General features: G+C 36.7%; 8 protein-coding genes, 1 non-coding gene and 3 pseudogenes across 11 annotated transcripts; 8 read left to right on the plus strand and 4 right to left on the minus strand.

Moving 5' to 3' along the window:
* Positions 1-358: 358 nt before the first annotated feature.
* LOC120169690 (protein DOG1-like 4) lies at positions 359-1,178 on the plus strand. The gene has a single exon (XM_039177808.1). It carries the CDS (start codon positions 397-399, stop codon positions 1,153-1,155), a length of 759 nt encoding a protein of 252 aa, XP_039033739.1. The 5' UTR covers positions 359-396; the 3' UTR covers positions 1,156-1,178.
* Positions 1,179-3,300: 2,122 nt separating this feature from the next.
* LOC120169691 lies at positions 3,301-3,945 on the minus strand. Its single transcript, XM_039177809.1, has 2 exons — positions 3,433-3,945; positions 3,301-3,344 (listed from the first exon to the last, which is right to left on the minus strand). The coding sequence occupies exon 1, from the start codon at positions 3,925-3,927 to the stop codon at positions 3,517-3,519; it is 411 nt and encodes a 136-aa protein (XP_039033740.1). The 5' UTR covers positions 3,928-3,945; the 3' UTR covers positions 3,301-3,344; positions 3,433-3,516.
* Positions 3,946-9,442: 5,497 nt separating this feature from the next.
* LOC120169719 lies at positions 9,443-9,973 on the plus strand. Its single transcript, XM_039177840.1, has one exon. It carries the CDS (start codon positions 9,443-9,445, stop codon positions 9,857-9,859), a length of 417 nt encoding a protein of 138 aa, XP_039033771.1. The 3' UTR covers positions 9,860-9,973.
* Positions 9,974-12,913: 2,940 nt separating this feature from the next.
* Positions 12,914-16,482, plus strand: LOC120169423 (trihelix transcription factor ASIL2-like). Of its 2 annotated transcripts, none has more exons than XM_039177564.1 (2): positions 12,914-14,036; positions 15,354-15,723. In XM_039177564.1, the coding sequence occupies exons 1-2, from the start codon at positions 13,166-13,168 to the stop codon at positions 15,434-15,436; spliced, it is 954 nt and encodes a 317-aa protein (XP_039033495.1). In that variant the 5' UTR covers positions 12,914-13,165; the 3' UTR covers positions 15,437-15,723. The 2 variants fall into 2 exon arrangements, with proteins under 2 accessions (XP_039033495.1, XP_039033496.1); XM_039177565.1 differs by lacking the exon at positions 15,354-15,723 and adding an exon at positions 16,100-16,482 and having other exon boundaries at positions 12,917-14,036.
* A 3,033-nt stretch (positions 16,483-19,515) lies between these two features.
* Positions 19,516-21,783, plus strand: LOC120169475 (annotated as a pseudogene).
* A 292-nt stretch (positions 21,784-22,075) lies between these two features.
* On the plus strand, positions 22,076-22,146 carry TRNAG-GCC. Its single transcript has one exon. It is a non-coding gene; the product is annotated as a tRNA-Gly (tRNA).
* A 1,975-nt stretch (positions 22,147-24,121) lies between these two features.
* On the plus strand, positions 24,122-25,924 carry LOC120169530 (protein trichome birefringence-like 37). Its single transcript, XM_039177652.1, has 5 exons — positions 24,122-24,442; positions 24,528-24,699; positions 24,879-25,054; positions 25,147-25,305; positions 25,377-25,924. Exons 1-5 carry the CDS (start codon positions 24,150-24,152, stop codon positions 25,666-25,668), a joined length of 1,092 nt encoding a protein of 363 aa, XP_039033583.1. The 5' UTR covers positions 24,122-24,149; the 3' UTR covers positions 25,669-25,924.
* On the minus strand, positions 25,816-28,609 carry LOC120169528 (protein CHUP1, chloroplastic-like). The gene is made up of 6 exons (XM_039177650.1): positions 27,225-28,609; positions 26,816-26,947; positions 26,548-26,729; positions 26,348-26,459; positions 26,118-26,252; positions 25,816-26,026 (listed from the first exon to the last, which is right to left on the minus strand). The coding sequence occupies exons 1-6, from the start codon at positions 28,395-28,397 to the stop codon at positions 25,922-25,924; spliced, it is 1,839 nt and encodes a 612-aa protein (XP_039033581.1). The 5' UTR covers positions 28,398-28,609; the 3' UTR covers positions 25,816-25,921.
* A 4,357-nt stretch (positions 28,610-32,966) lies between these two features.
* LOC120169529 lies at positions 32,967-34,837 on the plus strand (annotated as a pseudogene).
* An 87-nt stretch (positions 34,838-34,924) lies between these two features.
* On the minus strand, positions 34,925-36,246 carry LOC120169532 (annotated as a pseudogene).
* Positions 36,247-36,417: 171 nt separating this feature from the next.
* Positions 36,418-39,969, minus strand: LOC120169531 (protein IQ-DOMAIN 1-like). 2 transcript variants are annotated; one of them, XM_039177654.1, is made up of 6 exons: positions 39,788-39,969; positions 39,193-39,308; positions 38,523-38,672; positions 37,543-37,770; positions 36,952-37,065; positions 36,418-36,865 (listed from the first exon to the last, which is right to left on the minus strand). In XM_039177654.1, exons 2-6 carry the CDS (start codon positions 39,259-39,261, stop codon positions 36,500-36,502), a joined length of 927 nt encoding a protein of 308 aa, XP_039033585.1. In that variant the 5' UTR covers positions 39,262-39,308; positions 39,788-39,969; the 3' UTR covers positions 36,418-36,499. The 2 variants fall into 2 exon arrangements, with proteins under 2 accessions (XP_039033585.1, XP_039033584.1); XM_039177653.1 differs by lacking the exon at positions 39,788-39,969 and adding an exon at positions 39,521-39,539.
* An 8,272-nt stretch (positions 39,970-48,241) lies between these two features.
* LOC120169474 (E3 ubiquitin-protein ligase ATL41-like) lies at positions 48,242-48,984 on the plus strand. Its single transcript, XM_039177606.1, has one exon. It carries the CDS (start codon positions 48,282-48,284, stop codon positions 48,966-48,968), a length of 687 nt encoding a protein of 228 aa, XP_039033537.1. The 5' UTR covers positions 48,242-48,281; the 3' UTR covers positions 48,969-48,984.
* Positions 48,985-56,965: the final 7,981 nt, after the last annotated feature.

Consider the following 56,965-nt stretch of genomic DNA (forward strand, 5'->3'; position numbering starts at 1 on the left):
GAAGATTAAAAATAAAAAAAGAATGTGATAAAAATTTAAAAAATAAAATGATTAAATTAATAAAATTAAAATGAAACACATACAAGCAAAGAGGCAAAGACAAGATTTTTGAGCAGCAAAGCACAAAAAGAAAAGAGGTCGTTACGAAAACGTGAATGGAATGGAGTTCCACGTTGAAGCAAGATTGTTTCCCACATCGACACGTTAATCCACACAACAACATCAGCACCAGCTGGTGAGACACATGCATGACTCCTCGACCCAGTCAAAGGTTGAACCCCCTCAAATTTAAAATCACTCACAGACTTCACATTGGTTCATGTCATCATCACCATTAAACCCTTCTCTTTCTCCTTAAAAAAAAATCTGCATATCCATTTGCATGCTGCTGTTCCGATGAAGAGTAAAGTCGGAGAACGATTCTCTGAGTTCTACGATAAGTGGATGTGCCAACTCGATGTGTACCTGCAACAGTTGCTGAACGTGTCCAAGGAGAGTACAGTGAGTACTCTAGTTTCAACGGAAGGTGATAAACAAGCTCTGGTGTCGAAACTCACCACTCATTACAAAGAATACTACACTGTCAAATGGGCGGCTGCGCATGAAGACGTGCTCGCCTTTTATTGCCCAGTTTGGTTAAGCAAGCTAGAGGATGCTTATTCGTGGCTGACGGGTTGGAAGCCGTCTACGATATTCGGGCTCGTCGAGTCAATGAGGAGGACTCGGGAGCCGGGACCGGGTTTGGCCGAGTTGACGGAGGAGCAAGTGAGGAAGATAGAGCAGTTGAGGGTGAAGATAAAGTTGGAGGAAGAGAAAGTGGAGGGGAAAATGGAGAGGCAGCAAGTGGCAATGGCTGACCGGAAAAAAGTCGAGCTGGTTCGGATGGCGAGGCGGATGAGGAACGAGGAGCTGGTGGCGGTGGCGGTGGCGATGAAGGGAGTACTGGCGGGGATGGAGAGGGTGATGAAAGCGGCGGATTGTGTGAGGCTCAAGACCTTGAAAGGTGTTCTTGATGTGTTGAGTCCATCTCAGTCTCTGGATTTTCTTGCTGGGACTTGCATGCTGCAGATTCAGCTGAGGAAATGGGGACAGACAAGGGATAGCCAAAAGGGTCTGATGGTTAACCCAGAGTTGCACAATAATCTTATTTTTTAAGACTAAAAGAGATGTTTAAGAATCGATCCTTAATGTGTTTTGTCCATGTAATTTGCCCTCTTCTCTACTTTCTGTTACAAATTTGCTTGAAACTTGAACAAATATATAAAAATGAAAATTCGTAGTCCAGAAAACATTCAAAGGCAAAAGCACAGCAACAACAGAACAGATGAGGGCTCTATGTATGTCACCTTCAACGTTATCAAAAGGGTTATTCACTTGTTCTTTTTCAGACAATCATAACACTGCTTCAGAGTAATTGAAATGATTATGAAACGATAACTTTTGCTTCAGCTTGAACATGTTATTATTGTGTTCATGATGCATCTTGTGGATATTATTAAGATGAAAAACCACAATTCTCGAAAATATTTAAAAATGAAAATTCGTAGTCCAGAAAACATTCAAAGGAAAAAGCACAGCAACAACAGAACAGATGAGGGCTCTATGTATGTCACCTTCAACGTTATCAAAAGGGTTATTCACTTGTTCTTTTTCAGACAATCATAACACTGCTTCAGAGTAATTGAAATGATTATGAAACGATAACTTTTGCTTCAGCTTGAACATGTTATTATTGTGTTCATGATGCATCTTGTGGATATTATTAAGATGAAAAACCACAATTCTCGAAAATATTTTGCATGCAAACATTTATACATACTTGCATTTCTTGTTATCTTAAGCCAAGAATATTATAATGCATGCTTACAGATGCATATAAGAGTATACACATGCATGCCGTTTCACAATTGTTCCTTGCAATCTTATCAGGTCTGAGTCTGTTTACAGAGCAGCAGCTTTGTGTGGGGCAGTTTTAAGATATGAATCCATGGGCATGAAGGGATGAATCGAGAGAGGCAGTAGTTTAAACTTGATTATAAGTTTGATTGATATCATCATTATTGCAACTCACTGATGAGTTCGACTATTCTTTAACATTTATTACCCTCTTATTTATGAGTAGGAAATAGTCTGCGTAATTTAGACATACTATAGAAAATAGTACAATAAGTTTGTGCCGTTAAATCTGACACCTAAACAATATTTAAAACCTACAAATGATGGGGGTTTGACAATCATTAACAATAGGATTATTGTCTTGATTAATTCATTGCATATATATATATATATATATATATATAATTCAAGGGTCCAAGGTTTTTTACACTAATGTTGGGAATTGGTAGGTTGCACATACTGGCATATCTTTTTATTATTCATAGAGGGAGGTTAAATAAACAGATTTGACAGTTGAAATCAATAAAGAGCCATTACAATAATGTATCATTTTGTATTAGCAAAAAGCAATGGTAGAGATGCATGATGAAGAAAACAAGCTGAGAACTTGTCTGCAATATCATCATTGAACCAAATCCATGGAAGAATTGGACCCACGAGAGCATGTGCAGGTAGATTTCTTGAATAAAAGGGTCAAGAAAAGGGAATGGTTACCGGATTTTCAGTTAAGTCCAAGCCAAAGAATCGGATTATTTGATCACGGCAAGGGTAGCCATTGTCAAGACAAGAAGGGATCAGGCACTCGCTTTTGCTATCTTAATATGTTGCAGACAAGGCTTAACGAGGTTGAGTACTTAAGATCGAGCAGCAAGTGAGATCTTTCCAGGTACTTGTCCTAGAGCCATAGGAAACAGGAAGGTTTGGTGTGACCATGGTGGAAGCTATACGCACAAGAGCTGGGGATGTTCTGTCCCGGACCTAAGATCGCACTACGCACCCTACCCGAACTATCATATAGGAATACAGTTTCATTCCAAGTTTCCTTCTATCCCAAACAAGCATTTTATATCCAATATATTTCCACAACAATCTGTTTATTCTGGGAGCAAGACAAGCACCACATCCAACTAGAAAAGTTGGAAAAAAAATTGTGGCCATTACAAAATTCGAATCTGACTTCGATGTAACAGTGACCTCAGCTTGCAGTTATAGTTGATGTATAGGGAAAAAGAAACGAAATTACAAGCTTATATAACAACGAGAGCTAACAAATTTAGTTGCCTATAGAAGGAAAGTGGAAGGAGAAAAATGGTAGGCTGCAGCAAAATCTTAATCAGCTCTGACCATGTCGAAACCAAAACTGCTGTTTAGTACGAGGAATCCGATGATGCCCTTGGTGTTTTCTCTTCTTAAGTTTTGGATTTCTGGGAAAAGGGAGTTACTAGTTCCTGTAATGGACACAAATGTTAGGAATGTACAAAGATAAAGTTCTCATCAGAGCAGACGATAGCTTTGTTTAAAGAACGATAAGATTACCTCGGAATAGCGGACGTGATCATGATGCAAGCTTGAAGTTTTGACAATTGTTTCCCACTTGGCATCAGTAGCAGCTGGCTTAGGTTAATGTTTTTCCGGTTTAAAACGAGTGCCATCGTAAGACTGTGAAGATGATTTTGCCGAAGGCAGAGCACGCCAAAGCCAAGACTCCGATGGTGTTTTCGGCAAAGGAGGTGGAAGAGGAGAGTAATCGGAACTGGTACTTGCTTCATCAGCTGCTTTCGAATCATCATCGTCATCAGGGTAGCTCAGATTTCTATCAGCTCTAACTTTTATACGCTCCAAGGACTTAAATACCGGATCCAGTCCTCCCTTTTGTCCGGGATCAGGATTGTTGGAGAAAGAAGATTGACTGGATTTCACCGACCCTGCAATTTCACATTCCGATGTGCCTTTTCCATCCAAAAGATTGAGGCTTTTGGTATCCATGGTAGCAGGTTCTTCCAACACTTTGTTCACTCCAATGGAGTCCATTTGGACTTTGGTATCCAAGGAGTTTCAGCAGAACTTACAGTATCTACATACAACGTTTTCTCAACTGCAGGGCTTGGAGAACCGGAGTCTTGTCTGGTGCTTCGACACGGTACTAATTCCCGCGAGTTGTTATTGCTTCTGGTTTACTTAACCATCATATTGGCTTTGTATTTCTCAGTTTCTTTAGGCAAGCCAAGAAACCCTCCACCACGGAAAGGTGATTGAGGTCTCTCCCTCCGATATGAAGAAACGCACCCACTACTTGGAAGCCTAGGGGGTTGAACTTCAGTATCCGATTTGTCCATTGTGAGCCTCGGTGGTGGAAATGTACTATCTGATTTGCTCACTAGGAGCCTGGGGGGTTGAACTCCCCTGTCTGGTTTGTCCTTCGAGAGCCTCGGCAATTGGAATTCACTTTCTGATCTGTTTGCTCCTAGCCCGGGGGATTGAATTACCCTATCTGATTCGTCCTTCGAGAGCCTCGGTGATTGAACTACACTGTCCGACTTGTCCACTGGAAGCCCAGCGGATTGAACTCTGCTGTCTGTTTTGTTCTTGTGAACATCATCCCAAGCATTCTGCAATGATGCAAAATACCAGTAAATGCTCAAGCCGGTGTATTAGAGTATCTAATGTTAGTGTAAATGAATGAAGTTGTGCATGGGACATGAGCACACATACTACTGCTGTGTATGATGGTTGTGCAGCTAATCAAGTTGAAACAGTTAGTTTGTTGAAGTTTGTTGAAGATTAGTTACATCATTAGTTATGACTGTATTGCTCAATATAAATACATTCCTTAAGATTTGTAAAATTCACCCCCTTGAATATAATACAGATTCAGAATATTTCTTCTCTCCTTTTCTGTTTCTCATTCTCTTTCTCATAGTTCAGATATTATTCTTTAATCTTTCTCATAGTTCAAATTTGAATAATAATAGTAGTGCGGCCATTTTAAATAATAATCACAGTGATGCCAGCTCACATGGAGTCCAAGAAGAGATGGGTACAACAGAAACGTGCGTTGAAGTTCAACCCGGAGTGGGGATTGATGTTCCACAACCAGTCTCCAATGTGCATCCCATGATGACCAGGAGTAAGCATGGAATCTGGAAGCCAAAAGTTTATAATGTTGCAAGTTCAGATCAAGAGCCAGCTAATATCACAGAGGCATTGATGAGTCCTCTTTGGAAAGAAGCTGCACAAGCAGAGTATGATACACTGGTGAGGAATGACACGTGGACTCTAGTTCCTCTTCCTAGGGATAGGAAGGCAGTAAACTGTAAATGGATTTTTCGAATAAAGCGAAATGTTGATGGCTCGGTTTCAAGGTACAAAGCACGTTTGGTGATGAAAGGTTTTCTCCAAAAACCAAGAATTGACTTTGATGAAGTCTTCAGCCCAGTGGTTAAGCCTGCAACGATTAGGGTGATCATTTCCTTAGCATTGTCACGAGGGTGGAAGCTGAGACAGATTGATGTCAACAATGCCTTCTTGAACGGGCTGCTCACTGAAGAGGTGTACATGACTCAACCACCTGGGTATGAGCAAGGAAATGGTGAGCTGGTATGTAAGCTACACAAGGCGATTTATGGGCTGAAACAAGCACCGAGGGCCTGGTTTGAGCGACTGAAGGCATACCTAGAATCTGAAGGTTTTTGCCTAGCTAAGTCGGATGCCTCTCTTTATGTTCGAAAGACCTCGGATAGCTTGGTGTACTTACTGGTGTACGTTGATGATATCATCGTAACAGGGGATAAAGAGATGGTTGTTCAAAGTGTTATAGACAGACTAAATGCTCAGTTTTCGTTGAAGGATCTTGGACCATTGAGTTTTTTCCTAGGAGTGGAAGTTAGTTATAAAGGTTGTGATGTTGTTTTGAGTCAACAAAAGTATATTCAAGACCTTCTACAGAAACATGGCTTTGGTGAAGTGAAAAGTCTTCCCACCCATATGGTCTCTAACATCAAGCTGTCAGCCAAGGAAGGAACACCACTTGAAGATGCTACACGATACAGAAGCATCGTAGGTGCCCTGCAGTACATTGTGATCACTCGACCTGATGTGGCGTTTGCTGTGAATAGAGTGTGTCAATTCATGCAATCCCCACTGGATGTTCATTTTCTGGCAGTGAAGCGGATACTTCGTTACCTACAAGGTACTGTTGATTTTGGGTTACGGTTTACACCCTCCTCGAGAATGGCTCTAACTGGTTTTGCAGATGCAAATTGGGGCTCGGATATTGATGATAGACAGTCAACCTCAGGGTTCTGTATATATTTTTATGGGAACCTGGTCTCGTAGAGCTCTAAGAAGCAACATGTTGTCGTACGTTCAACTGCTAAGGTTGAGTATAGAAGTGTGGCTTGCGCAGCTGCTGAGATGGTGTGGCTTCGATCACTGTTGGGAGAGCTGCACATAGTTACTCATGGCAAGGCCACGTTGTGGTGTGATAATACAAGTGCAGTTGCAGTGTGTGCTAATCTCGTACTGCATTCCAAGTTCAAACATGTTGAGTTAGATCTGTTTTTTGTCCAAGAAATGGTGGCTATGGGACAGCTACAAGTACATGAAGTGCCTGCAGCTGAGCAGGTTGCTGATGTGCTGACCAAGCCTTTATCAACGTCTTTGTTTTTCAAACACAGACAACGGTTGCTGGTGGCACAACTGAAAAACAGATCAGATTGAGCTTTGAAGGAGGTTTGAAGTTGAAGGTTGCAAGGGGAATGTTAGTGTAAATGAACATTATTTCAATTTGAGCTTTGAAGGAGGTTTGAAGTTGAAGGTTGCAAGGGGAATGTTAGTGTAAATGAACATTATTTCAATTTGAGCTTTGAAGGAGGTTTGAAGTTGAAGGTTGCAAGGGGAATGTTAGTGTAAATGAATGAATGAAGTTGTGCATGGGACATGAGCACACGTACTATTGTTGTGCATGATGGTTGTGCATTGCAGCTAATCAAGTTGAAGCAATTAGTTTGTTGAAGTTTGTTGAAAATTAGTTACATCATTAGCTATGACTGTATTGCTCAATATAAATACATTCCTTAAGATTTGTAAAATTCACCCCCTTGAATATAATAAAGATTCAGAATATTTCTTCTCTCCTTTTCTGTTTCTCATTCTCTTTCTCATAGTTCAGATATTATTCTTTAATCTTTACATCTAAGACTTACAGAAAGATCATCGAATGGCTATTCGAAGGAAACATAAAAGATCCAAACTAACCTTCTCAAAAATTTGGCTTCGAGACTTGGAGTAAATAGCTTTTCGTGGCTTCGGAATTTCACGAGAAAGACATTGAAGAGTGGGATCTAACTTTTAATCCAGGCACAGGATATAAGAGGCCGTGAGAGCTCTTGAAGCATAACCGAGGCAATAGGCCGCATGCTTTTCTTGATAAATTGCCCGTATCCTGATAGCCATCGAATTCGTCTTCTGTTTCTTCTTCTTGTTCTGCATCCCAGTTATAATATGGAACGATAGCCGACTCGTAACTATTGACAGGAGGTTTCCTATCGGCAATGACCGCTTTCTTAGCCTCTGTAGGTTGTTCGGGTGCCACTGATTGTTTCCTCAAGGCATACTTTGGTGTCTCCAGGGTCACTGCCATTGCAGCTGGCAAAAAGCGCTGCAACATGAAATCCTGAGTTTATGGATCCGTAGAGAACGTTCCTGATGGTTTAGCAACTGGACCATCTGATCCACTTAGACCACTAATACTACAATTCATGGAGAATGCATCTGTTAACGTATCAAGTGCATCGGAATAAACATCGTCGTCATTGTCTGATCCCGAGACACATTTCTCGTTCAAACAGTCTAATTTACTCACATTATCATTCAAAGCATACGTTTCAGTTTGAGACCCGGACACATCCTGATTTACACACTCTTCCTCCACAGCACAGCCACAGGACACTTGACAACCTTCGAAATCCGACCGGGCGGAAGCCTGGGAATACCCAAAGCTTCCTTAAACGGCTCGAACTCAAGCTCCACACTACCTTTCGCTTTCCCAGGGATCTGTTCCCACACAAAAGGAACCGCAACAGGTTCCTTTACCTGATCCGAACTTGCATCCGGGCAATGCCAGGGGAGAGCAAATCGTGCCGTGGGAGGAGGATTCTCAAATTTATTCTGCTTATTTCGATCTTGAAAGGAAGACGTCCCGGAAAATCGCCTCACAGATAAAAGCGGAGCATTAAAATTCAATTTCCTCTCCTCCATTAACGTTTCACAATCAAGAAATTCAACAGCTTTGTTCCAATAAAACCATGGCAAATACCTTCATCTCAAAGTTTTGCCAGAAAAGACCTGAAAATATGCTAAAACTGATCACTTGAAGAACCTAGACCCACTGCAATATATCCACATATATACATATAAATCAATATAGCGAATCAAAGCAAGAAGTAAAGACAGAATTCAATGTCTTGATCTCCCAACAACCAGGCAAAGATTTGTGTTTTGGTCCATTGTAACAAAGAACTGTAAATATACAAGATAGGGGTGGACACCGACACTAAATCAAATGAAAACAGCATTGATTATATGATCTGAATCTTCTATACTTCACCAAGAAGTAAATCCTAGTAAAAGAAAATACAACAAACCCGATAAGGACCTGGTAACAAAGAAATTATTTAGGAGAAAAGATCAGTCATTTTCATCGAGAGATCGATCATTTCGAGCCAAAACCTACTTAATATAAGGGATCGATCTTTTTTGAAGTGGATTGATCCTTTGGTCGAAAAGATAGAACCTTTTATGAATAGATCGATCCTTTAAGCAAACAATTCTCGGAAACTTGATTTTAAAAATGTGAAATCGATAGAGTATGTTTTTGAAAAGTTTCCATTAGAAAACATTTAAAACATATTTTTCAAGTTAATTCCGTTTTTTGAATTATTTTTGATAAATTCAATTAAATACAAAATTAATTTTATAAATTATTGTTATATCAAAATCTTAATTCAACGATACGATACATATGATATGATACATGAAAAGAACAAAATATGTTTGTAAAATATTTTTTCACTATCAATATTTGAGATAATGATTTCATAATTAATTATTATAATGCACAATCAAACTAAAATAAAAATATATTCATATTTAAACTCAAATATATTTAGATAATAACCACACTTTAAAATTTCAATTAGAGTAAATTAGAACTTAAACTCACATATTATGATATTTTAATTTGATAAATTTTGATTTTTTTACTTTTATAATATCATTAATAGATCTAAATTAGTAATATCTTTAATTATTACTATTAATTTAAACATGGAATTAATGTGTAGATTATAATTTAAACATGGAATTGATGGGTCAATAGACTATAACTTTATGTGATTAATTATTTTATTGAATAACATGATATGGTCTTCTCCACTTTATTCTAGCTTACTTGACAGTTCCCAATAACGGATCAACATCTGTCACCCATAAGCGTGTAATTATTTATATATCCTATCCATAGATTTCAATCCAAGTAAGCGACCATATGAAGAACACCATCTGGTGCTGCATCTCTTGCATTCTTCCCTGCGGGGCAGTCGATGTGATCCGTATAGTGCACACCGATGGCCGCGTCGAAGATATCAATGGCTCCCATGTCAAAGCTAGCGAGATCATGAAGGCTCACCCTAAACAAGTCCTCAAGAAATCATCCTCTCCTGATGATGATGAAATGGTCCCGAAAATCGTCCTTGTCCCACCAGAAGCCGAGCTTCAACGCGGGAAGATTTATTTCCTCCTCCCGCACCCTTCGACACCTGAAAAAATTCGGTCCAAAACAACAACCAAGAAGAAAAGATACAGCCGAAGCATGAGCAGCAACAACACGACTTCAATGTCGAACGTTTTGGTATCGGATTGGTATTTAAGTGAGATACTCTCGGAGAAGTTGTCGACGTTGTGAGATCGAAGAAGTGGCCGAGTCGGGGTGTGGAGGCCACACTTGGAGAGCATCTCAGAGACCCCAAACCAGATTGATGGTTGTTGTTGATCATCATCGAGTAAGCTTTGGTATCATGGGCGGAACCAAGGGGAGGGCAAGGGACCCTTGGCCCCGCCAATCATATTTTAATTATTAATTAATATAAAAAATATATTTTTAAAAAATAAATAAATAAAAATTTACCAGATTCCCTCAATTAAAAAAATGTAGTTATAGAAAATAAAAAAATATTTTAACCCTGACTATAATAAATTCATATTTCCGCACCTGTTTGATACGTTACAATTAATTTGAACAACAAACCTTGGATTTGCAATTTATTTTCGTATTTTGATATGATTCATGTAGAAAAACAATTACATTCATCCATTAGGGTTCCAATAAGAGCTTCCTGGTTGGCTTTCTTTTGTCAGTTTTGTTAATTTTCATTTGTGTTTGTTTTATGTCACACCCTAAAATTAGAGTTAATTTTAGTATTGATAAGTTATAATTTTTATTTTTATTAATTTTAAATTGAGGATTAAATTGAATAAATATCAGTTTTGAAAATACTTTCTAAAAGTCCTCAAGAAATCTGAGGGCTTACCTTGTAATTAATCCAACTGAATTGTCACCATTTTTAAGGGTCTTTTGAAGGGTGTATGGTTAACTGGAGGACTTTCTTCACATGAAAGTCTCTCCAAAAATGGTCTAGATAAATACGTGGAGGGATCGTTTCCTTAAAGAAGTTGAATTTTCATTTTTTAGAAGAATCATATCTACGAAGCCATAACAATTGCAAATCAAACATCCAAGCTGGATGATGCTCCAATGTTCTTTATTGCTGACACGACCGAGATCTTAAAGTGGATGTCAAGCAAAGCGACGAGGGCCAATGGGCAGAGGCTGGCGAACCGAGTTTGAAAAATATATCAACCATTTGCTTTTCTTTTCATTTTCAGCCAATGAAATTCTTTAGAAAACTCTTCCAATTCCTCTCATATTTTTGACAAATACAACCTACCAACTTCCACGACATCAACGTGATGTAACTCATACAGGTAAGAGTGGCTTACCCCGATCGTGACAACTACTATGTGCGGTATGAAATGGAAGTGCTTGGAATTCTGCTCTTCCTAAGCGTCAACATAAAATTTTCGCCACTTTGACATTGCCTACACGCGACCGCAATTATCGTAGGTTTGTGTGTACGGCTTATCTTCTTATCACATATGAATGAATAGTATGGTGCATGCACTGGCCTTTTCCACACTGGCCAGAGTTTAATTGTTTATTTTTTAAAGTTTATTAAATTATAAAACTGAACTAAGGGTGTAAGGGCTTCCCGTCAAAGAGGCCCAACCGGTTTATGATAACGCGCGAGAGGGAAAACCCAAAGCGCTGCTTCCTGAAGCTCAACGCCAAGTTGTTGAATAATTAGCCGCGCCATTCTACCGCCGGTTCCTTTCCCGGTCAAATTAGATATATTGGAAACAAAAATTAAAGGAAAATAAAATATAAAAAGAATACTGGTGATAGAAACGATGGTTGGAAGCTAACGGCGCCCAGAAAGCTAAGTCGAGTCGGTCGATACCGAAGCTAAATAGTCCGTGCTGCTCACGTAACGCATCAATCGGCAGCCGCCGGCATCATCACTGCCGTTTATCAGTATCATTCACAAGCATCGACGCAACCGCTTCTTAGGTCTCGCTTGTAAATTCAAAAATTATACTAGTTAATTTGTTAGTATATATCAATTTCAGATTTGATCCTTTTCTCAAAACTTCTAAAATAATATGATTATAAATAATTTATAAAATTTTACTCCATAAATTTACAATCAATATTTCCGGAAAAACGATCACAGTTCTCAGTTTCTCGTGGTTAATGTATAATTTGTTACTTAAATTATACCATTTATTCCATTTTGATGCCTACTTTTCTTATAAATTTGGATAATATATGAATTTTGTTATACATTCTCCGAATCTGTTTTAAAGATTAAATTTAACTTTTAAGATTTTTAGAAAAAAAGTTTTATAATTAAAATTTTGGAATAATATTTTTAAATATAAAATCTTCATATCTTCACACCAATCGAGAAATTACAATCTTTTATTATAATTTATTTATTGATCTCACGTAATTTGTCAGTATCGATTGATAACTTATCACATTAATTATATTTATCTATCTATCTATCTGCTATCTATAAATAGTCATCATACATGTATACCTAAGATTAACACTAACAAAGAATTTTAATATTAATCATCTATAGTTTAATCAACATCTATAACTATTTACTCAAATTAAAAAAGGTGAACCATTCACAATCATCTTGTGAATGAAGACGCAGCTAAAGTAAATGAAGATAAACATTCTCATATATATGGGGATGTCTAAGGTACGACAGTCTTAATATATGGCTAAGAAAATGAGCAATCGAAAATATTAATATTTTTTAACATTTCTGGTAAAGAGCTATCTAAAGCATTATTTATCTATCGAAAATGTTAAAATTGGTTAGCGAAATTAGTAAGTGAAATTAACATTTTTCGGTAAAAAAATAATGTTTTAGGTAGCGCTTTAACCAAAATGTTAAAAAAATATTAAGATTTCCGGTAGAACATTTCTTTAACTGTATATTAAGACTACAGTACAGCAGAACTATCCCATATATCCATTATTCAAATCTTTATAATATGGACGTGGATTTAAAAATTTAAATTTACAATGATATTACAAAATAAAAATATTACTTCTAAGAGAATTTGAACTTTTATACATCTAATTTTTTTAGATTGAATTTTATATGAATTTAAATATCTAAATATGATTTTAATTTTTTTATGAATTCAAATATGTAATGAATAATAATATTTAATTTAGATAGTGGAACGAATCAAGTATAGCTTCCAACAAAAAAAATGAATATCAACATAGAAAATAAAATAAAATTTGGGCAAGAAAGTTGTTAATTAAGCCGTTTTCCGATACGTTAAGCAGGCCAGGCCAGCAGCAACGAAAAGCAAACGTCAAACAAAATGCCAACTGGACTAGTTGTAGCCGAGACTAACCCGATGAACGACCCGAGCCAGCCAGTGAGCCTGACCTCACGCGCTCTCTCTCACACATCCCGGCGACCCCCTTTTCCCCTATTATTCCCTTTCCCTACTCTCACGCTCCTCTCATGTGTCGGCCGAGTCATCGCCGAACCCCTTTTTAAATCTATAACCCTAAATTCTCCCCTTCTCGTAGAATAACCATCCTTCTCTCGTAGTTTCAATGGCCGACATCACCGATTCCGTTACGCCGTTGGCAATAATCACCCCTCCTTCTACCACTCCCGGCTCACGGGCGTTACCCGTTCGTGAGGATTGTTGGTCGGAGGAAGCTACGTCTACCCTCATTGACGCTTGGGGTCGACGTTATGTCGAGCTTAACCGTGGGAACCTACGTCAGATGGATTGGCAGGATGTCGCCGACGCCGTTAATGCCCTTCACGGTCATACTAAGAAGACTCATCGTACCGATGTTCAGTGTAAGAACAGGATTGATACCATTAAGAAGAAGTATAAGATCGAGAAGACTACGGTCGCCGCTTCTAACGGAACCCTAATGTCGTCGTGGCCGTTCTTTGAACGATTGGATGCTCTTATCGGATCTAATTTTACAGCTAAAAAGGTTTCGCCGTTGCCTAAGATATCACCGAAGCCGTCGCCGAGGATCCCCGGGTCTCCTCCCGTGGCTCTTCCTCTTCTGTTGCCGTACAGGAGGACTCCGGCGCCGACCACGGTTGTCGCACTTCCGAAGAAGAGGCCGGCATTCGATGATGGGTATTTCAAGAGAAATTATTCGGCTGCAGCGGTTGCTGATATAGAGGGTGACGAGGAAGAGGGAGAAGAAAGCGAGGGAGATGAAAGTGAAGGAGAAGGAGAGGAGAGGGAAGGGATGAAGAGATTTGCCAGAGCGATAGAAAGGCTTGGTCAAGTTTATGAAAGAGTGGAAAGGGAAAAGCTGAGGCAGATGGTGGAATTGGAGAAGCAAAGAATGCAATTTGCTAAAGATTTGGAAGTGCAGAGGATGAAGATGTTTATGGATACACAGGTGCAGCTCGAAAAGATAAAGCGCAGCAAACGACCCGCGGGTTCCAGTGGTGAGGCCTATTCTTCCTCATGAAAGAAGCTATGTTTAGCTTTTCATATTGTTGTATTTGCTATTTGATTGATTAATGTATATTTTTGAGTAATGGGTTCATTAATCTTATGCTTTGTAGCTGTTTTTGGATTTTAAAATATTTTTTCTTGCTTAGTTTTTTCAGTGTGTTTTTGACCATTAGATAGAATGAAATGATGAGGGTTCTAACTTATCGGGTTTTATTTAGTGATTGAGGAAATTAGTGGGTCTATCCACTTTATGTTTGATCTATCTTATTGTTAAGATTCTAGCATGAAAACTTAAATATGTTCAAAGCTGTAATTGTTCATATTGGGAACGAATCATTTCCCTCAGTTTGTTGTGTGTTATGTTTGCTTTGTCCAATAGATGACCTTAAACTGAACTGGCCAGTGGGTGTTGAAGTCAGTATCGATAATACAAAGGGGTAGTATTCATTCATGCAGTGATATTCATCTGTTTGTGGTATATTTTTGGAATAAAAAATGACAGAATTCCTCAATGATGCTGTTCTTCTCCAAAGGGTGTGATCTTGATGTCCATTTTTATTTGCTTTGTGGAATCTCTTCAGTATTTTCTGTTCAAAGGTTTCTTCAAAACATATATGTCTAGATTTCTGCTGATTCATAGTTATACTACTGTCCATTTTGTGTTTGACGATGAACTTTGCATGAATACCTGGTCTTCCTTCATTTATTCTGTAGAAGATGCATTACTCAAATGTTGCATACTAGCAATGATTGATGTTTGATTTCAGTTTGAAGATCAATATATGCAATGCCATTAAATTTTAAGTTTTTACTGTTTCTTTTTATGTGGGAAGTGGGAACTGACTGACATGACAGAAGTGAGACAGCTTGCTTATCTTGTTACACACATAGCTGGGAAAAAGAATGAGGGCTGGTTTTGTTCAGAAAGGAAACTTGGCTCTTTATATCTTCCTAACTTTGCTATCCTTTACTGATTTGTAGGAGGTTGAATCTGTTTGATAATTTGCCGCTCTGTGCCATTCTAAACCTGTAGTCATTTCGGAATGTTATTTGTTCTTTTGGTTTATTGGGTGTTCTATTTTTCTAAATGCATGATTATGGTGGCTTTAGTCTCTGAAATTACATCTATTTGGAATGTCCTGTAGTGTGTGCAGGCTTACTACTTAGTTGATTGGTCTGATATGTGTGTAAAGTAAGGGTGGCGTGTGGCCTAACTTAGCTTTTGCTTGCCGATTGGTCAAGTTCTGGCTTATGTTCAGATAAACTTTTATCTGTACATCTAAATTATTTTCTCGGCATGTCAACAGAAAATAGATGTTTCTCCATTGTTGGTCAGCTAACAGAGGTTGACTGTTTTATCAACAGTACCGTGTGCCTAGAAGCATATTGATGCCCGCAGAAGATTCAAGTGCTAAATATGCTTCAGCATTTAAATTGCTCTTGATATCTGCAATGCACATGGCATGGCATAAATGATTTGTCTACAAGTTTTCTGTATGGTTAAAAGTGTTGGCGTTTCCTGGTTTGGAAAAATGTTAAATAACTACCAGTTTTGATCTTTGCCATTTGCAATATGAGTTTGTCTTTTGAATGTGGTTCATGATGAATGGTTCTGAGACTTAATTTGTTAGGATCCTTTTAAGCTTGTCTTGTAATGATGGTCTGTTTGGTGTGTCTCCCATCCTGAACATACTTGTCTACATAACTTCCTCCAAAGTTGGACATTCAGAACTCTCTGTTTAGCCTAATGGTTGTTGTGAGGATCTATCTAATATACAGGGATGGTGGGTTGAATGATTAATTGTTCAAACTCTTATCGTCTTCCTCAAGTTTTGTTGTGTGATATGTCTGGCAAAACATGCAGAATGTTCAACTGAAACAGAAGGGTTGAATCTTGATTTGATGTATTCATCCTGAGAATGGTTAAGGAGATGAGGTGCATTTGTATACACAAACAACATTTGACTATTGTTGTATGCATTACCCTCCCGACAGCTTTGCATTGTTAAACACGATAAATAAGCTAAACAGGGCCCATTTCTCTTTGTTGCAGATATTTATAGCTAGCCAGCTGGGGAAGAATTTCGACAGCTATTTCCATGGGAGAATACATGAAGCATATAATATTTGACATTTATACTTATCCCTTGAAAGTATATATAGCTATTTGTAGCAGATACTGGACTGAGAACTCAGAGAAGATAACCAGCAGTTGGCAGGTAGGATTTAGTTTCTGTAGTTTGAAAGTTTCTCTTTTGCCGTTTGCCTTTTCCCTTTCATTTGGAGGCCACCAAAAAAAAAACTGAAGTTGTAATTTGGTTTGGACCTACACAGTTGGTCCAATGTCTTTTGTTTTAGTTATGGAATCTCATGCAGATAGCTGCAATGTACGAGGTTGATTAGGTTGTATCCAAAAACACTTTTCACTGCCCCCTGCTAATGCCTATTGGATTGGGCTAACATCTTCAACTTTTGTGTCGCATCATTAAATTTGTTTGATTTCACGCCTTGTTTTTTTTTATATTTAACAATAAATAACAATATTAAGTTTCAATTGACAATTCGTGTACTGAATAAATCTCTCTTATTATTATTATTATAAAATGATATCCCCCGGACGTTAATTGGGTCAACAACAACGAGAAAAACGTCAAAAGAAATGTGTTGCAGATGAATGATCCAACCAAGCCACCTGAGTCGGCCGAGTCATCGCCGAACCACTTTTCAAACATTTAATCATAATTTCTCCCCTTGTAATCAAAACTTGTTTATCTTTTCGATGGCTGGTATCACCGATTTCATTACGCCGTTATAGCTATAATCACTCCCGGCTCACGGATGTTAAATACATATTTTGGTACTTGAACTTGACATTAAGGTACAATTTGATACTCAAACCTTTTTAGTCTAATTAGGGATCTAAACTTGGTTTTAAGGTCCAATTAGATAACTAAACTTATTTTTTTAGTGTAACTTGTACTTGACTTGTTGATTCAAATTAGTAAACACACTTCACTTTTTGGTTCGAATTGGTATTTAGCGTAAATGATTATTTGAATGAAGCCAAGTCTAAGTACTAATTTGAGCCTAAAAGTTAAATTCGTGTATTTAAGTGGACCAAGAAACTTTACGAATGGTTAAAAATTTGTAAGCGAAAAATAACAATGTAAAATCAACATAGAAATAAGATACGCGTAAAAGACGAAATTTAATGTGGCGATCTTTTCTATCTCCAAGGACAAAAATAAAAAATCTACTATAAATATAAAAATCATGAAGAACACAAATGCATGATATCACATAAATCTCATAATCCGATATATGATATCACATATATCCCATAATCCGATCTATATCCTAAAACCCAATGTATCTCTAAAGACTCCCCAACATTTCTACAAAATCATCTCTACAATTGAAACCCTAAAAGTTGCATATATAAAAGTAAGATTGTATCTCTCCAAAATAATTTTCCCATGATTCAAAAGGTTAAGATCTATTCTATATTTATAGAGTCAACTATATGATCATCAAGAAACTTAATTTCATAAGTCTTCTTGCTTAAAATAAGTTTTTACTTATTAAATAAACTCAATTATCAAGTAGTCTTCAACCACTAGAATTATAACAATGTCTAACTTAATTATCAATTAGAATTTTAGTCAAAATCTAACATATACCAAATTGAACCTTAAATCCAATGATATAGGGGGCTGAGGGCAATCGCCTCCTTGAAATTTTAAATTACCATATATTTTAAGTTTCTTGTTTGTATTTTCTATTGATAATTTGTTTTCACACCCTAAAATTTTATAAGTTCGTCTCCTTTTAAATTTTTAGAAGTTCGCTCTCTTTAACATAAAAGCATATGTTTGTCCCTACTTAAATCCAAGTTCAAGTATCTAATTGGACAAAAAAATTAGGTACCAAACTGCACGTTGAAGCTAAGATTAAGTACCAAACTATATATTTACCCTAAAAAAATTTAAAAATATTTAAAATAGTGGTGAATATTTTGGCTTGTAAGTTAGGTTGAAACTTCCGGGCCTCTTGAAAGATGAAGATAAGTTATGGGGTGTCCAAAACTATATACTATGAACCAGTACAACGGTTTTTTTTTTGCCCAATAGGGCCTTGGAATAATAATTTAGGGTTTTATCCATTATCCAATATTATTTAGGAATGTACGACATTCGTTATAATGTCCGACATTCGTTACAATGTCCGGCGAACTCGTCACCTCGAGTTGATGAGTTCCACAAAAAAAAATTAATGGACCCGGATAAGTGGATCCCACGTGAGCCAATAATTTATTATTTTTATTGAAACTCATCACATCGAGACAATGAGTCCTTTAAAAATTTATTTTTTGATTATTGAAAAAAAAATTAAAAAAATTTAAAAGAAAGAGGGTAATTTGTCACAGTGAGGTGACGAATTCCTTCGAATTTAAAAAACTAGTCATTGGTCAACGGACTGTTGTGCAACGGTCACTTGGAAAGAATCACTTGGAACTCGTCACCTCGAGGTGAGGAGTTCCATTGAATATTTTTATTATAGTCGTTGGAATTGGGGTTATAAATAGGGTTTTTTGTTTTGTGTTTTCATTAAACCCTAGATCCAAAAAAATTGTAAAAAAAATTGACTTTCTATGAAAATCCAGAAAAATGGCTTCCCAAAAAAAAATGTTGCGCCACGACAACGTCCATATTTCGACGATCAAACTCTGACCGGAAGAGAAATGGAGTATTCGTTAACACGAGAAGATTGTGAGAGATCCGCATCCGTGGATGTTGATGTATCTTCAGTAATCCAATCTTTTTCAATCTATATTTGTATGTAGCTTCAAGGTGTACCCAATGTTGATTCAGACTCTGATTGAACATGTTTATATATATATTGGTTCGTAATATTTGACAATTGAATCATTCACTTGAAAATAAGTATATTACCTATTTAAAAATGGGTCTGGTATTGTTTTATCAAGTTTTTCGATAATTAAAAGTTATAAAATGATCTTCCGACTATGAAATGATATTTTATTGAGTCCCTCAATTATTAAAAGTTATAAAATAATCACTTGATAAACTTTGAGATCAAATTTTTATCAAGGTTCATAAATAGGATCTAAAACATAATAAATAATCAAGTGATATTAGTGCATTGAAATTGAGATACTATTTATGACACCTGATTAAAAGTATTCTACAGTTATTATGTTAATATCTAATTTAAACAACGGCTATAGAATACTTTTTGACAAAATACTTCAATTAATAATAATAATAATAATAATAATAATAATAACTGGTTTAACATTAGTGCATTGAAATTGAGATCCTATTTATGAACCTTGAGTTAGATACTGAAATCTCAGTGTCTTCTTCTTCCCTCTGCTACTCGGATTTGATTCGAAACCACAGTTCCCTTTGCCTTGTTTTGTCCATTTCTATTGAGTATTCATCGAAAACCCATTAAAGAAACTTGTTTTTTTCGTTTTGTTTTCGACGTTCAAAGTCTCAAAACTCTCACAAGATTCACACATATCTCGAAGAAATGGTTGAATTCAAGACCGTCAAGAAGAAAATGTGGATGTTTTCTTTGTAATCTTTCATATGTTTTAAAGCTATTTCCCCCAGGATTGTACTCTTGCGTTATGGAAGCCATAGCACCGATCATCATCAACAACAAGAAAGTCGTCAACCATCAGAACTTCCCTCTCCAAAAGCTCTCCTTCTGGCTCGCCCCCACCACACGTCCGCCTGGTCTACTCTCCTTCACCTCCGGCCGTAAAACAAAATAACAAATCCAGCATAAAGAAGCTCATATACAACTTTTATTTTTTTTACCCTTTTTTGGTGATTTATATGGCTTCTTACAGCTCTTTCAACAGTAGCTTCTCGTTTGAGAATTGTTATTCTGGCTTCCTTGATACGTTTTCGCGTGATTTGGGTCCATGCGATGGGATTTCCCACGGCGGGTCTTTGTCGGTGGCGGCAACATCGCAGTCGTTGGTGTTGGATAGTGAGAAGGGAGGGCTGGTGAAGACGCCGGTGACGGCCGGGAAGAAATGCGTGTCGAAAGATAAAATTATAGCGAGTTTGAAGAGTCATAGTGAGGCTGAGAGGAGAAGAAGAGAGAGGATCAATGCTCATCTCCATACGCCCCGTACTCTCTTGCCCTGCAAACAGAAGGTACACGTGTTAAATGTTAATCTATATACTAATTCATTAATCAATTAACATTATATGACCTTATTATAAAGAATCTTCCAATTTAATTTTTCTCTATTCCTAAGATTAGAATTCGAACTCTTCCCGATTATATCATATGAAGCAAACCTTACATTTCAACTATTAATGTTAATTGCACTAAAGGTCTTCTAATTATGGTCTAGATTTTAAATTATTTCTTAAGCTTTAAAACATTTTAATTTTTTAACAAAGCATAATTGAGTCCTTAATGTATCAGTATTATCATATTGTTCCTTCCATCAACCTAGTCATTAACTTGAGTGTTAAATGTTAGTTTAGATATGTATCGCGGTATATTTAAAACATATGAATTAAATTATAAATATGTATATTTACCACATGGACCATATGTGGTAGAAAAAAAATAGCTCTCATAACTTTTATTGACATTGTCTTTCTTTTTCCATGTCATATCTAATAATTAACATCTCCACGCACTAAGTAAAAATATATTTGTAATTCCATCTGTGTTTTAATTATACTCCAAATTAGATCTGAATTGACATTTACTACCTAAAATGAATGTTAAACTAATGGAATGACTTGACTGATACCATATTGGAACTGAGAACTCAATTAGAATGTTGCTAAGTTGAGGGACTAATTTAGAATTGTGGGATGGTTCATGGACTTTTAGGTGGAATTAGCCCAACCATTTATTGCCATGTTTGATTGCTTAGAAAGCCTTCATCATTGGAATTGTGCATGTCATTTGCTGCATTATTTTTTGCACTTGGAAGGTCAACTCTCGCTTGCCACCTTCAATTTCTCCTCATCTATTCCTGTTAGTTGACATAATCATTTTGACATAATGATATAATAATCAGTTGACATACAACTTCGTTAGATATTTTTTTTCAGTTAAACCCTAATGTAACAGCTGTTGTGCTCTGGGTTCTGTCTTCATGAATAAAATAATTCAGGTTACAAATGTATGTCCTTTTGTAATAATTAACCATTTCTCAATGTTTTTCTTTTATAATAAACCAAGTCAAATGCTCATTGTAGATATAAGGCCACCTTACTTCGTGAAGTCGTTAGACAAGTGAAACAACTGAAGCAGAATGCGTCTGAAGCCAGCAAAGGGTTTCTTGTTCCAATGGATGATGATTAGGTCAGAGTTGATGCATGTGATGATGAAGTCAATGGGACTTATTGTTTCAAGGCATCAATCTGTTGTGATTATAGACCCAAACTCCTGACCGATCTATGACAAGCTCTCAACGCCCTTCCAATTAAGATGGTGAAAGCGGAAATATCGATTTTGGGGAGTCGGCTGAGGATTGATTTCGTTTTTACCGACTGCCGACTTGGGCATGGCAATGATTCTGAGGCACGGCAATCAAGGAGAAGGCTTATATCTCGCCGAAATACTCGCTGCACTCGGCATTTCCGAAGAAGAGGCGAAGGATCTCTTACTTTGATTTCTCAAGCTCGTTTTCATAGAAAAACATCATTGAACTCGTTTTGTTTGTGTCAATCCACTGTGTTGTATGTGCAAATATTGGTTTGAAACACAAACTTTAGAAACTTGTTATATATAAATACATATATAGATAGATCATTATAGATCTAAGAGAACATCTTATCTGATCATGTGAATGTACCCCTTTTCATTATATGTTATCTAATAACTCGGAGCTTACCTCAGTTAAGCTGCTTTAATTTTAGCACAATATTATCTGCCACTGTTGGGAAACAGTAGCTCTTATTCTTGTTATTTTGTATAAAATAATCATGGTATTTAATCAAAAGTTGTACAACAGCGTATCAAAGCACCAGTGGTCTAGTGGTAGAATAGTACCCTGCCACGGTACAGACCCGGGTTCGATTCCCGGCTGGTGCAGTTAATTAATGTTTTCAATATCGTCATCTTCCACGACCCATGAATTCATAGCCAAAATCTTATTTTAATGTTATTATCTCAGCCTGTTTTGGTAGGCATATTCTGTTCTAGGTTTAATCTGTGAATCACAAGCATTATGATGTTGTAGTGTCTATATACGTAGAGCTTCATTAATATATGTATATGGTTCTTGAATCTCGCAGTTCGTGTTGAATTCTATCTGGAAAGTGAATCAAAACATTGTTTTGTTCTGTTCAATGGGAGACAAATCTAAGGGCATGGATTTAGTCGGCAACACTTATTAGAACATGGAGGTTGTTGACATTGTGTACCATGTATCGGTTACATTCATCTTTTTGCCCTCGAAATATTGGCAGTTCTGCACAAAAAACATTAGCTGACCCTTTATTCCCATATGTAATGGGGTAAGGGAGAGGTAGGATAATATGCTACCCGTTGAGAGCAGTTTTTGTAAGAGACCTCCGAATTATGAAATGCCCTCCGTGGAAATCAATCCCACAACCCCAAGATTAAGAGCCTTGTGCTCTACCAACTGAACTGGATGGTATTCTGGTCAGGAAACATTGAGATATGTCCAAAGCCAGTTGCAGACGGTTCTAATGTAAAACAGTTCTGCACTGAATTAATTGAAGAGTTGTCTCCTGCAGGACCGTCTCCTATGATCCAGTAGAAAACCTTAACTCGAATCAGGTGCAAAAGGCCGCTATTGCTGCCTATAAGGACTCGAACGTAAGTGCAGGTGAAGATCACTCTCCACTCTCATCTGTGAAATCTGTTGAGGGTGTAGATTCTGGTTTATCTTCTGAACAAACTACAGAGGATAAACATTCCTTGGTTCATTCTTCTATTTTTAAAGCTAAAAGGACTAAATTATATTTTATTATTTATGAGGGACTAAAACAACAATTTGACCATTTAACCAAGAGGAGTCATGGCCCCTGGCTGTGCCCTATTCCTTAGGATTTTAAATTGGTCACATGAGCAATTTTTATAATAAAAAGGTACTATATGATCCAATTTAAGACATTTTTTTTAGCAGAACACATCTTTTGATCATGTTATCAGTTGGATCATTAAATCAAAAAAGAGTAGAAATGAGTCGATGGCTAAATTCCTGGAATTAAAAAGTAAGTAAATTTAAATTGCACGAAGCATTATTTTCTGCAATTCAAAGCATCAATGGTAAAATTACATTTACAGGAACTAAACACATGATTTGTAGACTCATAGATATAACAAAACAAGCTTAAATGACTTTCATGCATGTGATTGGACGAGGGGTTGTTTTCAAAAAAGCTTAAAATTACAGGGACTTGAAAATCTTTAAAAAATGAATACAGATTACCAAGTTTGAAAGTTTGTATTAGCATTGGGTCACATTGTCACGGATTTTTGTCCCATTGCCGACAAGTATCACGGGAGGGAGACTCCTGTGCCTTGTAAGATTCTTGACAAGAGAGGCGTACTGACTATTCTCAACCAAAAGGTGTCTCTGCGTTGTAATCTGCACATTTGTATTTGAATGAAGCTTAGCTAGCTCGGTGTCAACTGCTCAACTGCCAAGATGGTGGGCCTGTTGGGTGCGGTGATGGCTGGGAAACACTGATCTGAATTTTTTCTTTTATTTTGGAATTGCACAACTTGCATTTCCTGGTTGGTTTTTTGGAATTCCACGTGATTCCCCCAATTATTGGGTGAATATCATCACCGGTTTCATAAATTAGTTATATTCGACTCCATTCTTCAATTATACTATCAATTTCTTATCTCATGAAAATCAAGACAAAGGCCAAACCATGTGCAATTTTATATCATTAACATACATCCCATGACATGCAGGACACTGTAATGCAAAAGAAGATGGCGTCTTCCTCATTCCATGTGAACCCACCTAGCAGCCTTTCCCCCCCTCTCTCATCCCCTTGTATATAAGCTCTGGGTGTGCAGTTTACTTAGCTTGTTTTTAGGACACAAATTCCTTGATGGGTTTCAGTTGCAAGACACTGTTGTGTTCGGTTCCCATAGTTGTGCTCGTGTTGATGCAAGAGGCAAGTGCCGGGAGATATTACCACAATGTGACCGGGTTAAGTAGTCGAAAGCAAGTGGGTGGATGCAATTTGTTTCAAGGCCAATGGGTGTTTGATCCTTCGTATCCTTTCTACGACTCTTCGGGGTGTCCCTTCATAGATGCTGAATTTGATTGCCTTAAACATGGCAGACCCGACAAACAATACCTTATGTACGCCTGGAAACCTGATGGGTGTAACTTGCCCAGGTACCCCTTTTTCCCCTTTTTTTTTTTTTAATTTAGACTCTTTGATTGAGAAAGATTGATGTGTGTATTTTGTTTTTGTTGTTAGATTTGATGGGGCAAGTTTTCTGGCAAAATGGAGGGGAAAGAAGATAATGTTTGTGGGTGACTCACTGAGTTTGAACATGTGGGAATCCATGGCATGTATGATACATGCCTCGGTGCCAAACTCCAAGACCACATTTGTTAGGAAGACCCCTTTGTCTTTCGTTATCTTTGAGGTGAGTTCTTGTCTTTTAAAAAAATAACTCAAATTACCTCCTTTATTCTCTTTGACTATCCTTAAAGTATAATTTCAAGCCAGGATTAGCAATACAATAATTGGTACATGTATTGTTTGTAGGATTACAAGTATCTAGAAAAAAAAACTAGATAAATTAACCATTTTCTCACCATGCAGGATTATGGGGTGACTGTGAATTTGTACCGAACACCGTACTTGGTGGATATTGTTAGGGAAAGTGTTGGCGATGTGCTTGATCTAGGCTCCATCAATGGTGGCAATGCATGGGAAGGAATGGACGTGTTGATTTTCAACAGCTGGCATTGGTGGATCCACCAGGGAGAATCTCAAGGGTACCATTTTCATCTTATTCCATTTATTTATAAACCATCAATGCATCACATTCCAATAATCTATTTAGAAATGTCATGTTTATTTAATGTAGGTGGGATTTCATCAGAGATGGGTCTGCATTATACAAAGATATGGACCGTTTACAGGCTTTCAGCAAGGGGCTTACAACATGGGGCAACTGGGTTGACACCACTGTTGATCCTGCCAAGACCAAGGTCTTCTTCCAGGGCATTTCCCCCACCCACTACGAGTTAGTCCAGAAATAACCTAAATACGATCCGATGCAGTCTAATTTGTACTGATTGTATTGGATGAATCCAGGGGCAGGGAGTGGAACCAACCGAAAAAGAACTGTTACGGAGAGCTAGAGCCACTGTCCGGTCCTACATACCCGGCAGGTGCACCTCCAGCTGCTTCAATTGTTAACGAGGTGTTGGGGTCTATGAAAAAACCAGTTTTCTTGCTCGATATCACGACCCTGTCGCAGTTGAGAAAAGACGCTCATCCGTCGACCTATAGCAGCAACCATACAGGCAACGACTGCAGCCACTGGTGTCTTCCTGGATTGCCTGATACATGGAACCAGCTTCTGTATGCAGCTCTGGTCATGTGAAGGTCCACAATGGGCAAACAAAGAATTTACGTCTCTTTTTCTTCTTCACACAATCAAATTGTACAATCATACAAACAGCTGGGTTTAGGTGAAGCTGTAGTTTTCAGGCAGCAATACAGTTATGTCCTGGAATTAATTAATTGAATATGGGTGGATAACAATAGCAGCTGGTGTTGTATTCACAAACATTTGATGTTTCGATCTTTACAACACAAAATGATACATACTTTCTGAACTCTGAAGCAGAGTTTGTTTACAGAGATTTTGGTTGGTTTTGGCATTGTACGTTCCATGATCTGGCCTTGTCTCGAAGTTCCTGGAATGCCCTCATCGTTTCGACATTGAATCCGCCAGCAAACTGTCGATAAATGGAGAGAAAAAAGGGGTTATCATCTCTATGCCGGATTAGGATCTTGTCCAACTTGTGTAAATTAAATGAGAATGGTTACCTGATGTACACGGAATGCAAATCTAACGCCTTGAACAATCAGCTCCTCTTCTTCAGGCCCACCCCCTACTGCTTCCAGCTCGGAAGATACCCGTTTCATGTACTTCATCGCTAGTTTTACTGATGCCAACTTGATCTGCCATAATTTGTATGCAGGACATTTTGTTTTCACTGATCGGCATAACAATTAATCCGAGTACAGAACATGAAGGATGAAATCTTAAAACTAACCTGGCTTACGATTCCGGTTTCGAGCATCCAATCCATAGGGATGTGAAATCCTTTGTATCTATTTGCAGCAGATTCTCTCATTCGGGAGAGATTGTAAACACCATGCTCCAGCCTGCCATTGTTACATGCAGATTCATAACGGAAAGAGAAAGCATATGAAAGGAATTTATATATCGAATAACTAAGTATTTTATACGTACTTTTCAAGCAGAGCCTGCATCTTCTTGAGGGCCAGACCGCAAGGTTGCCGGGCACCATCACGAAACGATGCAGCCTCGGATTCTAGTTTCTTGAGATCACAATACCCAAACGCAGCCTCACGCAATGCATCAGCCTTCTGCTCCGGCCAATCGAAATGTTTCAGCACAGCTCTTTCATCCACCTAAATGAAGAACAAACAAAACTAATCATTGAAAGGAAAATCCCTCAACAAAACCGAAAGGATAGAAAGAAGAAAGGAAAAGTTACCAAGTAGGAGAGTTCATCGTCTAGCCATTTAACAAAAGGCACAACATCCTCAATATCTGTAAATGCAGCGTCCTCAACTTCCTTAATCAAAAACCTTATGAAGTCCCCTTGTGTTTCCACATCTGTCTTTATCTGTACAGTGGTCACAAAGTATATTCTATTGTTAAGATAATTGAAAAGATAAACCCAATCACATACTCATCAAGTTAAACCTTCTTAATTTTTGTAATTTTCTGTTCTAATTACTACTACATTGAATCCAAATCGTGTCTTATTTGGCAAGACATCAGATCCAACAAAACACAATAAAAGTCACGGACGACCAGTCAGTGGCCACTGACACAAAAACAGCACTGTGACCACAATGGCATTGTCGTAATAAACTACAGAACTGGGAACCGAAACTCACCGCGAGCAAATGAGACGACCGGTTCTCGATCTCTCCAATCATATCCCGGGCATTGGCTGTGGCTGGCAAAAGCTCCGGCGCGCTACAGCCACCTGCTTCTTTCTTCGAGTCTCTCCGCATAAGTGAGTGATAGAACTCCACAACCTCCGGAATTCTCCTCACTTTCGCCGCGATAGCATTCTTACCTTTCGGAGGCGGCGGTGGAGGAGGAGGTACAGTTGCAGGTGCAAGTTGTTTGACTGTTGCCACTGGTGCAGGAGGAGGAGGTACAGCTGCAACAGGTGCAAGTTGTTTGACTGTTGCCACTGGTGCAGGAGGAGGAGGTACAGCTGCAGCAGGTGCAAGTTGTTTGACTGTTGCCACTGGTGCAGGAGGTGGGGGCGGTGGTGGTGGAGTAATTTGCTTCCCTTTTAAATCAAGGGAGCTGTTAGATGAAATTGATGACGATGATGAAGGTCTCGGAGGTGGTTTTGGGATCCTAGGAACACGAGATCTGATATTAACAAGACTCGACTCAACGAGTTCATCTGAGTTACTCTGTCTCTCAGTTTCAAGCTCCTCCCTTTTTTCATTACTCGAAGCACTGAAAACAACGACTGTGTCCCAGCATTTACTATTACTTCTCTTCAAATTCCTCAAACTCTCACCTTTACCGTTACAATCAGAACGCAGAAACGGCACCGTTTTCTTCAACTCCATTATCTCTTCCTCTGTTTCCCTCACTTTCCTCTCTTCTTCAACCTTCCCCTTCATTTCCTCCACCTCCATTTTCAACGCCTCATTTGCATCCCTCAAACTTTCCATCTCCTTCAAAGCTCGATCCAGCTCTGCATTCTTAACCGCAATTTCGTTCTCCAAAACAGGAACAATGGAAACCGATTCTTTCAAAAGCTTGCACTCCAAAAGCTCAGTCTTGAGCCTGGACTCTCGGTCTCTTAGCTCTTCGACTACCCGAAGGAGCTCGGCGACATCAGATGGACGGGGCTGAACTTGAGCCGAAGATCGAGGGAAGTAAACGCCAAAAGAACGTGAAAAAACTGTTTTTTGGGAAGAACTGGATTTGTTACCCGAGCTCGTTGATGACGATAATGGATGCTTAGAGGGAGTTTCGTTCTTTGGGTTTGCTGGTGATTTCTGCAAACCCATTGCTAACCTTACCTTACCAGCTACCATGATAAGGTGTGTTTATGCTTACCCTTGTTCTTTATCTCTCTGGGTTTTGGAATTTTAGTTTGTGATCTGGAAACAAAAAAAAAAAGTGTCCTTTGTCTGTTTGGATTTGTTTGTTTTCTCACACAGTGAGGTCTTACAACTTGGGAGTTTGTGAAAAAGTTTAGTTAATGCAAATCGGAGAAATAAGAAAAGGGAAATGGAACGTTGAAAAGAGGTATAATAGTAGAGGAGAGTAGGTCAATTTAATAAAATAAAAAACTGTGAAACTTTTAAATACATAGCGGTACAATAATCGAGGAACGGTCTTCTATGCTCGCATCCACTTTTTAAAACGAAAAAGAAATTCGTTCTTTTTTAAGAAAAATTGGGCCATCACAACTAGGCAATTTTTTCAATAAATAATCGGTGATCGATATATTTAATGATCTAATATCGATTAGATTATATTTCTTGATCTAACATCGATCAGATTATATTTTTTGATCTAACACTTATAGAAGTAAAGCGCGCTCCTTGAACCGTGTTATACGCTGATTTGACATCACATGGTATAACGCGCCCCCTGTCCCACGACATACGATGATTTGGCGTCACGTGGATATAGCACACCCTCTGATCCACGCTATACATGCGTATCTGACACGTAGGGTATAGCGCGGTGCAGGGGGCGCTCTATACCCCTAAATACTCGACCTCTCACATCTCAATCCTCCCTATAAATACCACATCCTCAATCACTTTTATCACATCAAATTCTCTAAATTTCTCTCAAATTCTCTCCTTTTAAAGTATATTTTATAATATTTTTACTATTATGTATTTACTTTATTTAATATTTTATTAATATAATTCTTTTGCAGATATATAATAGAAGGCAGTCTACTTCGTTCGGATGGAAATCATATATCTCTACACTTTACTGATACGGTAACATTTTAACGTTTTAATTTAATTTAAATTATTAGTAATATTTAGTTGATTTATTTAATGCATGATTATTAGATTAAGAATTAAATATCTCGACATTTTGCTGATACGGTAACATTTTAACGTTTTAATTTAATTAAATTATTAGTAATAATTAGTTGATTTATTTAATGCATGATTATTAGATTAAGAATTAAATATCTCGACACTTTGTTGATACGGTAACATTTTAACGTTTTAATTTAATTTAAATTATTAGTAATAATTAGTTGATTTATTTAATGCATAATTATTAAATTAATAATTAATTTTTGTAATTATTTATTTTTAGGAGAATGACCGTGTATTAGATCCTTTTATTAGGAATCTTAAGTTAGAGATACCAAACCGTGTCTTGCTGTATTTAGTAGAGGCTAGATTTGGTTACATAGGTAGATATCAGGATCACTGTAAGATAGAGCCAGACCTGATTTCAGCCTTAGTAGAGCGGTGGAGGCCGGAGACCCACACATTCCATCTTCTGTACGAAGAGTGCACGATCACGCTTGAGGATGTTTCTATTCACCTGGGGTTTCCAGTGGATGGAGATGTGATATCGAGGATAGCTTCCGGTTCTTGGACTACTTTGTGTCGGGATAGTCTAGGACGTGTTCCGGAAAATTTTATCGGAGGTATGATACCGTTAAATTGGTTATATGTCAATTTTCGGGAGTTGAGCGCAGACGTCTCTGAGGATGAGGTTAAGATGTATGCATACTGCTGCTGATAGGAGGGTTGATGATGTAGGACAAATCGCGCAACCTAGTTCACTGCATGTGGTTGCGACATCTTAGCGACTTTCGTCTCGCCGGATCATTCAGTTGGGGCTCGGCAGTTTTGGCTTTACTGTACAGGGAGATGTGTGGAGCCACTGACTACAGACTTAATGCTATCGGCGGATGTCTCCTGCTGCTGCAGTCTTGGGCATGGTATCAATTGCCCTTTTTATGGCCCGTTGTGAAGAACACATTCGTATTTCCACTACTTCTGAGGTAATTATAAAACTGATTTTGTATATTAATATTTTTATAGAGCATATAACAAATTTTTTTCATTGAATAGGTGGTCTACTGATAAGAAAAATCATCAGGAGCTACCTGATGATTTAGAAAAAAATTAGGGTGCTAATCGATCAGAAGGCTGGCACACATGTATGAATTTTAATGTTTAAAAATCGATTTTAGATTATAGTTATATAATTAGATTATTATTTTGATAAAAATTATATATCATTTGTTTTAGTTTGAATGGTGTCATATTCTACTGATGATGTGAGGGCGGTGATCCCACCTGAGTTGAGGTGTCCATCAGATATTTGGATGGCGTTAAATATAATTTTGGTACGGCGTATAGCGAGGCCCCTGATCCGCGCTATACCCCTATATAGCGTATAGCGCGGAGCAGGTGGCGCGTTATACCCCACGTGTAACCCAGTCAGCGTATAGCGCAGTACAGGGGGCGCACTATACTCCACGTGGCGCCAAATCAGCATATAGCGCGGTTCAGGGGGTGCGCTTTACTGCTACGGGTGTTAGATCGGGAAATATAATCTGACCGGTGTTAGATCGGTAAATATATCGATCACTGGTGATATTTGGAGAAAATCGCCTCACAACTACACCTTATTCTTTCGATTCGTATAAATTATAAATTTAATCGTTGAATTTAATTTTTAGGGTAAAGTATAGTAATGGTCACTGAACTTTTCTAAAGCTTTCATTTAGGTCCCCAACTTTTAAAACTTACAATACAGTCTCCCAACATTTAGTCTGTTTGCAATATGATCCCCCAACAGTTATGTCGGGGACCATATTGCAAATGGACTGAATGTTGAGGGACCATATTGCAAACAGACTAAATGTTAGGGGATTATATTGCAAGTTTTAAAAGTTGGAGGACCTAAATGAAAAATTTAGAAAAATTCAATAACCATTACTATACTTTACCCTAATTTTTATATTATTCCAAACATGCATGCGTTCGACTATCCTAGGATTAGCATATATTTTATGGGGGAATGAAATTTATAGTAATTGCACACATAGTTAATCTTATTCATTTTCAAGCATTTATTTTTATTATTAGAGGTCATAAATTTTTATTATAGTAATTGTGTTGGGGGAATGAATTTTAGAAAAGTTCAGTGATCATTAATATACTTTACCTTAAATTTTGTCATTAGAGGTCATAGGTCATAAATTTATAATTTATTTATTAAAATAATTTGTTGTCCTCCCGATTTTAGGTTTCACCTTGATTAATATAAATTGATCAGTATTGCACACTTAATTTTAGTAGATGAGTATTTCGACGGAAATTTTCTATACATACAAGAACTTAAATAATATTAAATTTTTTACTACTTAAACCTACTACGTTACTTTTTATTTACATAAAATATGTCATTTATATTATTTTTTTTTCTTTTTTTTTTCAATTTTATCTTTTATTTCTCCAAACATAAATTTTTTAATTTTATCTTTGTGTCACGTCGACACTAACTATTCTCTAGTGTCTTTGTCTATTATCCATTTAGATTTTTGCTTAAATCATTTTAAAACCCATTAAAATTAACTATAAATTCAAAATTTGTAAAACTTCAAATCACTCTAATCTACAATATCTATTATTTAATTAGCGTAGAATCAAGATATACAATTTTTATTCTTCTTCTCAATCTCCATATCATTAAAATTTGAAAGAAAATGATTCATCTCAGACAATGCGAAACTATAGACATTTAAAAAAAAAGTATCTAAACAGGTAAGATTGAGTAAGCCCTAATCTGGGACCATGAAATTTTTAAAACCATTCCGTGACCCAATTTATGAACACCTCTACATTTTTTTTTACCAGGACACCTCTACATTCTAAAGTATTAGAGAAAGAGAGGAGACTTGCTTCGTCAATCTTAGTGAGAAATTGTGAGAAAAAGAGGCTGTTTGGATGGAAAGAAAATTGGCGAATGAAATGTTTGAGGTAGAGAAGGAAAACGTGAGCTTTTGGTGATTTGGTTTTCCTTGTGTTCAAATGAGCTCCGTATTTATAGGACTATAGCTTCCATAATAGAAGAGGCGGTAGCGCGTGGAGCCACGAGGACAGTTTCAAGTTACCGTTTGTTAGGTCAAATTCTTCTATTAGTGTCTATACTATGCAAAAGTTATAGATCTAGTCCGTATGCTAGGATTTGGTCATTTATAATCTTCCATCTTTTTAAATCCTTGCAATTTTAATCCTTACTCAAACTATAGTTGTTGGAATTTGTTAAATAAATTTTGGCTGTTAGTTTATCTAATATGTTTAAGTATGATTTAGTTACAATAGTTAGTAATTTATTGTACGATTAGTTGGATAGTTTGCAATTTAATTAGGAGATGTATAAATATCAATCATTATAAGTTAATAATTTAATTTTTTTCGAATCCAATCAAATTTTATTCATAATATAATTTAAGATGAATTTTTATATACGACAAGTAATTAAGATTTCTTGTCTTGTATTTTAAGATGAGATTTCACTTTATTCAATTAAAAGAAATTGATTACGAGATACCCATTTAAAATCAAAATTGAAGTCGTATATAAAAAAAATTTTGATTTTATTTTTATTTGAACAAGATGACAAAAATCTTAGGCAAGGGAAGAATGAAAATCTATCTTCTTATCCGCAACCTAACAAACCAATAAGAAAGCAAGTCAAGCTCCACGACTCAAGCAAATCGCAGAACACTGTAACAGGCAGACGCACAACACTCACTTGGTAAAAGAAGACAAAAACACAGTTGCAGGCGTCAATGGCTTCCGTGCCTGGAGCCTTAAATGCAATCTTAGCTTCTCGGTCTCTCGTTTCTCCTTCCTCAAAGCCTGTTTTTCCCTCCATCTCCATCAACCCAGGTGCAATTCTCTATCCAATTAATCCCACCATGTACTTTTCTTTTATCAATGTATTTTCCATGGACTAAGATTTTACAGTTTTTGTAATGGTGGTACAGGCCAGGGTTATGGGAGGAAACTGTACGGATGAATTGGGATTCAAGGAAGAAAGGGTAGGCCTCGATTTCATTTTGCAGTAACTAATGTTGCCACTGAAGTTAACCCAGTTGAACAGGTAACTAATTGGCTGTTTTATTTGAAGAAAGTGTTTGTTCTTTTACATTTCTAAGGCACCTGGAGAATTGGGTATTTGAAGAACAGGTGGATATAGATAATAATAGCTTTTGAATTTATGTGAATGAAGGCTCGGAAGCTTGCTGCTAAAGAGAGTCAGAGACCAGTATATCCTTCTGCTGCTATAGTAGGACAAGATGAGATGAAACTGTGTCTCTTGTTGAATGTGATTGATCCCAAGATTGGTGGTGTCATGATAATGGGTGATAGGGGAACTGGCAAGTCCACAACTGTTAGGTCCTTGGTCGATTTTACTGCCTGAAATCAGGGTAGTCTTCGGTGACCCTTATAACTCAGACCCTGAAGATCCGGAAGCGATGGGTATAGAAGTCAGAGAGAAGGTCACTAAAGGAGAGGAGCTGGCTATTACAATGACTAAAATCAACATGGTCGATTTGCCATTAGGTACCACCGAAGGTAGGGTCTGTGGAACCATTGATATTGAGAAAGCCCTCACTGAGGGTGTCAAGGCGTTTGAGCCTGGGCTTCTAGCTAAAGCTAATCGGGGGATTCTTTACGTCGATGAAGTTAATCTTTTGGATGACCACTTGGTGGATGTTCTGTTGGATTCTGCTGCGTCGGGATGGAACACGGTTGAGAGGGAAGGCATTTCGATCTCGCACCCTACACGGTTTATTCTGATTGGATCGGGTAATCCAGAGGAGGGTGAGCTTAGACCACAGCTTCTTGATCGATTCGGAATGCATGCTCAAGTCGGGACAGTGAGGGATGCTGAGCTTAGAGTGAAGATTGTGGAGGAGAGAGCCTGGTTCGATAAAAACCCGAAAGATTTCCGTGAATCGTACAAGGCAGAGCAAGAGAAGCTCCAACAGCAGATTGCTTCAGCTAGAAGTAATCTTTCTTCTGTTCAGATCCATCAGGATCTACAGGTTAAAATTTCCAAGCTTTGTGCTGAGCTGAATGTTGATGGACTGAGAGGAGATATTGTCACTAACCGAGCTGCAAAAGCTCTTGCAGCTCTTAAGGGACGAGATAAAGTCACCGCAGAAGATATTGCCACCGTCATCCCCAAGTGCTTAAGACACCGTCTTCGCAAGGATCCTTTGGAGTCTATTGACTCTGGTTTACTTGTTATTAGAGAAATTCTATGAGGTTTTCGGGTGAGAGAAGCATACCAAAAGCCCTTTTTCTAGACATCTTTAGCTGCTTCCAAATTGTTTTGTTATGTTCCTCATTTCATACAATCGAACATTAAGAGAAATTCAGATCAATGTAGAGTCTTGGTCTAATCTAATCATGTGAAAGAATAGCAAAATGAAGGAAATACCGCTTTGAATGAACTCTTGTTTAGATTTTCTGCTGGATTATTACTTTTCAATTTATGTCCCATTTGGACTTGTATTACATAGATTTGCATTACAATGAGATTTTATTCAATGCATAACAGTAATTTTGTTCCCATCTCTAAGAAATTCGTACTTGGGACTCTGTTCCAGCCTCCAGGAAAGCCGGTGGTAGCTGGTATACTACCGAAGCAGCTCGTATCAGAATACGAGCAGTTAAACCCCATATTAAATACTTTTTATCCTCGGTTTCATAGTCAAAGAAGTGAAGAAGATACTTCTCTCCCATCATTTCCCTCTCTTCTGCGTTTCGATTTTCATCCTGAACCAAACAAATCATACACTGTTTTAGATAGGGTGAAAATAAGTACAGTACCAGGACGAGATGAAGAGAAAAACCTTAATGAACATCTCCAGTGGAGCATCGAACACAGCGTCCACTTCAGTGGGATTCGGCTTAGGCTTGAAACAGGAACAACTCTAAGAAGATGCTGCACAGAAAACCATTAATCTGTAAATAGTTGAAATACAATGTGAATTGCAGGTATAAGATTTCAATACCTTGGACAAAAATGATTCAAGAACAGCAACAACTTTAACAAGTGAAGGGTCCAACCCAATTTCTTCTTTAGCTTCTTAGTAAAAAAGCTGTATCGTCATCATCCTTGTCCCCTTCCTCTGCTTTCCCACCTGGCAATTAAACTTCCCCTGAAACAAAGTACGCGATAAAACCAGCTCTTTTGGTTAGTATGACACGTAAATCCCCATCATCTCCTTCAAAGAGACATATCAAAACAGCTGCTTTTTTGGGTCTAAACTTTTCCGGTTTCTGGACAACTTCTCCGGCTGCTTCCTGGATCATTTGTTCGACGTTGTCATCCAAGGAACTCGGTGGTGCCTTGTAGTGACGCAGCTGCTGAGCCAAAGCTAAGAGTCTCTGCGATGGAAACGAAGATGACCCGCCATTCAGAAAAGAAGTTGATGAAGCCATGAATGGAGAAGAGAATGAAGCCAAATTCTGCATTGTACAAATTTGTATGCAGAGGGAAAGGAGATAATTAATAACCCCTTTTTTCTTTTTGAACCAGAAACTTCAAATGATCTGCTTCCTTTATGGTTTAGTAGCTTTTACTCCATTTGTGGAGCTAGAAATGGAGGACTTAGCTAATAATAGCAAGGGGCCTAAAGGAAGCTGGTTGTTGATTATATAATAAAGCTTCAATTAATTATTTGGTTCTAAGCTGTCAATTATAGATTGCATCTTTGAGGTAGTGCTGGAGTTATCCAATATCCATTACGGGGCAGCTCAACTAAAGAAAAAGGCGGGCACGGCAAATCTGGATAGGGTCCAACTCGATTCAACTTCGAAAAAATATACTTGATTTCTGTAAAAGATAACTACGTTACCACAAAAAATATAGCGTCCCTTTCCATTATGCATGTGCTAAACAGAAGTTCAAGGCAATAAAACAAAAATAACAAATAGAAAGAATCACCATTTCTGTTCTCACACAAATCATACTTTCTTGCTATTATTATCTACAAAGGGCTTAGAAGCAGAAGCATAGTATAAATATATGTACCTTTCCACACCCAACTAAAAGAAAACAAATGTGCTCACTTATGAAACTGAATCGACATTCTAGCTATATATTTGGCTTGCAGCTAAGTGGTTATCTCTTCTTTCTCGATGTTTAGCTTTTCAGCTTTAGTGTTCTCTCGACGTGCAGCCGGTTTCTCAGCACCAGGGTAAGACAACCTCCTAGGCTTCACGGTTCCCTTCCCATTGGACAGTGGGGGTTTAGCTGAAAGGGATGCTTTTGGCTTCGGTGAATCTGAGTTTTTACTTGCCTTGCTTGTCTGTTTGTTCTGCGGTTTCTTAGGGGTCGATTTAGTTGTCACCGACGGAGTAGGGAACCGCCTTTCCCATGGTCGAACAGCAATCCATCGTTCCACCCAACTCCAACCCCAATTAGCATTAGCAAGTTTATAACTGCTGATCCCATTATTAATAGAGTTGGGAGCCCTCCACTGCAAACCATGCACATCCCATACGTGACTGTTAGCATAACTTTCACAAATAAATAAATAAAATACAACCTCTACGGATCACATACCTGATGGGAGAAGGCATATGCCATGGTTCGTTCCCGCTTAACAGCGGCTGCTTCTTTCTGCTGTATCTTTGTCAAAACTTCTTCCTTTGTGTCTGGGCCACCAGACCATTCTACCTGTCATCCATTTAAGATTAAGCAACAGAGAAAGAAAAGTGAAAAATGCCAGCCTCAGGAAAATTATGAGCTTGCAAATATTACACGAATCGAGGTCTCCATATGATCCTTCGAGAAAGCTGAAGAAATAAATGGCCCCTAAGAATTAAGATACTGATACATAAAGCTAGCATGCAAGAAATGTGATGCAAATAAAAATCAGAAATAATATAAGCAATCACTAAAGAGAATTACGAAAAAAAAAATAGACAATTAAATCATTGCAGTCAAAATTCTAGGCCATCATAGATTTAAACCTTCATCGATTGTATTCTGGTATACGTTTAAGGTGATTGATTTCTTTTGATTTAGGATTAACAGATTTGAACAAAAGACTCAATCAGAAAATGGTCGGCTGACAGATGATAGCATTAACGAAGCATGCTGTTAAGATCTTAGTCCATGCAAGTTCTCATGAGCCAAGGCTCTAGATCTAACCTCTAGCTCGTGCATTTTTGCCTCAAGCTTTAGTTGATTAGCTATTTTCTTCTGTCTACGATGGCCTTCAGTTACCATACACATTCGACGAGCTCTTATCTGAGTCTGTATGTTGCTCCAGAAATGTACATAATCTAATGTTGTTGTAGCTTGCTTTTTGATGTAATGCGTTTGGGTTTTAGTCTGTAATCTTACAGTACCTTTCAATCGACGTAAAGTTTTTCTAGCCTGCATCATGAGGAAAAAAATTATTAAACCATTCTACAAAGTCTACAGTGAACATAATCTTATAGTTATAAGATATCTGCAAGTGAATTAAAAAAGAGAGAGAGAGAACCAAAGACACTTCCATTATCAACATATAACAGGAATTCAGAAACAGAGGAGATAAGCACGTTGTAATGACATTGATTAATTAGCAAATACCATGAGCCTATATTGCTCCTATTTTCTTGTCTTGTTCATTAACTCGACCATGATCTTAAAAGGCGTCAAACATGAAATTCAATAGACCCCCACTGTTTAAACTCGTATAGAAAACATAGCCAGTACCGAGATGCACTAAAATTTACTAAAAGGCAGATAAATCTCTTCAGCAACACCTCACATATCACCAACATTCTATTCTCTACCGATAGCAGGCAACAGTTACAACTGGAAGAGGTTTTTGATTGTTCTGTGAGGAATTCCGGTATGACAATCATTCAAGCATATGATACATACATATAGAAGAGTAACTGCTACATGTGCAGGCATATTGTGATTTATTTTATAGAACGTGCAAATCTGTTACAGTGTAGGTAGTTTTGAGTTAGTTGTGTAGTTACAATACTGTTGTACAGCTGTATAAGTTGTTAGCAGTAGTTAGTGAGCTAAGTACTCTATATATACTTCTTGTATTAAGCATTATTAATTAATAAGATTTGGAGGTATTCTTTCATATCTTTGTCTATATCATATCTTTAACAAAATCGACATACCCTATAGGCCCGGAATGCAGTTTGAATCCGAATTGCTGCTAAATCCTCAATAGGTATACCAAGAGCATTGGCATCTCTACTAATAAACCTTGTTTTTCGCTGGTGTTTCTTCCATTTGGAGCCCTTGGATTTTGAAGAAGCTGAAGATCCCTGCACCAGACAAATAAGACCAATTACAAAGCTGTGTTATCTACGCCCTTTATTGTTCCTAACATATCCATGTCCAACATAGGTGTCATCACATTCAGACATAGATATAGGAGTATGATCCTCCAAAAAAGTACTAAAACGTTTTAAATTACATCCAAATCCAACACTTGTTGTAAGTCCAGATAACACAAATCAATGATATGATAAACCCAATATAGCAACTGGTATCAGGGAAGTTGCTAGAAGTGACACGAAGGGCAGAATAGGAGCTTGACGTCTGCGAGATATAAAAGTAACTAAAAGCTTCAAAACTTGTCATTCCAATGGTACATAAGAATATACTTTCCAAAACATTTGGCACTTCGGATAAACATTAGTCCAAAAGATTCAAATTGCAAATGAATTATTTGAGAAGCAAACTCAGATTTTATTTATAACCTGATAACAGAGAGAACGTTGCATAGCTTAGTTTCTGACTGTTAAACAAAAGCTTTTGAAAGCTGGTAAATGATATATATACCTTCACTTGCTTTGAGCTGTCATCTTTCACTATCTTTATAATTGTCTTCAACACATTTCCAGAACCCATGCTGATAGCAAGTCTCTCTATCCAACTGAAAATCAAACGGACAGTATGCAAATATAAGCAGAAACAACAGGAACACAAATAACTCAAGTTTAATGTAAGAACATGCCAGAAAGTTTTGGAAGTTCAGATTTTTTTTAGAGCTATGGACATGGTTTGATTTGAAAGTTGGAACATTTGTTCATGGAAGTAATTAGCAGACCTAACCAGCCAAGCTTCTTTTCACAGATGAACAAGTAGGTACCCAACAAAGTCAACCCATCCATTTAACTAACAGAAACAAGACAGTTGTAACAATATTAAAAATGGAGGAGCAGAGAACAAAAAAACCCGTAACTATCAGATTTTTAGAGGAAAAATCTGTTTTTTCTCTGGTTCTATCCAACTAATACCACTAACGTAAAGACCCCAGATCCCAGCCATCCCTATCAATCCTGGATATCCAAAATGACAATTTTCCCCCACAAAAAAAAAAAAAAGCAGAACCAACAAGAAACCAAACAAAAAAAAAGATTACAAATGGACATACCAACAACGGCGTCAAACCAGAGAAAAAAGAGGTACTTTTAGATGAAGGCAGGCATTGAAAGCAAAGAGCTTGAGAGAGAAAAAGTTGGTGAGTGGTGACGACAACAGTAGATGTTGTAGTAAAGAAGAAGGAAAGCCTGAAAATCAAAAGAGAAGGAAATAACACAAGGGTTGTTGTGGAATCTGGATTGTCATGGCCCAGCACCAGCTTTTTCACTGTGTTTTTACCGAAATATCACTTATACCCTATAATATTCTATGTTAGGCACCTTCAGATTATTTTTCTTGATTTAACCCTCTTTTCACTAAGACGCGCCCTTACAACGCGTTTTATATTGATTTGATGTTACGTGGGTATAACGCGGGGTAGCGCTTTACCTTTGATATTGATACGCGTCAGAAAGGTACACCCCTACGGCGCGCCTTAGGTTTAATTACCCCTACCTCGACCTTTCATACCTCACCCCCTCCCTATAAATACATTCATTGTCAATCACTTTCATTACATCAAATCATCTCAACTTTTCTTAAATACTCTTATATTCTATTTTAACTGTTTAAAGTATATTTTATTATAATTAATATTTTATTTTTAATTTATTTAAGTATTTAAATTTTTTAATATTTTATTTAATTAATTTTTTACAGATATAAAATAGAAAGAGATCTACTTCGCTTGGATGGAAATCATATATCGCGACATTTTGTTGATACGGTAACATTTTAACGTTTTAATATAATTTAAATTATTAGTAATAATTTATTTATTTATTTAATGCATGATGCATGATTATTAGTTTAAAAATTAATTTTTATAATTATTAATTTTAGGAGAGAGATCGTGTATTAGATCCTTTTATTAGGAATCTTAAGTTAGTGATACATATATGTGTCTTGCCGTATTTAGTAAAGGTTGGATTCGGTCACATAGGTAGATATGAGGGTCACTGTAAGATAGAACCAGACCTTATTTCTGCCTTAGTGGAGCGGTGGAGGCCGGAGACTCACACATTTCATCTTCCGTGCGGAGAGTGCATGATTACACTTGGGGATGTTTCTATGCACCTGGGGCTTCCGGTGGATGGAGATGTGATATCAGGGATGGTGCACGGTTCATGGACTGCTTTGTGCCGGGACTATCTAGGACGTGTCCCGGAAAGTTTTAACGGTAGTCGGATATCGTTAAATTGGTTAGATGCCAATTTTCGAGAGTTGAGCGATGACGCCTCTGATGATGAAATTAAAATGTATGCACAGGCATGCATACTGCAGCTGATAGAAGGGTTGATGATGCCGGACAAATCGCGCAACCAAGTTCACTATATGTGGTTGCGACATCTTGGCGACTTTCGTCTGGCTGGATCACTCAATTGGGGCTCGGCAGTTTTGACTTTCCTATACAGAGAGATGTGTTGAGCCACTGACTACAGGAAAATGATATCGATGAATGTCTCTTGCTGCTGCAGTCTTGGGCACGGTATCGATTGCCCTTTTAATGTCCCGTTGTCAAGAACTCATTCATATTTCCGCTACTATTAAGGTAATTATAAAATTGATTTCATATATTAATCATTTTATACAGTGTATAATAAATTTTGTTTTCATTGAATATGTGGTCTACTGATAGGAAAATTTATCAGGAGTTACCTGATAATTTAGAAAAAATTAGGGTGCTAATCGATTAGAAGGTTGGCACACATGTATGCATTTTAATGTTTAAAAATCGATTTTATAATATAGTTGTATAATTAGATTATTATTTTGATAAAAATTATATAAATTTGTTTTAGTTTGAATGGGTGTCATATTCTAATGATGATGTGAGGATGGTGATCCCACCTGAGTTGAGGGGCCCATTAGATGTTTGGATGGCGATGATCCCTTTGATCTGTTATGCGATCGTGGAGTAGCACTCCACTGATCGCGTGCTCCGGCAATTTGGTTGTTTTCAACCAATTCCGGAAGCACCTCACAATATGGACGAGTTGCATAGCACAGATAGACGCTGCAAGACCGATAAAAATTGGCTGGTAAGGCATCATGAGTGAGTCGTGCTGTTGGAGGGTCGACATCGGTGCCTTCCCTGTAGAGAGCCATTTTTTACCGACCTCTTGATGGTTGTTGACGGTTATTATGAGTGGTTCAACAGTAACAAGAAACCATTTATGCTTTCTGAGGATGCAAGAGGGCAGACATTTCAGCGATGTCGACAGAGACGTTCACCGACATAGCACCTTCTTCCCCTAACTCGTGAACGAAGAATAGGTACTTCGGGTTCATCCTCAGCCGCACCAGTAGAACCTTCACAGCAGCCACCGTCTACAATGACATACATACCACATCTATATGTGATGTCGCCACCGCCGTTCCCTTACTTGATGTCGCCACTGCCACCGTCACATGGTTTTATGACCCCACTGCCGTCACAGAGTTTTATGACCCCTCCTGGATGATGTTATGGGTATATGTTTACAGATTCGACTTGGGGTTCATATGCCCACATTTTGGCGGGTTCAGCCTCATCACCTATGGTCGCAACACAAACACCTCCTGTACAGTTTTCACACTCAGCGATGTATGGGTTTTATGAGTTTTCTCAGTTTTCGCAGGCCGGCAGGATAGTCAGTCATACACCTCCAGGGTCTTTATTCTATGGAGGTGCTTCATCGTCATCAACCTAATGTAGCTCCTCACGACGATGACGACGACGACGACGACGACGATGATGATGACGACAACGAGGAGTCACAACCACTGATACGAAGAAATCCTCCTCGAGACCGACAGCCACCGCTCTGCGGAACACATTCGCGTCGCATACATCGATAGATTTTGTTTTTTTATTATATTTGTATTTAGTTGTTTATTAGACTTTTTTATTGTAATTTTTTTTATTTATCATTTAATACCTACTTTATTTCATTAATTTTGTTGGATTTATTTTAATTTATTTTGTTAAATTTGTTGGACTTTTTGTTAATGTATTTTGGTTAATTTTGTTTATTACCATTTACCATTTAATACTTATTGTAAGTTTGTTGTATTTAAAATTATATTCAAATACCAAATTGTTATTGTTTTGATAAAATTTAATAATTGTGTTCGATAACTTTCTTCAGTTTGTCATTTATTGTAAGATCGAATGACATTAACTTGAAGTAAATGCAAATTAAAGTACAAGAATTCTTATTTGATAAACAACTACATCAGTTCCTCATCAATTGTTACTTGATGACAGCATAAGTGGACATGTTTTTCTAGTGTGTCCTGGGTTTCTACAATGCCCACATCTTCTGTCTTGTCTAGATCTTTCTCGAATATTCATATCACAATAAATTCGATTGGATTTTGGACGACCACCCTCCCTCAATAAAGTTGGATTTGGTACAATCGAAAGCCAATCATGAACCTCATCAGGGTCTTTGGCATTACCTATAGGGGGAACTCAAATTCGTATACCTTAAAAACATCAGATAGTAGGTATACGGAATCCACAAAACAATTATAGTCTTGACGTGTATGCGAGCAAGCTTTTATCACATGAGAGCATGTATACTTTAGAGCTTGAAAAAACCTACAGTCTCACGTTCTGTCCCGTAGATTTACTCTTAACAGCACAGCTTCAATTCCTTGAAGAGGTTGCGACAACTCTATGACACGAAACATTCATGTCTTCTAGAGAAGCTTGTTACATACATTCCACTTGATGCATCATTTTTTTTTGTAGATCTGCAACTAATCTAGGGTGATAGACATGATCGCCTTGAATCTAGGTTTGAGCTTGTCCCCCGAGCTTTGCAAAAAGTGCCCCAAACGAAAATATATAGTTTTTACCAAAGCCGCTACAGGTAAGTGACGTGCACCCTTTAAGGTTGAATTGATTGCCTCAGCCAAGTTGGTCGTCATGTGTCCATATCAATATCCACCATTATATGCGTTCGTCCATATTTCTTTATCGATGAGGCTGATGTAATCGTATCCTTCCTCGTTTTTCGCCCGTAAATCTTGAAGCATTGATTCAAACGTTTGAGAAAGTAGTTTGTAACCTGATCAAAAAATATATAACTTACTAACTTGTTTTCTTTGCAAAATTAAAATGATCAAAAGAAAATAAACTACATCAGTTTCACTTACCCATACGCACAATTAATTGACACTCATCATTCTTCTTGTACCTTCCATGGTAGTTCACAGCAATGTGTCGGAGACAATACCTATGTTGGACAAAGGGTGGTTGCCACATTGGACCCAAAGACTCCATTGTTGCTTTGATCCCAGCTCCGCGATCTGAAATGACAGATTTTTCCCTAGTGATAACATGTGCACGTAAGTTTCGGATGAAAAAACCCAAGAATTTGTATATTCTCCTTCAACAAGAGCAAAATCAACTGGAAGAATGTTGCGATTGCCATCTTGGACAACTGTCAATAATAAAACTTGCTTGTATTTTCCATACAATAAAGTCCCGTCGATCTGGACCACAGGCTTGCAATATTTGACAGCATTAACGCACTGTGGGTAAGTCTAAAAAAACCCGTTAGAATTGGCATCGATTGCGAAGAACTCAATCATTATGGTATGAATAGGAGGTTTCGAAGTCCACAATTGTCCCAGGATTCAACCTCCGCACCAGCCTAAACCAGCCTGAAAGTTCGTTGTAAGATGCATCTCATTCGCCATGAAGTTTGACAATGGCATTTTGTTTTGCCAACCAAGCTTTTTTATAGGAGATAGTGTACCCATACTGCGATTGTATAGCTGAAATCAACACATCAACAGTTATATGAGAGCTTGTTTTTACCATGGGCATAATGGCTTGGCATATCACTTCAGAGTCCAAGTTGGTATGATCTTGGTTGACCCCTCCAGCACAACATGTGTGAGGACCGTTGTATACTGTTAGTTCCCATATGTTGTTTTTCCTCTTCCACTTCGATACGCGAACCATCCAATTGCATCCGTTTTCGCACCGGACACAGTAACATACATATTTTTCTGTTATGGAGCGGTCGACTATCGATTAAACAGAATTATGAATATTTTAATTTTGTATAGCCATCATCGCTTATTCTTTGCTTGAAAAATCCATGTCTAAAGATAACTCACCATTATTTATTGATGAGTAATATCCATAGTTACCGAGATGAGGCATATCCGCAAATTATGGCCCATACATTACACTATAATCAACTTCATACATGTGTGCTGGAGGGTCAGTTTGTGCCACATTTAACGGAACTTCATATACATTATCATCATCATCGGAGTTGAATTGCGGTGATTCTGGGTGAATGAATAGTCCAGTCTTAGCACCATCCGCACCAGGCTCACGAAGCGATTCTTCTGGTGGAGATGATGGTTCCTCCATGCTCTTCACATTTAGGTCGAATAATCTACTACTTGCACGTCTTCCCCTTGAACTAAAAGACATATCGACATTGAGATCGAAAAAGCTCGCAGTGGAATGCCTCCCCCTGGAGCTTGAAGTCATCGTGTCAAATGAAAACTGCACAGATTGTTGAGTCAATGGCATCTCCATATTAAGGTTAAAGAAATTTGTAGATGAATGCCTTCCCCTTGAACTGGGAGCGATGTTGCCATACGGACTGTTCGTGGACCCACCTCGGTACATATCGTAAGAAGTTGCGGATGAATATCTCCCCATTGAAGTTGATGTGACGGCACCATGTTGCGGATTTCCCATTATGGCGTTAAAATCATTACACATTACTGTAGTCGGGCTGTCAACTTGTTCAGCCAGCCCATAGTGGGAGCTTAATGACTGACCCCGAACAGTACGCACTTGAACAAACTTTGCATACATCTCAATATCATCGTCTAAATAATTACTTTGAGAATCAACCATCATTTCAACATCATCATTGTTCGATAGTTCGAACGTTGTATAAGTTAATGGCAACAATGATGTTGGAAATATATACTACAACGACGACATTCTTCTACTACTTCCAACATGAACCTTCCTCGAAATCTTCGTTATAAGCTCCTCAAGAGTTATGTTTATCTTGAATGATATTTTAACACGCTCATTTGATACGAAAACAACGCCGGTTTCATATTCTCGAATTTCTCCATCATAATAAACAATAGCTGAAAGTCGCGACATTCTTAAAGTTTAAAAGTGCGACAATATTATATTTGCAAAAAAATAACTAAAACAAACCTGATTAAATAAATAATATATGAACGAAAATTTAACACAATAAAATTTGTACACATAAACGTAAATAATTTAAATAATATAATTTTATATTATTACCTGCACCGCAAAAATATTTTGACGTATGCTCCCGCTTTCCCCTTGAACTGACAAAGAAATTAATTGAAAACAATTACTATAATATTTTTTTCAAATAATCATAGTAAACAATAAGTATAATAAAAAAATATTATAACAAAGTTACCTTACAACGAAAGATCGAACAAACTTTTGAATTAAATATAAGATGATTGTCGGGTGTTATTTACTGATTAAAAGGATTGTTGTATTAATTTCTCGGTTGAGAGGGAATTGTGAGAGAGTTTACGGGGAGAGAGTTATTTATAGCCGAGAGAGGATGCTTTAAAGTCGAGAGGTCCGAGTAAATAATGCAAGGCACGGTGCAAAGACCGCGCCTTGCATTATGCATGTCTGATAATTGAGCAAGTGATAATTGAAAAACGCGACCCCTGACCCGCGCTATAGCCCTACGTGGCGTAAGACGTGCCCCAAGGGCCGCGCTTTAGACACGTATATCCATGTCAGCGTAAAGTACGCTGTAGGGGGCGCACCTTACTGCAAAGGATGTTAGATCGAGAAAAATAATCTGATGGGTGTTTAACAAGAAAAATTATAAGGTATAGGTGATATTTCGGGAAAAACGCCGTTACCTTATATATTCATTTTTTGTCTCAACAACTGATAATGAAGAGCTTGGAGATGTTGTCTTAATGCGTGAGAGTGTTGGTTGGGTTTCTTTTTAGACTTTTTCCACATTTGAGAAAATTCAACACTAGGGAGATATGATAAGGTAGACTAAGTCGTAACAACAAAAACAGTACAACAAACAATTGACAAGTTCATGGGCAACAACGTTTGTTGCAGCAATGGAATATCTAAGTGTTGGAATTGTGTGATGAAATCAAGTTGTGGCCATCATTGTTCAACAATGTTGAATTGGGGAAGGACGGAAGCAAAATGGATGGGGTTTTTTGTTCTACATGCAATTGAGTTCATTGGGGGTTTACTTTCAGGTGGTCTTCGTGGAATATTAACCACTAGTTTTATTGGATAAAATAAATGGCAAGATCGGACCTTTGAATGGTAAATGGGGTTTACTGTTTTGCGTTTTCATCGTTGATGACGTGGGGTTTGATTGTCGTGGTCTACGCGAACGAGAGAGGGGAAAAAATGGTCCCAGCGAAGAGGAAAAAACTTGGTCCCGGCGGGGTTCGGACCCGCGACTTTCGGCTCAGAAGACCAACACACTAATCGAGGATTGAAACTGGAAAGTAAACTTAATAATTATTATGTATATCTCCTGGAATTCAGTCATCTATTTTTTTTGTTTAATAATCGAAGAGCCACTAATTAAGGGGACTTTCGTTAAATATAAAAATCATAAAATGAAAAAATTATCATATGAATCTGGCTCATTACGTTATCTATGGTCTTAACTAATTATATTTGTTCATCTCATTTTATAAGGTCAGTCGTTACTTCTTTCTTACATGTAAATAAGAGGTGGAGAAATTATTAGATAGTTTCAGCTCACCATATTATCTGTAGTCCCAACTAATAATATTTATCATATCATTATTTTCCAAGATGAATTTTCACCTATTTCTTACATACAAATACGAAGCGGTAGTTATTTAGAATCTATTTTAAAACTTATATCTCTTATTCACTGAAATCACGAGTGACGTGATGAACCGGGTCTGTCAAGTAATTTTTTTTATAAAATGAGAATGTAAAACAAGAAAATCGTCATATTGGAAAAAGGGAAATTGCAGCTCAAGTTAGGACTTTAACATTTCAAATGATGGTCACCCTTTTGATCTCATAGTCTTAAAATCTATAATATCTTAGTCTTCATATAGAACACAATGTCAACATATCTAATGGGTTACGTAAAACAAGCGGCATTTGAAAAATCTACACCAAATCCTTGGAAAATTTTGATCTTATGCCATTGAATTTCTCTTAATTTATCAGCTAACACCCTTTAATGAGTCATTTATGACATTATTATATGGACAAATCACAAAGAAGGATTAATTTGTAGGCAATATCAGCAGTTGTAAAGTCAAACTCAAGATACGGGTGAAATTGAAAAGTGTTGAAGTGTAGCAATCTTGCTTTGAAATTTATGTGTTCTTTTAAGAGGAAACATTTCTTGCATTTCACACTAGCAAAACCTATAAACAAAGGCGGTTCGTTCTCCGATAAACTATATATTAAGGTTCTATTGATGAGAAACTAAGCCAAAACTATGGGTTCGGAAGATGATGATGATGATGATCGGACCTTCGGTGTCACCCGCAGGATCATGTTGGCGGCGGTGGGATCGTTGGTCGGAGTGGTGATGCTCATGATCTTACTTCATCTCTATGCAAGGTATCTTCTTAGACGCCAAGAACGGAGACGTCAAGCTGAACTTTATGGTTCGAGAACCGATCAAAGTGCACCAGTCGGTGAAATTCGCATTGTCGAATCACCCAAGACGGGGCTCGACCCTTTGGTTATAGCTTCATTGCCGATGTTCACATACGCTGGTCAGGTCGATGAGCCGAAAGAATGCTCGGTTTGTCTAGGGAGCATCACGGAGGAGTCCATTATTAGGCTTTTACCGAATTGTAACCACGTATTTCACGTGCAGTGTATAGATACGTGGCTTGGGTCACATACGACTTGTCCCGTATGTCGCACTGCGGCTGAGCCGACGGTTCAGCTGGAGGACGTCGAGTCGGTCAATAGTGTTCGACCGACGGCTCCTCCGATAGAGGAGCATGCGTCCCATAGTGCTGCCCAAGTGGAAAAGGACGGTGGACCATCGGGTTCAGGATCAGGATCACGATTTGGTTCCTTCAGATGGATGCTTGGAAGGCAGAGATCATCAAACAGGATTCAAAACTTTGAAGATCATGAAATTGGCGGTGCTCAACATTTGGAGAGGTAATGAGCATAACTATCATGAAATTTGATCTGCTTTAGAGATACCGTGAAATTATTTTATGGAGAATTACCTTCTTTTCTTGTAAACTGATTTTTAAAATACCGATTTTCAGTGTATGATAAAATAATTCAAATAATAAAGCCTATAACAGTATATATTTGCTCTCAAAATTCTCATTATGATTATAAATTTTGATTTGATTACTATTATTTGTCTCCACTCAAATCCTAAGAGATAAAAGTATTTGATAAATTAGGTGTTGATTTAATAAATATTGAATTTAGACTAAAAAAATTATTTTGTACTTAAATTTTAATTGTTGAATATATATATTGTTCAGTAAATAGAAATTTTAAATTTTGAAAGATGATATTTAAAAATATTACTAAATAATTTTTTAACAGTATTAAATATATAATAAGATTAATCAATTTTAATTATTATGATTTTATTTTTATTTGAAGGATAATATAATGTTATGATAAAATAAAATAATGATTAATGAGTGAATGAATTATCTATTAAGAGATAAATAATTTCTAATTTACTTATATACAATGTTTTTAACTAAATAAGTTTTAGTATTTGTTATAAATTAATAGCGTTAAAAACTTAACCATTTGAAAATTGTGGAAGTGGTAGGATTCAAACCTGAAAATTACTTTTAACAACTAAAAGCAAATCTTTGCAATAGATCTCTTTTTTTGTTACATTTGTTATAAATCTTTGACTTAAGGGTCACTTTTATCTCTGTAGTAAACTCAATTTATTATTTTTACCCTTATCGTATTTTCATATCAATTTAGTCCTTAATGTTGTCTAATTGCATCATTCTATACACTACCCCTAACTTAAAACCATAAATCATAAACTTTAAGTTAGTATTCAGGGTTTATGATTTAGAGATTATGAGGTTATAGTTTAGGATTTAAGGTTTATAATTTAGGGTTTTAAGTTAGGGGTAGGTATATAATGATGCAATTGAGAAACTTCGAGGGATAAATTGATGCGAAAATACGATATGGACGAAAATGATAAATTAGGTTTACTACATGTACAAAATTTATCCTTTTACCTAAATCTTTTGATACTAGGGTATTGGTAATCATCTATTAATACAATATCTTTTAATAAGAATTGTATTAAACAAATAGGATGGGAACTTCGAAAAATCTCCTCAATTTTAATTCTTTTAATTAAATCTATGAATATTTTTATACTAAATTAATCCCTTAAATATAAAAAATTAATCAATGTGATTCTTTAATCGATAGAAATCATTGTTGATCGTTAAAGTGTGATAATTTTTAAAAGGTATCCGAACTAAATTAGAAGTAATTAAATTTAGAATGATCAAATTTATTCTAAATTAGTGATTAATACTACAGAAAGGTCTTTGATCTAATCTATTGATCCAATTAATGAAGTTCTAAACCTAAAGTTTAATTCTAAACTTATAAGTTAAGATTAAGAACTAAATTAAAAGAATTGTAAAATTTAAAGGACCTAATTAATCAAGTTCTAAAGAGCAACTAAATCTAAAGGTCTTAAATTTTAAGGGTTTTAATTTATAATTATACACATGGCTAAAATAAAAGATTTCAAAGATAATATCTAAATTAGGGAATTAAATATAGAAGCATGGAAAGGGAATGAAATTGGGATCAAATTGCATTCATAGAAAATTCAAAGGAACAATTAATGTAAAAGTAGTGATCAGAATGAAATAAATAAAAGAAATTATCCAAAAAAATACTCCTAAAACTGCAATGGCCCGCTTTGAAATTAACCCCAAAATATCCCCAGATTACAAAATCCCTCATTTTCACGTGTAAGGCTCATTTTCTTCCAAAAAAAATTCCTCTTAGTCAAAATTCTCTCTAAATTTTCCTCCTAAACACATTTTTCCAGATTTATAACTCCTTTTAGATCAAACTTCAAAGTTCTTTAAATGTTCTTCATGTGATCTTCTTTGTTCATCTTGTGTTCAACCAAAAGAATATCAAACATAAAAAATATGAGATTTCATGTTTTTAGAGGATCAAACACTCCAAAACTCAAGAATATCAAACTTGCTCTTCACATTTCCTCCTTTCAATCCATGAAACTACTTCAAATCTCTTCTCTCCCACTTTAACACAACTAAGTATAACTTTTCTCAATCTAAATCCAACACCCCAAGAACACTTCCAAAAATGAAACCCCAAGTGTTCTCAACTCCTAAACTAAACTCGGATTCAAGAGAATCCTCTCGCCTTCAACCATCTAACTACCAGAGATTGTCACCGAACCTCCGACGAACACCGTTAGTCTCCATCCATCGACCACTGGCCTCCGTTCGGCCCCCGTAACTGACAGTGACCTTGATAAATTCCCCCTTTCGAACCGAATGAAACATAGAAAACAAAGCTCGGGTAGAAGATGTTAGCTTCAAATGAATTTCCAGCAAGCTTTCCAATGAACCCGGCTATTACTCCGGCAACGCTCCGGCAAGAGTCCCTAACGATATATTTCTTTTAAGAAGTTTCTTCCTCCTTTCCTCGAGTGTAGTAAATGCTTTTTTAATCCCCCTTGATAATGGTATGATTAATGCGTATTTGTACTAAAATGGCTTCGGTTTGTTACTAATCCCACCCAAAGTTGGTTATGGAAAACGGTTATGGCTTCACTTGCATCCTATAAACTTCTTTTGCAATTCATTGAATTTTTTTATAATTTTCGATGATTTTCGGTGTTCAAAAAAGGCAGAGGCAGGGCGTCGCATGAACCACACGCGCCTTCCACTCGCCGGCAACACCTCGACAACGGTGACAACTTCCGATGATGACGTAGCATTTTCTTTGTCCTAAGGTATTTGGTTCAAAGATTGTGGGATATTCTCATGGATGGGAATACCATATTTTCATGTTTGGTTGGTCGGAAAATTCATTTTCGGTAATGTTTTATTATTAATAGTAGATTTTTTTGGATATATTATCGGGAATATTATTATCGAGAATATTATTACCTTTCTTCTCTTAGATATTGTAACATTATCGGTGTTTTGGACTAAAATGTTCTTAAATTTTTATTTTTTTTCAAAAATATCATTTTTTTTATCATTAAATAATAAAAATTTTACGAAGTTTAAATTATAAATTTATTTTTAATTATTTTAGATTTACAAAAAATATATATATATATAATTAAAATTTTATATAAAGTTTAAGAGTTAAAAAAAATTTATTCTCTCATTAATTTTTTTTATATTTTTAATTTTATAAAAAAAATTATATAAATATTATAAATTTAATTTTTTTTAAAAAATATATAAATATTTTACAATTTAAAATATTATACAAATATATAATAAGGATAATTTAGTTAAATATATATTCTAATAATCTTTTATTCTTTTAATTAAACACGGTAATTTTACATTCTTGTTAAACCAATCAAATATAAAATATAACATTTTCATTAATCTTATTTCCTGATAATCTTTTATTCCTACTGATAATCTTACATTTCGTGAATCAAACGCACCCTAAGAATAATCTTTATCAACGGTCCCAATTAATTTATGTTTCTTCACAAAGATATCGACATGGCACATTGGAAACCAAAATCACCATTAAATGTAGCAAATAAAGAAAGGGCCCACCGTTAATACTTATCTTCCCAGAGTAACAAAAGTCAAAGATTCCTTTAAAGGAAAAAGCAATGGGCGTCAAAACACAAAAAACTAGGGTCCAGATTTTCAAATTCCAAAACATGAATTGGGCTTGTATTGGGTTAAGAATTTATTGAATGTATTTTGGAAATGGATTTATTTTTGTGAATGAGCCACAATATGTAATATAAATGAACCTTCAAAATGGACTTTATTATTTATACTCATATGTATTTATTTATTATACTAAAATCATATTAAAACCATATACTAGCATATTTTAAAAAACATAATAATACTAGCATTTTAAAAACATATTAATATTATGAAAATCATATGCACTAATAATAGGGATGGCATGGAACCCAACCCGATGGGTTCCGATCAATTTTTTTTTAAAAAAAAATCGAGGTTGGGTCGGGTTTTATAGTAAAATATTATGAGTCGGTTTAGGATTAAAATAATCCTATTCGACCCGACCCGAATAGTTAATGCATAATTATTATTATTAGGGTTGTTTAAATAACCGAACTAATTCGGTTAACCGACCGAACCGAATTAGTTCAGTTAATTCGGTTAACCGACCGAACCGAATTAGTTCAGTTAATTCGGTTCGGTTACCGAATTAGTTCGGTCAGTTTACGGTTAAACAAAATTTAGAATTCGGTTAACGGTTAATTCGGTTCGAATTCGGTTAATTAACCGAAATTAAATTTTAAATATATTATATATAACATATTGACTCAGCTCAAATAATTTAAAACTCAATTAATAATTTAAGATCTAATAATTTTAAACCTAAATCAATATTAATTAATTAAAAAATTATATAAAATTTTTATTTTATAATTATATATTATTTAAATTAATTGTAAACTGTTTTTTTAAATTAAAAAATATTAAATATATTATATATAACATATGGGCTAAACCCAAACCATTTAAAACCCAATTAATAATTTAAGATCTAATAATTTTTAAACCTAAATCAATATTAATTAATTAAAAATTATATAAAATTTTATTTTATAATTATATATTATTTAAGTTAATTGTAAACTATTTTTTTTAATTAAAAAATATTATATATATTATATATAACATATGGGCTATGTCCAAACTATTTAAAACTCAATTAATAATTTAAGATCCAATAACTTTTAAACCTAAATCAATATTAATTAATTAAAAAATTTATCTGAAATTCTTATTTTATAATTATATATTATTTAAATTAATTATAAACTTTTTTTAAATTAAAAATATTTAATTTTTATATAAATTAGAAAAATTTTAAAAAAATTCGATTAATTCGAAAATTAATCGAATTAACCGAAATTTATTCGGTTCGGTTAATATTTTTGAAAAAAAAATCGATTTAATTAACGGTTAAAGAAAAAAAAGTTCGATTAATTCAATTTGATTCGATTCGGTTTTAACGGAATGAACAGTTCTAATTATTATTATTTTAATTTTTTACTTTACCTATACATACCCTAATCGGCAACTTTCATGATTCTCGAGGGAGGTGAATACAACTTGCAAGCATGTGATTACTAGGCCCAATCATGACAATGCTCAGTACCCTTTATCTTTATTGTGTACTATGTAACTCCTTTTAATGTTTTTTTTTCACGTCCTATCTCCTTTTTATTTTAGTCCAAAATGCGGACCAATCGTAATATTAAGATGTGGTTTCTAACGATTATTTTAGGTATTTTTTATATTTTAAATTAAAAAATTTGTAAGTTTTAATAAATAAAAAATTTAAATCGGGTTGGGTCGGAACGGGAATGATTTTTTTAAATGCCTATCGGTCGGGTCGAGTGAAATTATAATTTTATCGGATTAGATCGGATTACGGTGGAGTACCTTTTCTTCTCAAGTTGAGTCGGGTGGTCCAAAAACCCGACCCATGCACATCCCTAACTAATAATATATTCACAAGACCACCCACTATATAGTAATACTAATATTTTATTTATTAAAACTATAGACTAGATTCATACCATGAAAACTATATTAATATTATTTACAAAAAAATACAATATATCATATACTATATTTAATAATATCCCACTTATAACGTCACTACCCCCAATAAAATGGGTGATGACAATATGAATTCCCTGAAGTCTCCTGGAATTGATGGGCTTAACTCGTTTTTCTTCTAGAAGCATTGGGATAATGTGGGTGCCTCGGTTTACAAATGGATTAAGGACATCTTTGATGGTAAATCTCTTGACCCGGAGCTAAATAAAACCATCTCAGTCTTGATCCCAAAAGTGAATAGCCTGAGTCTTTCTCAAATTTTCGGCCTAACAACCTTTGTATTGTTCTCTACAAGCTGCTTATGAAAGTCATCGCCAATAGATTTAAAGTGATCTTCCCAAAGATAATTGCTCCCAACCAAGTTGGTTTCATTGTCGGGCGAATTATTACTGACAAAATCCTTATTGCCCAAGATGTGATCCACTCGATTAGGAAAAGAAATGTAAGACCAAATGGATGGCTGTTAAAGTGGAACTTGAAAAAGCGTATGACTAGGTTAGTTGGTTATTCCTCTCGGACTCTATTAAGGACATGGGGTGCCTTAACATCTTACATCGGATTATCATGGATTCGGTTACCACCTTGTCTTTTCAAATCCTTTAGAATGACTCTCTCTCGGACAACTTCAAACTTACGGGAGGTATTCGCCAAGGCTGCCATCTATCTCCTTATCTTTTCGTCCTCTGCATGGAACGTTTGGGGTAGAGTATTCATTATACCATGGATGTTGATCTTTGGGACTCAATGGTTCTTTCTCGTGGGGGCCTAAATTGTCGCACTTATTCTTCGCCGATGATTTGACCCTTCTTAAAAATGCGACGAAAAGTCAAGCTAGCCTAGTTGGAGCATCATTGATCGATTCAGCAGATTATCTGGGCGCAAGGTAAATTCGAACAAAATTAAAGTGTATTTTTCAGCTAATGTTGAGGATGATTTAGCGGATAAAGTTTGCACGATTCTGAGATGCCAACGCTCTAATAATTTGGGATGTATCTTGGCATACCTCTTTTCCATAGCAGAATGACCAAGAGTACCTTCCATTTCCTTATTGAGAAAGTCCGTAATAAACTGAACTCCTGGGTTGCTTCCAACCTCTCAATGGCCGAACGGGTGGCCCTCGTTAAAGCTACTCTACTGGTCATTCCTAATTAATGCACAGTTGCAGACTGTGCCATCCCCAAAAATGTTTGTGAGCAAATCGAACAAATTGCCTGCTGATTTATCTTGGGGGGACGAAGGACAAGATGGCTCTCATTATCTGGGATAAATGTTGTCAACGTAAGGCACATGGTGGTCTCAATTTGAGACCGCTACAATCTCAAAATGAGGCCTTCCTCGTTAAGTTGGGTTACCACCTCGAACTGCGACCGGAGGCTATGTGGGTTCAAGTGCTTCGCTCTAAATATAACGAGGGAGTCGGTCCCTACAAGCATTGAGAGAAATAATTTCTCGTTCATTTGGAATTCCCTTGCTCGAGTTTGGGAGTTTGTTCGAAGTAATATGTGTTGAGCTATTGGTAAAGGTCAATGTGCCAAATTTTGGTGTGACACTTGGGTCCCAGGCACTGACCAGCTTCATTGGACCTTGATGCATCTCTCCAACGTTGACCGGACTGCCACTGTCCACGAGTTGACTGACGCAAATGGTGAGTGGAACACGGGTTTGCTCAAACAGTACTTGGATAAGACCACGATCAAGCATATTTACGCCATTCCTCCCCCGCGCAATGACATGGATTATGATCAACCCATGTGGAGACGGAACCACAGAGGAAGATGTACTATTAGCTCGACTTTTTTTAACTGAAGAATAGCACGTGGGAGCCGAAAGATAAGCTTTGGAACATAGCCTGGGAGTTTGATGGTTCGAAACGTGTCAGGCAATTTCTCTGGCTTGTCCTTCGAAATCGTTTAATGACGAATGCCGAGAGGGTCAGGCGTGGTTTTTCGACAGACCCTACTTACCCGGTTTGTCATCAGGGCGATGAGACTGTTGTTCATATCCTCCGAGACTGCCAAAATGCCAAAATGGTTTGGGAGAGCTTCGTTCCTAACTAAGAACTTTCTAATTTCTATTCCTTGACTTTGATTGATTGGCTACATATTAATCTTCAAACAAATACATGATTGAACCAATAAGCTTATCTTTGGAAGCATGTCTTTGGGATAATTGTCTGGAGATTATGCAAACAACGTAATAATTTTGTCTTTAATGGACATGTTTGGTCTTCCACGGAGATCGGTAAGTCGGCATTGACTTGGGCTCAAGCTATCAAGGCAAACCATGACGCCAAGAC

The sequence above is a fragment of the Hibiscus syriacus genome, unplaced genomic scaffold (genome assembly GCF_006381635.1).
Source record: "Hibiscus syriacus cultivar Baekdansim isolate YM2019G1 unplaced genomic scaffold, ASM638163v2 tig00111769_pilon, whole genome shotgun sequence".
Taxonomy (NCBI): Eukaryota; Viridiplantae; Streptophyta; class Magnoliopsida; order Malvales; family Malvaceae; genus Hibiscus; species Hibiscus syriacus.

Bases quoted from the DNA above. Each gene is read 5' to 3' on its own strand.
- LOC120169691 (XM_039177809.1), bottom strand. From the start codon at position 3,927: ATGGACTCCATTGGAGTGAACAAAGTGTTGGAAGAACCTGCTACCATG.
- LOC120169474 (XM_039177606.1), top strand. From the start codon at position 48,282: ATGGGTTCGGAAGATGATGATGATGATGATCGGACCTTCGGTGTCACC.
- LOC120169690 (XM_039177808.1), top strand. From the start codon at position 397: ATGAAGAGTAAAGTCGGAGAACGATTCTCTGAGTTCTACGATAAGTGG.
- LOC120169528 (XM_039177650.1), bottom strand. From the start codon at position 28,397: ATGGTAGCTGGTAAGGTAAGGTTAGCAATGGGTTTGCAGAAATCACCA. The intron at 26,948-27,224 runs GTGAGTTTCGGT...ACCACTGTACAG, and splicing joins GGTCGTCTCATTTGCTCGCG to ATAAAGACAGATGTGGAAAC. The intron at 26,460-26,547 runs GTACGTATAAAA...TAACAATGGCAG, and splicing joins ATGCAGGCTCTGCTTGAAAA to GCTGGAGCATGGTGTTTACA.
- LOC120169719 (XM_039177840.1), top strand. From the start codon at position 9,443: ATGAAGAACACCATCTGGTGCTGCATCTCTTGCATTCTTCCCTGCGGG.
- LOC120169423 (XM_039177564.1), top strand. From the start codon at position 13,166: ATGGCCGACATCACCGATTCCGTTACGCCGTTGGCAATAATCACCCCT. The intron at 14,037-15,353 runs GTGAGGCCTATT...GCATGTCAACAG, and splicing joins ACGACCCGCGGGTTCCAGTG to AAAATAGATGTTTCTCCATT.
- LOC120169531 (XM_039177653.1), bottom strand. The intron at 38,673-39,192 runs GTATATATATCA...TGTCTGGTGCAG, and splicing joins ACAGCTCAAAGCAAGTGAAG to GGATCTTCAGCTTCTTCAAA. The intron at 36,866-36,951 runs GTATGTGATCCG...CATGGTTTGCAG, and splicing joins CATATGCCTTCTCCCATCAG to TGGAGGGCTCCCAACTCTAT.
- LOC120169530 (XM_039177652.1), top strand. From the start codon at position 24,150: ATGGGTTTCAGTTGCAAGACACTGTTGTGTTCGGTTCCCATAGTTGTG. The intron at 25,055-25,146 runs GTACCATTTTCA...TATTTAATGTAG, and splicing joins CACCAGGGAGAATCTCAAGG to GTGGGATTTCATCAGAGATG. The intron at 25,306-25,376 runs GTTAGTCCAGAA...GGATGAATCCAG, and splicing joins ATTTCCCCCACCCACTACGA to GGGCAGGGAGTGGAACCAAC.